Below are 69,909 nucleotides of genomic sequence, written 5' to 3' on the forward strand. Positions count from 1 at the left end.
CCACTCTACAATGAGTCAAGAACAGTTGACTGGTCTTGCTATTCTTGCAATCAAACAAGACATCACTTTGTCTTTGTCATACGATGACATTATTACTGATTTTGCAGCCAAAAAAGCCAGAACGATTGCTTTTAATTAAAACCAAATCCTTGTTTCAATATCTCTTCATATAAATTTCCAATAAAATGGTGACAAATTTAAAAAATTATATTATTTGCATCATTCTATCAAATCAGAATTTTTTCTATGGTGCTACTTCTTTAGTGCTAGTCCATCAGCATGACAGTGGCTTAACTACGTTCAACTGGTTTTAATAACATGCATGTGGCAAGTTTTCCAGTAGTGTAAGCTTATGTTTGTGTTGCTAAGAGCAAGACAGACACAGGGGCACCAGTTTAATAATTCCGCCTAGGGCACCATAAATCCTAAGGACGGCCCTGCTTGAGTCTGAGCCTGCTGGAGTCGGAGAGACCAGGCTCCTTTACCAACAACTTCCTAAAGGTCTTGGGCCTAAGCCCTGATCACTTGGTGATGCTACCCTACCAACCAGCCCTCCTCCCAAGCGAGGCCTATTACAGATACGTAATGCTATTTACTTTCCAAGAGTTCAGTGCATTGAGACCCATAGATAAAATCTGTGTCTGTGCTGGGGACCCTGGCTGCAGAGTCAGGGAGGAGTCTGTGCTCCAGGCAGTGGTAGGGGAAGGTTGCCCCAGACGGATGCTAAGGGGCAGTGTGAGGCTGCGGTGTCAGAGCCAGCCACAAGGGCAGGGCAGGAGCTGAGGGCTCCGGGGTTGGCAGTCAGGAGCAAAGCCAGCCAGAGAACGGAGATGGTGCTCCAGCGCCATTGCTTTCGGAAAGTGAGCAGGGAACTGGGGCCTTTGATGGACTCTCCACCCAGGTTCAGCCTGAGCAGAGGCCAGAGGGAGGGGCATGGATGGAGCCCCCTGTTGGAGACCCAGCTATGACGATGATAGAGGATGTGCATAGTGGGGAGGATAAAGACCAGACAAGCACTGATTGACAGATTGAAGGACCAGAACCAGATTCCGGACCCTCACCACAATGGATCCTGGGTGAAGAGCGAGAAGAACCAGAGCTGGACTCCTGAGTGCCATGGAATGGACTCTAGGCACAGTCGCTCCAGGAGGAGGGACAGTTTATTGCGATCATTTCCCTTCAAGCTCTTCAATGAGGAACTTGTGCTTGGACTTCAGCACCTGGTAGAGCCGGTCCTTGCAGACCCGGTTCCAGCTCGGCATGAGCTCGTACAGCTTCCGCATCTTCTCCGGGTTGCTTCTCTCGGCTCGGATGCTCTGGTACTGCTCGTTATCCAGCACAGTGCCACACAGCATGTCCAGGACCCCATCCACCATAGAGACCCGTTGAATCAGCTCTGCTCGGTGCCGGTCCACAAAATGTTCTCCTGTGGAGGAGACACCAGAAGGCAGTGAATTAATACAGCGTCTCATGCTGTTTGCTTCCTTGGAGCGCCTAAGCTTCGACCAGGATGCACGGGAACCCCTCCTCCATCTCTCCCCTACCCTTCCCTGCTTCTTCTCCCCAGGAGGTTTGCCTGTTATAATCCAGAGATGTTGTACCTTGAGCCCCATATCTCACCTTCAGCACTGACTGAACTTCCTATCTGTGCTCCAGGCCTGGGGATAGCCACATCTTCTTGGAAGCCTGTAGGAGAAGACCAGAAGAAACCATTACAAAAGCCACTGATGCCTTTTGGGCTTGTAGGGAAACCACAAAGGAGAGGACCCACCAGCTTTCCGCAGCCACTAGAGGCTTCTCTCTCTCTGCAGTTTCAATATTCTACCACTTGAGGGAGCTGTTTCTGCAGGAAACAGGCTACCAGGGGCTGCGGCAACCCAGAGAGGGGCCTTTATTTCCCACGCATCCTTCACCATGCTACCTTGTTCAGGCAAAGTGGCAGGTCTTAATAAGCCTTAACTCAAGCGCTCAGCGTCCTGACTCAGGTTCTCTGAGGTCAATGGGAAGTTTATCCTCTCAAGGGCAGAGCACAGGAAACTGGATCTGACCAGATCAAAACCCATGTTATTTTTAACTTAACAAAAAATATAAGTGCCACTGATTAATCTCACTGGTTTGTAACCCCGTGACAATAGGCTCCAGGGCAGGGAAGGTGAAGAACAGGTTTCTCAGACAGTCCAGGAACAGCTGATGGGCCTGGTCCCCCTTGGCCAGCACCATATCAATCAATGTGGCGACCCTGATCTCCGGATCCTCCAGCCGGTTCAGGGCGAGGTACTCTCCCTGCGTGAGGAGGAGGTGGGCGTCGGCAGCGCTGACCACAGTCTCTGCATCGCTCTGGAGGATTGTCGTTAACTCGCTTCTCAGACACTGGATCACTTCCCAGGAGCCCCCACTCGACACCTTTGCTGGCCAGTCACTGTGCCTGGAATGGAATGGAAATACATCTGTACAAGAAGACAATTGTATGTGTGGTAGTTCCCTGCAGATATGCTGGTATCTAGGGATTTAATCACATAACGAGTAATTAGCCATGAAGTGAGGTCAGGAATTTAACAAGATTCACTAAGGGACTGGCCTTTTAGATAGATAACAAGAATATCCAGAGAGACAAGATGAGTGAGGTAATATCTTTAATTGGAGCAACTTCTGTTTGTAAAAAAGACAAGCTTTCAAGCCATAGAGAGCTCTTCAGGTCTTGTGAAGCTGAAGGCTTGTCTCTTTCACCAACAGAAGTTGGTCCAGTAAAAGATGTTACCTCATCCACCTTGTCTCTCTCATATCCTGAGACCAACAGGGCTACAACACCACTGCAATCAAGAATATCCAGTTATCATAACTGAGAAAAATTTTGGAAGGGACACCAAACCCTGTGCTTCAGGACTTAAGCTGATCTCTCACTATTACAGACCAGGATGAGACAGAAGGTAGTGGGTACATTACTCTACATCTATTACTGCGGGTTCTTATGCTTTTCTCTGAAGCATCTGACACCAGCATGCTCAGAGACAGGACACTGGACTATGTGGACCTCAGGTCTGACCCCTTCTGGCAATTCCTGTATGGTGGAAAAAAATCACAGTTTTTTTAAATCCAACCTTAATATTTAACTTTTCCAGCTTTCCAAGAGAAATTTTACTTTTAGATACTCTGCTCATTCAGGGTTTCTACCCATCAAGAAATTGATAAATATTCATTCATAGATTTTAAGGTCAGAAAGAACCGTAATCAAGATCATCTAATCTGACCCCTGAATAACACAGGCCATAGAAAGTCTCTGGATTAATTCATATTTGAACTAGAGTGTTTGACCCTCTTACGCTTTATCTATCTAATGTACTTATCTGGCACCATCTCCATAGTATCTGAATGCATTATAATCTTCAGTGTATTTATCCCCACACACTCCTGTGGTGCAGGGCAGGGCTATTTATCCCCATTGAACAGATGGGGAACTGAGGCACATAGAGGCTAAGTGATTGGCCCAAGGTCATGCAGAAAGTCTGTGGCAGAGCAGGGAATTGAGCCTGGCTCCATCCTTGCCATCCGTGTCCTGTAGCTGGACGCTGACACTCGACAAATGCAAACAGGAAGGGAAATGCAATGTTTTCTAACAGAAAAGGAAATTAACTCTTGGACTCTTATCTAGATGGTCAGCTGCTCTTTGGGGCAGGAAGTTGTCCCAGGTTTGTACAATCCTGAGTGCACTGGGCTTCTGGTCCATGACCAGATGATCAGGAACATTTTGACAAAATGTTTTTTTAATTGAAAAGTGATGATGTGACAGATCTGGCAATTTTCTGCATTGTCTCTGGGAGCGTTTACTGGTCTAAGTTTATGTGGCATTGTGGACCAGAGAACGTATGTAATTCCATGGGAGAGGCTAATCACAGCCCTGCCAGGAACTAAGAACAGTGTGTGTGTTGTGGAAAGGGGAGGAAGATTAGACAAATTTACTCAGATTGAAACACCTCCAGTGAGGCACCACCACCCGGAGAGGCTGGCATAGACTAGTTCGGACTGGTCTACGCAGAGACCGACAGACAAAGAAAGGACTGTTGGATAAATAGCCTGAGTTCAAATTGACTCAGGGCCTTCTTCCTGATCCAGCAAACAGACAGGACCGTCAGTCCAAAGGGGCCCCAATCCTTCCTGGGAGAAGTTGGAAGGATTTTGCCCTACTGAGGCCCCATAAGACTAATGGGTAACTTCTGGGAAGCTTGAAGCCTGCATATAGGAACTTGGATTGATTTTAATATAGTGCAGTAATGCTTTCACCTTAAGAATAAATGTGCTTGCTTATAAAGGGCTGTGTAGTAATTTATAATTGCTGGCAATTACGTTGTTCATAGCCTCTGAGGAGAAAGCAAAGCACAGAAGTAACCTGTTTAGGCAGCCAGGCTTGCTGGGAATATCACAGTGTGGGCAGGGAACTGTGCAGCCTGGAAAAATCCTGCTCAGGAGGGAAAGAGACACGGGTCTCTGCCCAAGGAAGTGAAGGCCAGGGAACTGGGACCCTAGGGGTGGGTGCCCTTAAGAGACCATGTGGGGGAGGGATATGGGTGCATTTGCCCTGAACTGTGACAGCCACATCTTTGAAACGAAAACTTTTTGCAGGAACATTTTTGAATGACTTTTAATGACTCAAAAAAAATTTCGATGAAAAGTTTTGAAATTGTTGAAACATTTTGTATCGACATTTTTTAAAAGCAAAAACAATTCTGGTTTTCTCGTTCAACATGACATTTCAGTTTGAAACAGAAGCTAGACGATAGATAGATAGATAGATAGATAGATAGATAGATAGATAGATAGATAGATAGATAGATAGACAGACTCACAACTGAATCAAAGCATTCTGGTTGACCTGAACCAATTTTTTTTTTCAGATTTCCGGTTCTTGAAAATTTTCAAGATTTTGACTTTTCATCCCGATTTGGAATGGGGAAATTTGCTGCTATCTTGACATTTTTTACAAGATGGGAAAACCATTTCCTACCCAGCTCTACTCCAAAAAACATACATAACGGGTTTGCCCAGCACCACATGCTATGAGAGGTGGGCCATAGCTAAGCTCTTAGGTACAACCACAACACCTGTTACAATTGGTGCCACTCTCCATGGGCTGTGGTGGATTCTCCAGCACCTGGAATCTTTACACCTATCTCTGGAGTCTCTTACAAGCTGTAGCTCAAACACTGGAGTTTTAGGGCTGGATGCAGGAATCACTGGCTGAAATCCGCTTGGAGGTCAGACTAGATCAGAATGGTTCCTTCTGGCCTATAAATGTAAAATGGGGGTGGGGGGTTTCTAAGGGAGCCATCACATAGGCCCTTTGATAATAACTTCATTGCAGGAGCTCTGTGGTTTCATAGATAAGACCAGAAGGGACCATTCTGATCATCTAGTTTGACCTCCTGCATAGCCCAGTTTTGGGTGTCAATTTCACCCTCGTCTCAGCTGCGCATCACTCACTCGTTAGCCACTGTCCTGAGTGTAGCACCACTGCCTGGCTCTCCCTCTGCTTCCTCATCCACAGGCCGTGCCAGTGAGCTCCAGGCAGCTGATGGCAACACCCTGCGCTCTCTCTGGCTGCATAGTCCAATAAACTCTTGTTTCAGTTCAGGGAGCAGTTTGCGAAGCCCTGGAAAACATAGGGTTAAACTTAACGTTACTAGTTAGGAGATCTGTGGTTTAAATCAGGTTTCTAAGCTCCTCCTCTGCTAGGCTCTGGGAGGGGAGTGGGGTCTAGTGGTTTAGAGTGGATAGGGCTGGGAGTCAGGATTCCTGGGTTCTACCCCTGGCTCTGGGAGGGAAGTGGGGTCTGGCGGGTTAGAATGGGTGGATTTCCAGGTTCTCTTCCTGCTTTTGCCACTGATTCACCCATGGGTCTTTCCCAGAACTGACCCTTGAACTTTTCAGAGGATGAACCCGAAAGCATCACGTCCTCTAGGAGAGAAACAAAGAGAAGGTCAGTCATCCTGTTCATCACAATCATTTCCCATTTAGATTCATAGATTCATAGACTCTAGGACTGGAAGGGACCTCGAGAGGTCATCGAGTCCAGTCCCCTGCCCTCATGGCAGGACTAAATACTGTCTAGACCATCCCTGATAGACATTTCTCTAACCTACTCTTAAATATCTCCAGAGATGGAGATTCCACAACCTCCCTAGGCAATTTATTTCAGTGTTTAACTACCCTGACAGTTAGGAACTTTTTCCTAATGTCCAACCTAAATCTCCCTTGCTGCAGTTTAAGCCCATTGCTTCTTGTTCTATCATTAGAGGCTAAGGTGAACAAGTTTTCTCCCTCCTCCTGATGACACCCTTTTAGATACCTGAAAACTGCTATCATGTCCCCTCTCAGTCTTCTCTTTTCCAAACTAAATAAACCCAATTCTTTCAGCCTTCCTTCATAGGTCATGTTCTCAAGACCTTTAATCATTCTTGTTGCTCTTCTCTGGACCCTCTCCAATTTCTCCACATCTTTCTTGAAATGCGGTGCCCGGAACTGGACACAATACTCCAGTTGAGGCCTGACCAGCACAGAGTAGAGCAGAAGAATGACTTCTCGTATCTTGTTTACAACACACCTGTTAATGCATCCCAGAATCACATTTGCTCCCCCTGCAACAGTATCACACTGCCAACTCACATCCAGCCCATGGCCCACTACAACCCCTAGATCTCCCCCTGCCACACTCCCTCCCAGACAGTCTCTTCCCATTCTGTATGTGTGAAACTGATTGTTCCTTCCCAAGTGGAGCACTCCGCACCTGTCCCTATCGAACCTCACCCGATCTACCTCAGACCACTTCTCCAACCTGTCCAGATCACCCTGAATCCTGACCCTGTCCTCCACAGCAGTTGCAATCCCTCCCAGTTCGGTATCGTCCGCAAACCCAGACACTTTACATCATAGCGAGTACTTTCAGGTTTGAGTGGCCACATATGATGGTGCAGAGAGCCCCGGTGATTGGGGCATTACAGCTGGAATACCCCACCCATTGAAAGAATACTGTGTTATTTATCATTTGTGTCACCATAGCACCTAAAGGCCGAGTCATTGTGCTTCACGTTGTATAAACACAGACCAAAACAACGATCCTTACCTGGTCTTACCAAGACCTTCCAGACAACTTCCCCGTAGCGTTTCATCAGTACGATGAGTTTGAGTCCCTCCCTCATGTCCTTGGTGTAGATTTCCATGAACGACTGCTGGTCCTCTGGACTCATGTAGCAAAAGTCCACTTCCTGGTGTAGAGACAAGACATTGCTGTAGGGGAGACCCCACCTGAGCCTGCAATGCAGGGATGCACCCATCCTAAATAACTCAATGGGGTCTTTGCCTAATTCATTAGCTGGCGGCAGCTAAATAATAATTTATGGGTGTCTCTGCGGTAGAGTGGTTTCCATGTGGATGAGAAATCAGTGACATGGAGCAATTTCTTGGCATCATTTGTTTATTTGCAGTATTTACATATCCTGTTTCCTTGGACAGAAGCCCAAACAGGCAGTGACCTTTTGCAGATTGCCTTAACAAGGCCCCTCTGCCCTGTCCCAAACCCACGCTTTCTGCCTTCTGGGCACATCTGTGCTGCAGAGTGAACTCAGGTGATTGGCACCTGGGTCCGAACACAGGGTTAACCTAGCCCGGATGTGAGCTGCCACACTGCAGTGCCCTGCCCAGCTCCGACTCCTGGCTTCTGACTCTGGCTCTGACCTTGGTCGCTGATTTTCTGCTCTGACCACTCAGCCTGACTCCTGCCCCAGGCACTGGGCATGGACACCCTCTGGCACTAAGTCACTGTGTCCTCTCTGGTGCTCACCCGTATGTGGGGCTCAGACAGCTGGGAGTGTATCCCATGCACAGGCGCTGGCTTCCTCCTTTCCCCGGGCTGCTCACCCCTTGATCGGCCCTAGGTCCTGCCTCCACTCCACCCCTTCCTCCATGTCCCCACCCCCACCCTGCCTCTTCCCACCTCTGCTCTGCCCCAGCCTCCTTTTGGAAGTGTGGATGCTAGATCTGGACACAGTCTCCAGGAATGATCTCACTGACACCATATACTGAAGCAATATCACCTCCCAACGCCCACTGGATACGCCCTGCTCAGATCTCCAAGAATCACGTCGGCTACAGCATGGCACTGGGAGCTCACGTTCAGCTGGTGAGCCTTATGGGTAGGTCTAAACAGCAGTCACAGGGTGTGATCACCCCTCCCCATGCTAGTTTTAATCCGACTAGCTTGGGCTCCAGAGCAGTGAAGCCACAGCACACGGACAAGCCCTGCAAGTAACTGCCAGGGTTCTGGGCAGGTTTGTACAGCCTGTGCTGAGCCTCGTGCTGCTGCATCGTCACTGCTCCGGTCCCTGAGCGGGCTAGATTAAAGCTAGCTTGGGTATGTCTGCACAAATGCCGCTAGCTTGGGTATGTCTGCACATGTGCCGTTGAGCGGGCTAGATTAAAGCTAGCTTGAGTATGTCTGCACATATGCCGCTAGCTTGGGTATGTCTGCACATATGCCGCTAGCTTGGATATGTCTGCACATATGTCGTGCAGACATATCCAGAGGCCTTTTCAGTGTGGTTCAGACATGGCTGCATTAGAGGCAGCCGCTCTCCTCTGAGCTGTTGTCCTGGAAAAAGTCACCATGTGGGATGCAGCAGGCAGAGCTCCGCAGGAACCAGAATTTCCATGTAGTGGGAAATGCGATTTCGAAATGTGCTGAATTGGTAAGAAATGCTGAAATTCAGATTTTCCCAGGCAATGAAATGTGTGAGTGCAGAATTCATGTCCCCCAGAGATTTCATTGCTTCTCTGCAAAAAAAAAAATGACTTTTTGGCCAGGAAGCAAAGGAAAGCCACAAGACCGGTGACGTGCCCCCTGTCTAGCAGTGTGGGCATGTTGTTTCAGGTGCCTGGAGCAGCTGGTGGGGGTGAGACGGGACTGAGGATGCCCCAGCTGGTAGTTCCTACCCTGTGCTGGGCTCAACTGCTAGCTTCCTCTTCCACAGGAAGGAATGGCTGGGGCTGGGGCTGGGGCTGGGCCTGGGGCAGATGCATCCCCAGAAACCTTCCCCAGCTACAGGAATCTCCGCACACACACACACCTGGTTCCTGCCCCAATCACTCCTCAGCCACAAGGGGGAGGGGTCATATGGGGCGATGCTCCCCTATCCATCCAACCCCCATGCATCTAGACCCCTCATACTCAGACCCCTATGCCAAACCTCTCCCCCCCCGTGCATCCAGAACCTCCCCCACCGAAACCCCTGCATCTGGGCCCCTCATACTCAAACCCCCACCCCACCGAGCCTCACCTCCTGCACCCAGAGCTCCCTGCACTCAGAGCCCCCCACCAAGCCCCAAACCCCCTACATCCAGACCCACACCAAGACCACCCTCCACTGAGCCCACTGTACTCCAAGCCCCACTCCAGCAACCCCCCTGTGCACCTGGACCACCCCAACAAGCCTGTTGCACCCAGATTCCCACTCCACTGAGCCCCAACCAGCCGCATCTGGATCCCCAACCCACCAAGCCCCACTCCCCCAGCATCTGGACCCCCCCACTGAGCCCCAACCACCTTCACCTGGACCCCCCTGCAGAGTCTCATTCCTCCTGCACCCCCTAGCAAGCCCCTGTGCATCCAGATCTCCCACTGAACCTCCTGCACCCAGATTGCCCCAAACAGAACCCTCTCACCCCACACTAAGCCCCTCCACACTTAGATCCTGCTGGCCTGAGTTTGCTGTGTCAGGGTTGGGTGCAGCCTCACCACTTAATCCATCTCCTGCGGGGGGGCGAGAAGACTCCATGGTGATCTCTCACCTCTTTGCAGTCAGTGGCCTGTGCTCCCCACTGCCATGCTACAGACTCCACATTTATTTATTGACAAATGAAATATGCTGAATTTTAAAATATTATGTGCAGATTTTTTTTTGGCATAGAGTTTTTCCAATTTTTGGCGCAGAATTCTTTGAGAACTAACAAATGTTTCATTAAGGTGGCAGAGGTAAGAAGGCAGAACGAGTGGTTAAATGGGGTGCTTTTGGAGACCAAGCCAGTGGTGGAAATCTGTTATACAAGGGAAGTTAAAAAGAATGAATTATTCCAAGAGTTTGAGGAAGCAGCTTGTGATAATGAGACCATCAAAACGGCAAACGCGAAAAAGAGGCTAAAAGAGCAGTTGCTAAATCAAGAATGAAAGCTGAAGAGGAATATTACAGAAAACTGGAGAAAGATGATGGCAGGAAATTGGTTTTGGGGTTGGTAAAAAAAGAGTAACAATGTAACACAAGATGTGAAGAAATCTTTCTACGTGAAGGATGGGATCTGTGAGGTGATGACCCCTAAAGAGATACTAGAGCTATTTCCAAAGACTGTTAACTGGGAAGAGGTTACTGGGAGGGCAAGCACTGCCGGCAGCTACGGGCAAGCCTCAGAGGGTATTAATCTCTGTAGAGAAGGTAGAAGCAGCACTGGATAAGGTGGACAATGGTAAAGCAGCTGGTGAAGAGGAGAAACTGTTGATATGATCAAGGCAGCTGGAGGTACTGGAGTAAAGCGGCTTCACAGATTACTCTGTGGTTACTGGGAACAAGTCAGGATACCAGGTGACTGGAGAATGGGATTGATTGTGCCTCTGTGTAACTATCCAAGGGTGTGGGTCTAGAACCCAAGGGCTGCACAGACTTCCTGCTGCTGCCATGTTGAAACCAGCTCTTGTCTGCCTCCTACAATGAGCATCCAACCCTCTTCCTGACTCCTACTCCCATCCTGCCTCACCCCTACCCTTGCTCCTAGCTACCACCTAGCTCCTTTTCCATAGAATCATAGAATATCAGGGTTTGAAGAGACCTCAGGAGGTATCTAGTCCAACCCCCTTCCCAAAGCAGGGCCAATCCCCAACTAAATCATCCCAGCCAGGGCTTTGTCAAGCCTGACCTTAAAAACCTCTAAGGAAGGAGATTCCACCACCTCCAGTGCTTCACCACCCTCCTAGTGAAATTGTGTTTCCTAATATCCCCAGCCTAGACCTCCCCCACTGCAACTTTAGACTATTGCTTCTTGTTCCATGCCTGACCCTTGCCTCTCCTTTGATTCCTGCCCTTATAGCTCACTCCTGGCCATGACCTACCATTCCTGCCTCTGATCCCCAGCTCTGACTTCTGACTCCGATGCTAGATTGACCCTTAGCTCTGACCCCCGCTTCTGTTCCCTCATCTGGATGCTGCATCCACTCACTAGACCTGACTCCCACTCTGACCAGCAGGCTGGACTGCCTACATCCCAATTCCCAACACTTCGGAAGGGTAAGGGTGATGAAAATAATCTAACATCTACTAGAGCATCACCCTGCTAAGCCAACCTCTCAAAGTCCTTGTGAGAGCTTTGGAGGCAAGGCTGAGGTGGAAGGTGGAGGAAAATATAGATGAGGAGCTGTGTGGCTTTAGAAGGGGAAGGAGATGCAATATTTGCAATGAGACAGAAGTCTGAAAGAACGGTAACTAGAGGTCATAATTGCTACGTAAAATGTATTGGTCTTGAAAAGCATGATGTAGTTCCACAGGAGATGGTGTTTGGAGTGTTGAGCTGGATGGGAGAGGGACCTCAAAAGGCAGAGTTGCTAAAGGAGCTATAGTGAGGGTCAGGAGTTAAGGTGGTAACTCTGAGAGTTTTCATGTGAGATTGAGACAAGGCAGGGCGCTGGGTCCACTTCTTTCCATTCTAGTTGTGGAGTTAATCAGCAGGAGAACCAAGCTTGTGTAGAGACAGAGAAAACGAATGTATGCTGACAACCTGCCCTTCTGGCTGAACTTGGAATTGGTAAATATGATATCAGGGTGGGCATCACTGTTTGAAGACCCTAGTTTGAAGTTAAACACAAAGAAAACTGAAATTACACAGGGAAGGTTGAAGCAAGAGCTGTTAATCGACATTTCAGGAGAGAAGCTGAATCAGAAGAGTTTGTGTAGGTGGGAAGGACACTTAGTGTCATCAGAGAGAGCTCTCAAGATTTGAAAAGAAGAACCCAGTGTGCATGAGCAGCAGTGAAAAAAGTGGCAGGAACACTGTGGGACCAGCAGCGATGTAACAAACACAGAGGAAAAGTGTATTCTGCGTGTTTGTCCCTAACTGCTCTATGGTTTGGAAATGGTGGGACTTATGGAGATGGAGAAAAAGAAGATAGAGATAGTAGTAAATAATACACCGAGGACAATGGGAGACAAGTGGAAGGTAGACGGGGTGCGCATGGAAGAAATAAGGAGGAAGATGAATTTGGGATTCTCAGCGATAAGCTGCAGAGTGCACGTTTCAGGTAGGTTGGACATGTGATAAGAACTGGAGAACAGCAACTAGCAAAGAAAGCATATTAGGAAGAGGACAGCAAGAAAGGACAAGGGAGGCTGAGGATAGGCTGGAAAGACTCTGTCTACAGATGTCTGAAGAGAAAAGGAGTAGAAGCCATGACCTGCAAGCCCATGCCATGCAAGGAGTGCCGAAGAATTTCCCTATTAAATGGGAAAAGAAATCAGGAAGAGAAGTGTTAATTTACTATAATAATATAATATAAATTGCTAAATGAAAAACATTTCAAAATGAAAAATCAAAATAAAATGTTCTGATGTTATAGAAAAGAATCATTGCAATGACATGTCATTGATAAGGACATAGCCCCAATTTTGTCCAGTCAGCATCCGCCGATGGAAAACTGCTCCACCAGTACATTTTCAACCAGCTGCAGTAAGAAGGGATCTGGGGTGAGATCTAACAACATGCTCTTGTTAAGTCTATATCCCGCAGCCAGTGGTTTTCACTCTTTAGACTTATAGCTAAATGTCACTCACCTCGGGGGTTACCTCCAAGTCCAGCGAACTGGACACAGTGTAACAAGAGCCAAAGTAGAGGGGCTTCGTCTGAGGGGGCTTGAGCACCTGTATGGACTGGTGCTTTTTCTCCTCTTCTTCCACTGCCTAGAAGAGTTAACAAAGGTGTTTCCTGGAGATACTGGCCAACAGAAAAAACATAGGGAACAGCCCAATTCTTTCCTCCATCCTCCCACTGGACTGGAAAGTCCTGTATTGCCTCACACAGCAGAAAGGTGCTTGTCACCAAGCTAGGGAAGATGGTATCCAGATGCCAGTACTCAAGGTCTCTGCATATGCTGGGCAAGGATTGTGGTTCTTAAGAGCAGGATTTTACAAACACAAGGGGATCTAACAGGACCCATGAGGCAACCAAGTCACGGACCCTCCTTCACCCTCAAAGATGGAAGAGTGAGAGAGACTCTTGTGATGGAATTGCAGCGGGTCCTGGAAATGGCTGCAAAGACCATCTAGCAACATAGCACTTGGGTACTGTTCACCCTCGAAGATCAGAGGGATCCTGGAGGACTGAATACAGGAAGGGATTTTCCTGAGCTCCTAAGGGATTTAAGGGGCTACCTCCCGTTGACTTCATATGGGAGTGAGATGCCTAACAGAGAAGGCTAAAATGTTGAGGGTTCTGTTTGCAAAAAGTTTCGGTATTTTGGAATTTGGTTTTGTTCCAAATCAGCTCAAATCAGCTCAAAACCAAATTCACTGAAAAGCTTTGTGATGGAACAAACCCCCGGAATGTTCCCAAAATGTGTGCAATTGATATTGTTGTCAGTTTCACGACTGCTGTGGCTGAATGGAAACCTGCTGGTGTTTGGATGAAAGAGTCAAGGAATCTGTGATAGATGCAGTGAAACATGCCACTCTGCTGAGCTGTGCTGGAAAATCTCCAACCAGTTCTAGTGCCTAATTTTCTGGCACCATTCAGAAAATCCCAGGTGCAGTTGAAAGTCAATGAGATGTGTGCTTCTAAGTCACTTGGGCACTTTGAAATCCCCACCCACAATTTTCAGGCTCACAAGGTCTCAGGAATTCGAGGCCTGCTGCAGATCCAGTCTGCAGGTAACCTAATGAGCCCAGCTGGCCTGAGCAGGCTGCTGGATTGGCTACGCCGCCTGATGGCTGGGAAGAGTCAGCAGACCGGCACTTAAGCCCAGCAGCCACAGCAATTCAATGGCTGCTCAAAGCATTTCCTGAAGGCTGCAATAGCTCCTGTGCCTGCTTGTTCCCAGCCCTGCTCTGGCAGCGCCTCCAGCTTTACCTTATTCCAGGTAACTCAGTCCTAATCTGCAGCTGCGATTTCTGAATTCAGCTCTGGGCCAAGCTCTGGCATTTGGCCTCTGACTCCAGTTCAGACCTGGGCTCTGACTCCTGGTTCCTGACTCCAGCTTTGACCCCAGGTGCCGATTCCTGGCGATAACTAACCACTAGGCATGACTCCTGCCCTAACCACTAGGCATGACCACTCACAACCCGGTCACTGTCACAGTGAACAGATAACAGGCCGGAAAAACATGCTCAGGAAGGTGGACTCCCTCTGGGTTTGACTCAGCTGAGAGCTCCAGATGTCTGTTTAGTTGTCTCACAAGAGCAGCCTGCCCTGCTGGGAGTTCTTACTCCCTATGGGCCCTGCTGTGGCTGGCGGCTCTGGCTCACCCCTGCTGTGTGGTCGGTTCCCGGTTACCTGTATGAGCGAGCGGTCATTGGGGATCAGGTAGAGGTGGAGGGTGATGGCTGCAGCCTTGACTACCTGGTAGATCAGCACCACGGAGTGGATGGGTATGAACGGAAACACAGCATAGATGGGTTTCCACAGCACCCCAATGAAGGAGAAACTGGGGTTCTCCAGCACGGCATGGAACGGCCTCACCTGTGTTGGCTCCTCCAGAGTCATCCTCCCGTCAACGAAGTGAGCGATTCGCATCTGGGGCAGAACAGCATCTCTGCCTGTCACGAGAGGAGAAGGAAAAGGAGGCTCCAATTTGCTTCACCGCTTCCTCACACTCACAGAGGGCAGAGCAGAGTGTGGCACTCAGGACTCCTGGGTTCCACTCTCAGCTTGAGTGGGAGAGTGGGGTCTAGTGGGTTAGAGCAGGGGGGGCTGGGAGCCAGGACTCCTGGGTTCCACTCTCAGCTCTGGTGGGAGAGTGGGATCTAGTGGGTTAGAGCAGGAGGGGCTGGGAGTCAGGACTCCTGGGTTCCATCCCTGATGCTGGGAGGGTTATAACTGAAGATATCTAGATACACAGACAGAGAGATCAGGGTTCTGTGTCTGCATTGAGATCTGTCTCCAGCCCCTTCGTGTCTGTGTCTGCCATGGGGATCGCAGCTGTCAGTCAAAGCTTAGACCCCACTTACTGCTCTTGTTTGCTGTACCTGCGAGGCACAGGAAGTGCGGGAGGTGAACGGCTGCCACAGCCTCAGCCAGTTCCACCTGGATGTTGAACAAAGGGCCGGCCACCATCCATTGCTGCTTCTCAGCTGCGCTCAGATGCCGATCCCAGGAGCCGTATCCATACTGGATGGTCACAGCTGCCCTCACCTCAAACCCCAGTTCGGTTTCAGAGCAGCGGAAGGAGCCTGGCCCTGGGAGGTGAACCCTGCATGGCGCAGGGAGAAAGGGAGAGGAGGAATAATCAGTGAGAGATGGAACTAGCCAACCTCCTGCTCCCACTGACACCAGCTGGAGTTAGGTGTGTAAATCCCCATTGTCGGTGTGGGCATCACGGCATAAAGGCTCAGATCAGAACTGAGTCCCCATTGTGCCGGTTGCTGCACAGATCCCAGTCGACATCAGAGGCCCCCTTGTGCCAGGCACTGCCCAGACCCTGGCTGAGATCAGGGCGTTCTTGTACCGGATGCTGCCCGGACCCTGCCTAGATCAGGGCCCCCTTGTGCCAGGCACTGCACAGATCCCGACTGAGATCCATACACCATTGTGCCAGGCGCTGCCCAGATGGCAGCTGAGATCAGGGGCCCCCTTGTGCCGGGCGCTGCCCGGACGCCAGCCGAGATCAGGGCCCCCTTGTGCCGGGCGCTTCACAGATCCCGGCCAAGATCAGGGCCCCCTTGTGCCAGGCACTGCACAGATCCCGACTGAGATCCATACACCATTGTGCCAGGCGCAGCCCGGATGGCAGCTGAGATCAGGGCCCCCTTGTGCTGGGCGCTGCCCGGACGCCCGCCGAGATCAGGGCCCCCTTGTGCCAGGCGCTTCACAGACCCCGGCCGAGGTCAGGGCCCCTTTGTGCTGGGCACCACACAAACACATCACAAGGGCCAGTCCTTGCCCCAGAGAATGAATAGTTCTCCTCATTTTACGGATGGGGCCCGAGGCCCAGGGTGGATTAAATCAGTGGTTCTCAACCTGGGGCTCCCCGGGGGGGGTGGAAACAGGTTTCAGGAGCTCTGCCAAAATAAACCAGAGAGCAGGGCTGGCGTCAGACTCGCCAGGGACTGGGGCTGAAGCTGAAGTGTGAGCCCTGCTGCCCGGGGCTGAAGCCAATGCCCAAGCAACTTAGCTTTGTGGGGCCCTCTGTGGTGTGGGACCCCGGGCAATTGCCCTGCTGGCTACCTGCTAACGCTGGCCCTGGCTTTCAATCCACTGGATATGCAGAAAAGCAGCTGCGGTGGCCCAAGTGGGCTACGGAGTTTTCAAAGCACATTGTGGGGCCCTCCGAATGAAAAACGTTGCGAACCCCTGGATTAAATGATTGGCCTGAGGGGTCAGGGAGTCGGTGACAGAGGCAAGAATTAAACTCCAGTCTCCTAAGTCCCCGTCTGGTGTCTTACCGAGATGGCTCCAGGCTCTTACCTGTAGGATCTGGGCTTCCCCTCGGACTCTAGCACAAGCTCTGGTGTCACTTCTGGCAGGTCCTAAGACACAGGAACAGGCGTTAAGGAGACTCCATTGGGGCAGAGCTCTTAGAGGAGGGAACCTGGGTGGCATGGGCAAGTGTTCAGGTGGGGGCTGTTTCCTTGGCCTGAGACTCTGGCAGAGCAGACTCCTGAAGAGCTGGAATCCAGCTGCCCAGTCAGTCATTGCCCTGGGAGGGAGGGGGGTGGGTTCCCTAGTTAACAGAGACACACACACAGGAGCTCGGGGGAGAGTTTTGCAAACCATTGCTACTGTTCAGTTGGCAGAAGAAGGTATTTAATTTCAGCTGGGAATAGAACCCAGGAGCCCTGACTTCCAGCTCCCACCCTCATCCCCTACACCAGGGGTAGGCAACCTATGGCACGGGTGCCGAAGGCGGCATGCAAGCTGATTTTCAGTGGCACTCACACTGCCCAGGTCCTGACCACCGGTCGGGGGGGGCTCTGCATTTTAATTTAATTTTAAATGAAACTTCTTAAACATTTTAAAAATCTTATTTACTTTACATACAACAGTAGTTTAGTTATATATTATAAACTTATAGAAAGAGACATTTTAACATTTTTAGAAGGTATTACTGGCGTGCAAAACTTTAAATTAGAGTGAATAAATGAAGATTCGGCACACCACTCTGAAAGGTTGCCGACCCCTGCCCTACACCCTGCTCCCCTGCCAAAGCCAGAGATAAAACCCAGCTCTCCTAATGTCAAGGCCTCGCCCAGCTCTAACCACTAGCCCCCACTTCCCTCCCACAGCCAAAGCTAGAACCCTGGAGTCTTGACTCCAAGCCCTCTTGCTGCTCTAACCCAGAGACCCCACTCCCCTCCCAGAGCTGTGACTAGAACCCAGGAGTCCTGACTCCCCTTTTAACCCATTAGATCCTGGAATAGGAGGGTGAAGGAAGAGGTGGGAGTTACCCATGCGGAGATATGGAGAAGGAATGAGTAGTGAGGTGAGAATTATTAAAGTGCTTTGAAAACAGTAAATGAAGGAGCCAAGCCCGTGTGGATTTCCCCTCGCCCACAAACACCCTAGTATTGGATTAGTTTCTGATCCCACTGACAGGTCTTGTTTCCCCTCTCCAGACTGCACTGCACCAACCCAGCCAGGTAACTTCTTCCGAACGACCAGCTGGAGGCACTAGAATACCCCAGCAGGGAGAGTGAGGTCCCCATCCCTACCTCCTCTGTCACACACCATGTGCATTTCTTCTGCTTCCCCGAGGGGTCCGTGGTGAGGTCCTCCCCACTGGGTCCATCTCCTGCTGCAGAGATGAAACACCATTCCAGCTCAGCACATCCCCAGGCCCAGCTCAGTGGGATCATCGTCCGGGCTGCCGTGGGGCTGCTCTGCAACCTGACGCCATAGGAAAGGAGCAGCCTGAGCAGCTATGGTACAGCTTGACCCACAGCGCCTCCATGGGGCAGGGTTTCCAGTTTACAATGGGACAGGCTGGGACTGGAGGGGACAGGCTGGGACTAGAGGGGACAGGCCTGCAGTGCTCCTGCCCTAGTTCCTACAGCGCCCCTTGCTAGGAGAGGCCGGACTGGGAGACAGCATAGCCAGAGCGCTCCCCAGCCAGAACACCCCATTAGACAGCTATCCTGCCCTGGTCCCTTCAGCACCCCCTGCTGGCAGAAGCATAGCCAGCATGCCCCATAGCCAGAGCTCCTGCCTTACTCTCTACAGCACCCCCTGCTGGCAGAAGCATAGCCAGCATGCCCCATAGCCAGAGCTCCTGCCTTACTCCTACAGCACCCCTGTGACGAACAGGGAATGTTCTTAATGTTTGCTCTGAATACTGTGTTGGTGCCTCAGTGTCCCCATGGCAGTTCTTAAGTATCTGGCAGAGCAAAGGGCCAGTGCACCTAAATGCCTGACACTCTGTCTCCTAGCAACTGATGGCCTGGGCCCCTCCTCTGCAAAGGTGCCAGCTGAAGGTGTTGGAGACAAAGGGATCAGGTGACCTCCTGGCCCGGGAAAGGGGCTGAGCAGAGAGGAGGGGCTGGGAGGGGTTGTTAGTCTGGAGCTGGCTGGGGTCAAGGGTGGAGGGCAGACCTGGGGTGTGGCTCACTGCCCCCCCACAGAATGGACCCAGCCGAGGGGTCCGGTTCGCTGTACCTACAAGCTCTGTTTTAGACCCTGTTCCTGTCATTGAATAAACCTGTTTTACTGGCTGGCTGAGAGTCACGTCTGACTGCAAAGTGGGGGTGCAGAACCCGGTGGCTTCCCCAGGACCCCGTTGGGGTGGACTCGCTGTGGGAAGCACACGGAGGGACAGAGGATGCTGAATGCTCCAAGGAGAGACCCAGGAGGTGAAGATGTGTGAGCTTCTTGCCCTGAACAAGTCTGCTCCAAGGGAGAGGAGGCTCCCCAAAGTCCTGCCTGGCTTGGTGGGGAGCAGTTCCAGAGCACTGCCCGGTGACTCCGTGACAACCCCCTGCTGGCAGAAGCATAGCCGGCGTGCCCCACAGCCAGAGCTCCTGCCTGGTCCCTACAGCGCCCCCTGCTGGCAGAAGCATAGCTGGCGTGCCCCACAGCCAGAGCTCCTGCCTGGTCCCTACAGCGCCCCCTGCTGGCAGAAGCACAGCCGGCGTACCGCACAGCCAGAGCGCCTGCCTGGTCCCTACATCACCCCCTGCTGGCAGAAGCATAGCCGGTGTGCCCCACAGCCAGACCCCCTGCCTGGTCCCTACAGCACCCCCTGCTGGTAGATGCATAGCCGGCGTGCCCCACAGCCAGAGCTCCTGCCTGGTCCCTACAGCGCCCCCTGCTGGCAGAAGCATAGCCAACATGACCCATAGCCAGAGCTCCTGCCTTACTCTCTACAGCGCCCCCTGCTGGTAGATGCATAGCCGGCGTGCCCCACAGCCAGAGCTCCTGCCTTACTCCCTACAGCGCCCCCTGCTGGCAGAAGCATAGCCGGTGTGCCCCACAGCCAGAACTCCTGCCTGGTCCCTACAGCGCCCCCTGCTGGCAGAAGCATAGCCGGCGTGCCCCACAGCCAGAGCTCCTGCCTTACTCCCTACAGCACCCCCTGCTGGCAGAAGCATAGCCGGCGTACCGCACAGCCAGAGCGCCTGCCTGGTCCCTACAGCGCCCCCTGCTGGCAGAAGCATAGCCGGCGTGCACCACAGCCAGAGCTCCTGCCTGGTCCCTACAGCACCCCCTGCTGGCAGAAGCCAGGGCTGGATTGGCCAAGAGCTATCCTCAGCCAGTGCTCCTGCCCTACTCACTACTGTGCCCCCTGCTGGCAGAGCCAACAGTTAAAAACACAGTCAGTCGCTCAGGGCCTGATCCAAAGCCAATCAAAGTCAACGGCACAAATCCCCCATTAATCTGATTTCTAGCCAATTCACCATCTCTGTGGCTGGGATTCTTCTGTGCTGCACAGGAAAGCCCCAGCAAACAACTCTCTGCCTGGCAACAGAGAGATTGCATGAAATATAAAAAGGGGAAGCATATTTTGCAAACAGAAGTGAATCTGGGTGCAGAGTATGGGGAAATGTCCACTTTCAGAAGAGAAGCAACAGTGAAATCTGCATTGCACGGGTCAGAAAAGTCAAGCACGGGGAAAGGGGTTAAAGCAAAACAGGATGGGATTGGCGCCTCCATCACTCCCAGTTAGCGAGGGAGAAAGGGCCTTTCTGGAGCTGGGATGTAGGGGCAGATCTCCCTTACCTATCCCGGTGGCCTCAGCCAGTCGCTCAGCCAGGGGTCCCTGGCTCACGGCTCTCAGCATCTCCTGGGTCATCCACACAGCATGGCCTTCTCCATAGGTGCTGACCAGCTCCTCAATCAGCTCCATGACCTCTGCTCTCTCCTGCCCTCCCCAGGGGTTAACCGTAGGGCCTCCCTGTGGATGGGTCTCAGTCGCTCTCTCCTGGATCCTCCTGAGATCCTCCTCGCCCAAGCTGCCCACTGTTCGTGCCTGCATCTCTCTCACTCTGCAGAGGGCCAGTCTCTGCTCCCTGCATCGCTCCTCGTAAGTCTCCAGAGCCTCGGCCAGTCCCCCTGCCAGCTCCCCCCGTCTGATAGCCCTGAGCACTTCCCCAGCCATCTCCAAGCCACAACGCACCCCGTAGTGGTTGATCAGCTCCGTGGCGACCTCTGCAGGCTTCGCTTTCCCCAGCCGGCCCCAAGGGATGGGGTTGTAACCCCCTTTCAGTCCCATGTCAGCCAGCTTGACCTTGAACCTCCCAAGCTCGTCCTCCCCCAGCTCATTCAAGGTGCAGAGCAGGCAATCTCTGGCTCTGGAGGTGGCTGATCGTTGCTCCCGGCGCTGCTCCTCATAAGCGTCCAGCAATGCAGCCAATTCCTCTGCCAGATCACCCCGGTTCACAGCTCTCAGCCCCTCCACCGTCACCTCCAGCCCAGCATCCACCGTCAGCCATAGAGAGGGGTGGAAGGGCTTTGCTCCCCTCAGCAGCCCCCAGCCCTCCAGCCCCCTCTTCAGCCAGACCTGACTGATCTTGGCCCTTAACTCCTTCAGCTCCCGGCCCCCCAACTCCTTCAGGGCTTCCAGCAGGTGCTGCCTGCCTGTCTTCTCCATTGGATCTGGGACAGCAGAGAGACAAGAGCAGGAAGATGCATCTGCATCAGCAGTTGAGGAACTGATGCTCAGAAAGCAAGGGGAGGAGCTACAAGGCCAACCCGTCCCCCAACAAGGTCCCTTAGCCCCGCCCCCTCTTTTCTGTATGTTCTAATCCCACCCTCTTCACCATGGTATCCAGTCATTCAAGAAGCAATGTGACCCACGGCTGTCACATGTGGACCACCCTCTCTCTTATTCAGGCAGCAAATTTGGGAAGGTGGTTTGACCTCTGCGTGTGGTACTGGAGCCCAACGCTGGGGTGCTGGGTCCAGTTCTGGAGGTCCCATTTCCAAAAGAATGTTGGAAAATCAGAGAAGGTGCAAAGACGAGCCGCAAAAATGGCTGGAGAAAGTGCCTGAGAGTGAGAGACTTAAGGAGCTTGATCTGTTTAGGGGATCAGAAAGAAGCCTGAGCAGTGACTTGGGGCTTGTCTACACTTACATTTTACAGCGCTCCAACTTGCTGGCTCAGGGGTGTGAAAAATCACACCCCCTCCTCAAGTGCAGCACGTTGGAGCTCTGCAAAGTGCCAGTGTGGACAGGCTCCCAGTGCTCAGAGCTAATCCTCTTGCGGAGGTGGATTACCAGGAGCCCTGGGAGAGCTCTCTCCCAGCGCTCACTCGTGACCACACTCACACACCAAAGTGCTGTCGCGGGAGGGGAGGGGTCACAAGGTTATTGTAGGGGGGTTACAGTATTGACATATTTACTTCTGCGCTGCCTTCAGAGCCGGGTGGCCAGAGAGCGGTGACGGCTGGCCAGGCCCCCAGCTCTGAAGGCAGCAGCGCAGAAGGAAGGGTGGCAATACCATACCATGCCACCCTCACTTCTGCAGTGTTGCTGGCAGCAGCGCTGCCTTCAGAGCTGGGATCTCAGCCAGCAGCTGCCGCTCTCCGGCCGCCCAACTCTGAAGGCAGCGCTGCTGCCAGCAGCAGCACAGAAGTAAGGGTGGCAATACCATGCCCCCCACTACAATAACCTTGCAAACCTCCCTTCTCACCACAACCTCCCCTACAGTTACAACATCGTGAAATCTCAGATTTAAATAGCTGAAATAATGAATTTTACTATTTTTTAAATCCTATGACTGAAATTGACCAAAGTGGACTGTGAATTTGGTAGGGCCCTAGTGATGTGAAATTGTCAGTGAAGACTTCAGGAGTTTGTTCACTATGCACTAGGGCTGGACAGCAGCGGGATGTGTGCTAGCAATTCATTCCAGGGGCAGTGAGCTCCACCATCTGGGGCCTGAAAAGGCCCCGTCCTCTGCACAGACAGTCTTCACCCTTGCAGTAGCTAAATCCCAGAGCTGGGGGTCATCTTCTCAGTCTCCCAGAACCAGCCCACTTAGCACCTGGGAATGTCCTCAGTTTCCGCACCTGTGCACTGGAGACAATAATCCTTTGTCTATTGCTGTTCAGGGTAAGAATTTTTCCTTCTTATGTGATTGTGCAGCCTCCAGTGTAAATCTGGAGTGGTCCCACAGATGCCAATGGAGTCAGAGCTGGAGTCTGACCTTAGTGACCCCAGTATAAATCCAGAATAACCCCACTGATGTTAATGGAGTCACAGCAGGATTCAGAGCTTATTGAGCCCAGCCTAATTGAATCCTGTCCTAAATCTGCTTTCCCTTTAGGATCACTGGATCGGTTCCTCGTGCTGGTTTAAGCTGAGGTAGCCACTGGCAGGCAGCGTGGACAGAGGAGAGCCCTGACTTCTGGCCAGGCTGCAGCAGGCGTGTGCAAAGCGGGCTGCGATCTTCCTCCCCAGCTGGTGGCAGGAGGAGGGGCTGGTGGGAGCAGGGCGGAGCCATCAGGCTGAGCTGCGAGAAGCAGAGAGCGGAACAGGCCGGAGGAGAGGGGCATGTGGCAACGGGGTTGGTTAAAGTGGAGCAATCTCTTCCAGCACTGCCTGGTGCACCTTCCTGATTCTTTCTCTGCTTGGCTCTGCTGCCCTCCAAGGGGACGGCAGATGGCATGGAGGGGACGGGGAGACACCGCCTGCTGCAGACCCTGGCAGGGCTGGGGAAGGACGAGCTCCAGAGATGGAAAGAGAAGCTGAGCAAAATAGCACTGAAGGAGGGATACCAGCACATCCCCCAGGCCCTGCTGGAGAGAGCCGATCCAGAGGCCCTGGCCGAGCTGCTGATCAGCTACTACGGGGAGGAGTATGGGTTGCAGCTGGCTTTACTAGCACAGACTTTATGCAGTGCAGAACAAGCGGCAACGGATCTCTCAAGCATAGCTGGTGAGTTACCAGGCAGGAAGAGACCTGACCCAGTGGGTCCCCAGTGCCTCTTGCAGCAGATTAAGCCCATTACTTCTTGTCCTGTCTTTTGTGGACACAGACAACAGTTGATCCCTGTCCTCCTTATAAAAGCCCATAACATCTTTGAAGACTGTAATCAGGTCCCCCTCACTCTTCTTTTCTCATGCCCCATTTTTTAAATTTTCTTTGTAGGTCAAGTTTTCTAAACCTTTGATCATTTTTGTTGCTCTCCCATGCACTCTCTCCAGTTTGTCCTAATCTTTCCTAAGGTGGGCACCCAGAACTGGACACAGTGCTCCAGCTGAGACCTCATCAGTGCTAGGTAGAGCAGGACAGTTACCTTCCATGTCTTACTCACAGCACTCCTGTTAATACACCCCAGAATATTAGCCTTTTTCACAGCTGCATCACATTGTTGACTCGTATTCAATTTGTGACCCACTATAACAGCCAGATCCTTTCCAGCAGTACTACACCCAAGCCAGTTCTTCCCCATTTTGTAGTTGTGATTTGACTTTTCCCTGCTAAGTGCACTTCTTTGCACTTGTCTTCACTGAATTTCATCTTATTGCTTTCAGACCAATTTGTTAAGGCCCTTTTGGTTCTAATCCCATGCTCCAAAATGCTTGCAAGTGCAACCTCTCCCAGCTTGGGGTCATCTGCAAATTTTCTAAGTATCCTCTCCACTCCATCATCCAAGTCATTAATGGAAATAATGAACAGGACCCAGGACAGACCCCTGCGGGACCCCGCTACATACATTCTACCAGTTTGACAGCGAACCATTCATAACTATTCTTTGAGTACGGTCTTTCAACCAGTTGTGCATTCACTTTATAGTAGTTTCACGTAGCCGTAGTTCGCTTATGAGAATGTTATGTGGACCTTATCAAAGGATATACGAAAAACAAGATATATCATGGCCTCCTGCTTCCCCCACAGCTGTTTAGGTCAGTAATATTGTTAAAGAAGGAAGCTTGGTTGGTTTGTTATCATTTGTTCTTGGTAAATCCCTGCTGGCTAGTCCTTATAACCCCGTTCTCCTCTAGGTGCTTATAAACCAATTGTTTAATAATTTGCTCTAGTCTCTTTCTAGGTATCAGAATTCTAAATAGGTAATAATTGGAGATATACCAGTCTCTTAGAACTGGAAGGAACCTTGAAAGGTCATTGACTCCAGCCCCCTGCCTTCACTAGCAGGACCAATTTTTGCCCCAGATCCCTAAGTGGCCCCCTCAAGGGCTGACTGCACAACCCTGGGTTTAGCAGGCCAATGCTCAAACCACTGAGCTATCCCTCCCCCTGGCTCCCCTTTGCTCCTCTTTTTAAAGGCAAGTATTGCGTTTGGCCTTTTCCGGTCCTCTGGAACCTTACCTGTCCTCTGGGGTATCTCAAAGATAATTGCTGATGGTCCCAAGATTGCTTCAGCTGGTTCTTGAAGTAATCTAGGGTGAATTTCATCAGGCCTTGTTAACTTGAAAACCCCTAACTTATCTAGCTATTCTTTAAGTGCTTCCTTCCCTATTTGGGCTTGTGGTCATTTCCCCTTGCTGTTAATATTAATTGTGTTAAGTATCTGGTCACCATTAACCTCTTAGTGAAAACTGAAGCAAAATAGACATTAAACACCTCACCCTTTTTTATGCCATCCAATATGAGTTCTCCTTCCCCATAGATTGGAGACCTATACTTTCCTTTGTCTTTCTTAAGAACCTCGTCTTTCTGCCTTTTATGTCCCTTGCCAGGTGTGACTCATTTTGTGCCTTAGCTTTTCTGATTATTTCCCTACATCCTTGTGCTCCTCTGTAGCAATTCGTCCATCTGTCTCCTTTGATTTTCAGGTCATTCAAGTCCTCCTGCTGAAGCCATAATGGTCTGTTGTTGTTCTTCCTCTCTCTTCTTTTCATCGTGATAGTTGTGCCTTTAATACGGTCTCCTTAAGAAGCTGACAGCTCTCCTGAACTCCTTTTTCCCTTAGCTTTTCTTCCCAGGGGACCTCACCTACCAGTTCTCTGCGTTTGTTGGTCGGCTTTTTTGAAGTCCATTGTCCTCATTCTGCTGCCCTTGCTCCTTCCTTTCCTTAGGATTGTGAAATCTATCCTTTCACAGCCACTTTCACCCAGATTGCCTTCCACCTCCAGATTCACAACCAATTCCTCCTGGTTGGACAGAATCAAGTCTCTAACGGCTGTCTCCCTGGTTTCTTCCTCCACTTTCTGAATCAAAGAGTTTCCCTGATATATGCCAAGAACTTATTGGACAGCTTGTGTTTTCCTGTATTACTTTTCCAACAGCTGGCTGGAGAGTTCAAGTCTCCCATGACTACCAGGTCCTGTACTTTGGGTATTTCTGTTATTTGTTCTGGAAATGCCTCATCCATCCCCTACTCCTAATTTGGGGGTCTATAGAAGACCCCCTACATCACCTCTACTTTGTACCCCTTTTATCTTGACCCAGAGACTTTCAGCTGCTCTGCTTCTCGCTTCCTTCTGTACTTCACAACAAGTGTATACACTCTTGATGTACAATGGAACCCTGTTATTCTTTTCTCTCTGCCTGGCCTTCCTGAACAAGCTAAACCCCTCTAGAGCAATATTCCAGTCATCACACATCCCACCAGGTCTGTGTGATGCCATACAACGTCCAGTCTGCCCCACACTCCCCCATCACCCCAGAGTGACCTGCACTCTGCCTACCGCAACCCGCCCCATCACCTGCACTCTGCCCACCACAACCCACCCACCTGCCCAATGCAACCTCTTCTCTACAATATGGGTGTTAGCATGAAAACTTCCAAGCTTAGTTACCAGCTTGGACCTGGTATCGCTACCACCAGCTAGGAATTATACAGTGCCTAGCTCACAGTGGTCTCCCCAAAACCTTCCCCGGGGGACCCCCAGACTCAGATGCCTTGAGTCTTACAGCAAAGGGAAATAACCCCCTCCCCTTGTTTCCTTGTTACTTCCTCCCAGGCTCCCCTCCCTGGACAACCCTAGGAGATTCCCTGCTTCCAGTCCTGGAAACACAAGTACCGAGAGATCTAATCTCTCTTCCCCCTCACCCAGAGGGTATGCAAAGTCAGGCTTAGTAAATCTAACACAAAGAGATTTTCCCCCTGATTTCTTCCTCCAACCAATTCCCTGGTGAGCTGCAGACTCAGTTCCCTGGAGTCCCCACTAAAGAAAAACTCCAACAGGTCTTAAAAAGAAAGCTTTATATAAAAAGGACAGAAAAAGACATTAAAATAGTCTCTGTATAAGGTGACAATATACAGGGTCAATTGCTTAAGAAAAAAAGTGAATAAACAGCCTTATTCCAGAAGAATACAAATTAACACATTCCAGCAACTACACACATGTAAATACAAAAGAAAACAATATAAACCTATTGTCTTACTATCCTTGTACTTACAACTTGGAAACAGAAGATTAGAAAGCCAGGAGATAGAAAGATCACTCTCAGAGACAAGAAAAAGAAGAGACCAAAACAAAGGACTCATACCCAAACTTCCCTCCACCCAGATTTGAAAAAAGTCTTGTTTCCTGATTGGTCCTCTGGTCAGGTGTTTGGTTCCCTGTATTAACCCTTCACAGGTAAAAGAACATTAACCCTTAGCTATCTGTTTATGACAACACCTCTATCCCCACCATCACCCCCTGCAACCTCCACTCAGCAGATTTACACTGTGGTGACTGAGATCAGAATCCAGGTCAGTCTTGTCTCCACTGGCATCAGGAGGCTCACTCCAGATTCGCACCAGGCGTCACTGAGCTCAGAAGTTGGCTAACATTTTTGAAAATGTCAGTCGCATTTTGTTTTTCTTTTCAGGATTAATCAGTGGAGAACATGAATCCACCCCTAGTTCTGCTGCACACACAGTAACTGCCGGGGATCTCTGCTTCTCTCCGTCTAACATACGCACTGGCCCACTGCAGCAAAAATGTGTCCCCCTTCCCAGTGCTCTTCCTGGTAGCCACACACTCTACAAGTAACTAGGCCAATGTACAGCCTAAAATCTACTTGATTCAAGATTCTCGCTCACATCCTGTCCCAAACTTTGCTCTGTGCATTGTCACTGTGCAGCTGTTAGTCAGCTGCCATGCCCCACGCCAGAGGTGGTTGCATTTCAACAGCAGATCTTGAATCATAAAATATCAGGGTTGGAAGGGACCTCAGGAGGTCACCTAGTCCAACGCCCTGCCCAAAGCAGGACCAATCCCCAGCTAAATCATCCCAGCCAGGGCTTTGTCAACCCTGACCTTAAAAACCTCTAAGGAAGGAGATTCCACCATCTCCCTAGGGAACCCATTCCAGTGCTTTACCACCCTCCTAGGGAAAAAGCTTTTTCTAATATCCAACCTAAACCTCCCCCATTGCAACTTGAGACCATTCCTCCTTGTTCTATCATCTGGTACCACTGAGAACAGTCTAGATCCATCCTCTTTGGAACCCCCTTTCAGGTAGTTGAAAGCAGCTATCAAATCTCCCCTCATTCTTCTCTTCTAAACTGGACTAAACAATCCCAGTTCCCTAAGTTTCTCCCCATAAGTCATGTGCTCCAGCCCCCTAATCATTTTTGTTGCCCTCTGCTGAACTCTTTCTAATTTTTCCACATCCTTCTTGTAGTGTGGGGCCCAAAACTGGACACAGTACTCCAAATGAGGCCTCACCAATGCCGAAGAGAGGGGAATGATCACGTCCCTCAATCTGCTGGCAATGCCCCTACTTATACAGCCCAAAATGCCGTTAGCCTTTTTGGCAACAAGGACATACTGTTGACTCTTATCCAGCTTCTCATCCACTGTAACCCCTAGGTCCTTTTCTGCAGAACTGCTGCCTAGCCACTCAGTTCCTAGTCTTTAACAATGCATAGGATTCTTCCATCCTAAGTGCAGGACTCTTCACTTGTCCTTGTTGAATCCCATCAGGTTTCTTTTGGCCCAATCCTCTGATTTGTTTAGGTCCCTCTGTATCCTATCCCTACCCTCCAGCGTATCTACAACTCCTCCCAGTTTAGTGTCATCTGCAAACTTGCTGAGGGTGCAGTCCACACCATCGTCCAGATCATTAATGAAGATATTGAACAAAACCAGCCCCAGGACCGACCCTTGGGGCACTCCACTTGATACCAGCTGCTAACTAGACATGGAGCCATTGATCACTACCCATTGAGCCCGACGATCTAGCCAGCTTTCTATCCACCTTATAGTCCATTCATCCCGCCCATACGTCTTTAACTTGCTGGCAAGAATACTGTGGGAGACCGTATCAAAAGCTTTGCTAAAGTCAAGGAATAACACATCCACTGCTTTCCCCTAATTCACAGAGCCAGTTATCTTCTCATAGAAGGCAATTCAGACTTGCCCTTGGTGAATCCATGCTGGGTTTTCCTGATCACTTTCCTCTCCTCTAAGTGCTTCAGAATTGATTCCTTGAGGACCTGCTCCATGATTTTTCCAGGGACTGAGGTGAAGCTGACTGGCCTGTACTTCCCCAGATCCTCCTCCTTCCCTTTTTTAAAGATGGGCACTACATTAGCCTTTTTCCAGTCATCCGGGACCTCCCCTGTTCGCCATGAGTTTTCAAAGATAATAGCCAACGACTCTGCAATCACATCTGCCAACTCCGGATGCAGCACATGCGGCCCCATGGACTTGTCCTCGTCCAGTTTTTCTAAATAGTCCTGAACCACTTCTTTCCCCACAGAGGGCTGGTCACCTCCTCCCCATACTGTGCTGCGCAGTGCAGCACTCTGGGAGCTGACCTTGTTTGTGAAGACAGAGGCAAAAAAAGCATTGACTCCATTACCTTTTTCCACATGCTATGTCACTAGGTTGCCTCCCTCGTTCAGTAAGGGCCCCACAGTTTCCTTGACCTTCTTCTTGTTGTGACATAAGATGAGTGATTCATGTGCACCGTTGCTGTGTGGCTGTTAACCAGCAGCCTCACTTCAGCGATAGCGACATTCGAATGCTGTTTAGCATCACTGTGCCTCTTCTAAGTGGCTGTCACACCCCACCAAATCAAGACAGCAGGAAGTGTGTGTGGGAGGGGATGGGGTTGGATACTATGCTAGATGAGCCTATGGCTCTGACCTGGAGCAACAGGGAGGGAGCAGGAACCCAGGCTAGATGGGCCCATTAATTTGGGGGCCAATCAGGACTCAGGGTGCATGGGGGGCAGGTACTAGGCCCTGTGTATGACAGACACCTTCTTGGACTCTTTGTAGGCTCTGAGGTCCTCGATTTGCAGCTGAAGCGGAGTCTTTCAACGTTTGAGTGGAATAAGGCAAAATCCTTCCCCCGCCTGCCTCTGCTCCCACAGTGGCTCAGGAAGCTGACGGGCAAGAAGGAGAAGCAGCGTCAGGCCTCCCCAGGCGGTGAGTGCAGCTGGCCAGTTTTTCCCATCCCCTGGAGATTTTCAAGCCGTCGAGTAAGTTTTCCCGTCCCCGTTGGGATGAGACAGCAAAATCTCAAAAATGTCTGCAGAGTGAAAAACCAAACACTTTTCCGGTTCAGGTCCCTCGGGACATTTCAGGTTGGTTTGGATTCCTCTTGCTCTTTGAGTGGGTGGGCCTCACCTCCGTTTTTTGAAAGTCTAATTACCTAAGATTTGGAAACGGAGGGACAGTTCGAAGCGGAAAACCTGGCAGTTCTCATAACTAACAAACAAGGCTTTACTGTCACTGGAAAAAAAGGGTCTTGTGGAAAAACTCCTGAGCAGCTGTAAAGTGATGCCTGTAGGCGACCGCATCAGTGCCTAAACAACCTAGCCGATGGCCCCAATCAGTTAGCTGCGGGGAACCAGCAGGAGGCGCTGGTAGGGGGATGCTCCCCTGTGGGCCAGGGAGAGAGACACAGGCTGCCCTGCAGCAGCGGCTGGGAAAGGGGGTGAAGACCAGGCCAGGGTTACATATATAAACGTTCAAAAAGGAGGACAATCCACGGGGGCCTCCGGCCTCGCCCCCATTCCAACCCCTTCCCCAAAGTCCCCGCCCCAACTCCAACCCCTCCCTGCCCCATTGGACCCTTTCTCCAAATCCCCACCCTGACCCCGCCTCCTCCCCTGAGCACGTCGCATTCCCCGCCTCCTCCCTCCCTCCCAGCAGTACGAAACAGCTGTTTCGCAGTGCAAGTGCTGGGAGCTAGAGAGAAAAAGCCGGCACTCAAGCAAGTGATCAGCATTCACTTTCTTTCTGAGGTGATCAACACTCATTCTTGTTCTTGAATGATCAACTCCTCTTTGGGGAAAAATAATAATGGCAAAATCCCAGGCTTTTTAGATATTTAAAAATTACTCCCAGACAGCGATTTAAGAACTAAAAAGCCAGACATGTCCAGGAAAATACAGGCGTATGGTAATCCTAGACCAGGCAATGCCCACCTGGCCCTGCCTGCTTAGGACCAGATCCTTCCAGAGTTACCTCGAGGTCATCAAGCTCAGAATCTAACTCTGACGCAATTGCTGAAAGTGGATTCACTCTGGATTTACATCAGGGTCACTGCTATCACAATTAGGCTCTCATTTTTCAGTAGATGTTCGGTTGCTTGTTTTTCTTCTCAGGATCCTTCAGTGAAGGGACTCAATCCACTCTCCAGTCTAGTACAGGGACGGAGGCGGCAGGAGGTGGGTAGCACTGACAATATCCCTACTTCTGTCTGCCTCACCTACACACTGACCCATGGCAGCAAAAAGCGTGTCTGCCTTCACGGTACTAATGGGGCCACCTTACTCCTGGCAACCACAACTCTGTACAAGTAACTATGCCTACGTACAGCCTAAAATCTACTTGATTCAGGATTCTCGTTCACATCCTGTCCCAAACGCCAAGCTGTGCATGATCACTGTGTGGCAGTTAGCCAGCTGCCATATCCCACCCCAGAGGTGGCTGCATTTCAGCAGCAAGTGAGCGATCCCTGTGCACCATTGCTGTGAGGCTGTTAACTAGCTGCCCTGCCTTGGAGGCAGCTGCATTTCAATGCTGTGTGGCTTTGCTGCGTGGCTTCTAAACAGTCATCACACCCCGCCGAATCAAGACAGCAGAAAAAGCGGGGAGGGATATTGGACTACATGGGCCAAGAGGTTTGATCTGGGGCAGCAGAGAAGGGGTGGGAACCCAGGCTAGGTGAGCCATTAGTCGGGGGCTGGGGGAAGATACTGGGCGGTGTGTGTGACACGCTCCATCTATGTCTCCCTCCAGACCCCATGAGGGAACAGGGCCCTGCCTCACAGCCCTCTAAGAACACCAACATGCTGCGGGATATGAGGTTGGTGGCGCCTGAGAGGAACAGATTTTCGGGAAGCACAAGGATGGAGAGGATCTTCCCCAGCAGGACTCTACCTACACCTCTGCAGTGGCTCAGGAAGGGGAAGCAGATTCAGGCCTCCGCAAGCAGTGAGTGCGGCTGGCCAGGGCATGGTTTTCCTGGCTCAGGATTCTCATTCACTTCCTGTCCCGAACTCCTATCGGAGCCCTGTCACTGAGCGGCTGTTAGCCAGCTGCTGTGCCCCACCCCAGAGCAGGCTGCATTTCGGTGCCATGTGGCATTATTGTGTGTCTTCTAAGCAGCCATCATGCCCCTCTCCAAATGAGGACAGCAGGAAGTTTGGGGGGTCAGGAGATGACAGACTGAGCTAGATGGGCCCGCTGGTCTAATCTGGGAGGCCAGAGGGAGGGATACCAGTCTAGAAGGGATTATTGCTTGATGCGTTCATTCTCTCGGGACCTAGCTACAGACCTGGACCTCTTGTACAACCAGAGCAGTGGGGCTAGTCCCCAGGCGAAGGAGAATGAGGAGCTGAGGGAAGAGAACAGAGAGGAAGGGATGGCCCATTATAACAGCACATGAGGATGTCCCCGCCGGCTGCAGCTGGTGGCCTGGAAGACGACACGCAGGGGTGGACATCGTGGAAAGAGCTCTAGGGCTGGCTGGAGGCTGTGCTGGAAAAGCAGCATCTGGGCAGCGAGCATCCCCGGGTGGGACTCGCTAGGTCTTGGCAGGGGCAACCAGGCGAGATGGGGCCCATTGCTCTGATGCAGGACGCTGGATGGGCCCAGGGGTGTGATCCAGGGCAGCAGGGAGGAGTCAGGATGCCGGGCTAGATGGGCTCATTCTTTGATGCTTTTCTCTCTCTCTCTTTCTCTGCCTGACCCCTGCGATGGAAGCAGCCTTCTCCCAAGGCTCCCAGAGCACTGAGCATCACTCGCAGGAGGAGTCTGTTTATGGCAGCGTCCCACAGGGACCTGGGGCCATGGGAAAAGTCATACAGAGGACGGGGAAGAAAAAGAAACCTGCTCCCCTTCTGCTGGAGGCATTGGGTCGGGGGCCAGGTATGTTGGGAAAGCAGTTACTGGGCAGGGAGCTCCCCTGGGTGGGATACCAGACAAGCTGGGCCCCTGGCTCTGCCCCATTCTTGCCCCAGATCCCCAGGGGCGTGCACTGGGTGTCTTGTGACTGCATCCGTGGATGAAGCAGTGACAAAGGGGGGTGGATCGCCGAGGGCTGGACACCACCTGACAGACCGCTAAGCCACCTCCTCTTCTCCCTCTGCCTCCAGAGTGACCCAGCTGGGCACAGTGAACTCCCCGCCTCTGCAGCCACCACCCCATGACAGGCAATGGAGATCTCCTCTGGTCCAGCTGATCAGCAGCGGACAGGAGGCGCGGGGAGGGAGCGGACAGAGCTGATTGGTGGGTGTTTTAAGCACCCACTATTTTTTTCCATGGGTGCGCCAGCCCCAGAGCACCCACTGAGTCAGCACCTATGTCTGGGGCACAAGGTCCCTGCAACCAAATGGGCTCTGGAGGGCTCTCCTTTAAAGGCATAGATTCCCCCTCCCATCCTGGGAGCAGATGGAGGGGCCGGGCTCAGCTGAGAAGTCTGCTCTGAAGACAGGAATGGCCCCCAGTAAACAGATGTGCTCTAGTGGGACATTACTGAGAGTATCCAATTCAGGACAAACTGCCAAGAAACAGGGCAGTCACAGCCCAAGACTGGTGGTCCTCCACTTCTAAGATACACCCAACCAGCCCACAAAAAGAACTCTCATGCTTTTGGACTTCAGCTGGTTGCCTGCAGCGGCCAGGAAGGATCCTCTAATTGATTTATTTGATAATCATATGGTAAAAATGAGAAAGTCAGCAATTTTTCAATAATAGTGGCTGACACTTTTGTATTTCTATGTCTGATTTAGTTTTTAGGTGAGGTGAGACTTGGGGGTACACAAGACAAATCCGACTCCTGAAAGGGCTACAGAAGTCTCAAAATGTTGAGAGCCACGGCTTTAATCACTCAACTAAAGCTCGGTTGGAATTTTTCAGAGTTCAAAATTTGGATTTAAAAATTTACTTGGCATTTTGACCAGAAAAATGGAAGAATTTTTTAAAGCCATCATTAGAACCAGCTGGAAATTGGAATTTCCATTTTGTGAAATTCTGCATGAGGTTGACCCTTGATTTCCGTTCCAAATCGGAACCAAATCCAAAATCGTTTGCCAAACCTCCCTTAATGGAAATTTTTGCAAACCTTCCATTTTGCTTGAAACTCAGACCTCAGCCTCTTCCTCCACGTCCTCCTTCTAAAAAGGTGCCAAAATCTGCACAATTTCAGTTCCAATGAACGGGCATCACTCGACAGAAAAACGTTGCATCAGGAAAGCTCTTGTCATTATAGCTTTTTTCTGGTTTTCAACCAAACAGCTGGTGTCAGGATCACGGTCAGCACTAAAACTCCTGCCGGATAAAATGTGTCAAAGTTCAACAGCATTTTGAGTTTGAATGAACACAAGATCATAGGAACAGCCATACTGGGTCAGACCAAAGGTCCATCTAGCCCAGTATCCTGTCTACCGACAGCAGCCAATGCCAGGTGCCTCAGAGGGAATGAACCTCACGTAATCATCAAGTGATCCATCCCATCACCCATTCCCGGCCTCTGGCTAACAGGCTAGGGACACCCTCCCTGCCCATCCCGGCTAATAGCCATTGATGGATCTGTCCTCCATGAACTTATCTAGTTCTTTTTTGAATCCTTTTATAGTCTTGGCCTTCACAACATCCTCTGGCAAGGAGTTCCACAGGTTGACTGTGTGTTGTGTGAAAAAAAATACTTCCTTTTGTTTCTTTTAACCTGCTGCATATTAATTTCATGAAGAAAAAAGGAGGGGGGGGTTGATCCATTTCTGTCATTTTCCCCCCTGAGCTCTACTGATGTACTTTGTTATTGATATTATCCTGGCTCCTTGGAGCCCTAGTTCTGGCCCAGAATCCCTCTGTGCTAAGTGCTGTATAGACGCAGAACAAAAAGACAGTCCCCCCTCAAAGGGCTGGCAAGCTAAGCAGTGAAGTCGTTGCGATCTACTGATGAACAGCCAGGTACCACTACTGGTCTCTCTCATCCACAGGACGTGCAAGTCACACGACAGAGCTTTGTGATTTCTCCTTTGATGAAAACCTAGCATTGCCATCAGGAGGTGAGTCCAGCGTTGCCCAGAAGGATGGAACGTGCCCAAAGGGAAATCGCTGCAGGGTGGCCAATGACAGCGCCGGGGGCTGTGTCTCACTGCAGCCCTGCTGGACTTTTCCCTAAGGGAAGCTGCGGTCAGCGAGATCAGAATCCGGCTCTGACTCCATTGACACCAGTGGGGTCACTCCAGATTTACACCACGGTCACTGAGGTCAGAATGTGGCTTAATTTTTTCAGAGTTTTGGCCCTTTCCCTCTGTTTTGCCCTGCAGGATCTTTCAGTGAAGAGGCTGAGACCCCCCCTAGTTCTGCATCAGGGACAGCTGAAGCTGGAGGTGGGTGGCACCGATCATAGCTCTGCTCCTCAGCTTCTACCATATGCACTGGCCCATCACATCCAGAGGTTCTTCTGCCCTCCCAGGGCCACTGGGGCCACCGTATTCCTGGCAACCATAATTCTGTACAAGCAACTAGGCCTGTGCACAGCCTTCGAGTCCAGTAGGTTCAGGATTCTCCTTCACTGCTTGCCCCTAACTCCCAGTGTCACCATGTGGCTGTTAGCAAGCTGCTGCACCTCACCCCAGAAGCAGCTGCAGTTCACTGCTCAGTGAACGTTCCCTGTGCGACGATGTTGTGCAGCTCTCACACCCGAGAGGTGGCTGTGCTTCAGCATTGGAGATGCCATCTCCGTGCAGTGTTGCTGTGAGGCAGTTACACAGCTGCTGTGTCCACCCCAGAGGTGGCTGCACATGTATCCCTGGAAAGCAGTTGGGGATGGAAGGCGCCTGGGAAATAGATGATAATGACGTTATTGACATTATTAAAAATTCATCCCTCCCCAGGGATCATCTGCGAACAGTCCCTGCTTCTCTCTGCTGGTGCTGCGTCTGGGGCTGCCGGTGCGTGAAGGTGAAATGGACCAGGTGGCGGGTGGGCTGAAGGGCCTCGCTTCTGGTGGAGCAGAGAGAAACCAAATGTCCACTTGTGGCTCTGACCATCCCCTGATCAGACCTTCTCTCTGCTCCCAGCACCTGCATCAGGTTTAATCTCCACTGTCTGCAGGATCACTCTGGGGTCTCCTCTCCCTCCACCTGCTCCACATCCTTCCCGGTCCTCTCCCCTTTATGCCCTGATCCCTCTCCTTGACCCCATCTGTCCCATCCCACCCTCTGACCCAGTGTAGAGCCCTCTCCACGGGCCTTGCGAGCCCAGCACTCTACGCACAGCGGCAGGGCCGGGCAGACACACAGAACAGACCCATCCGCAGGGGAGTTTGCTGATGGAAATGCCCAGGTCCCATTGCTCTGCACAGGGGATGGGGGCTCCTTATTCAACACTGGGAGAATGTGAGGTGTGAAAGCGCCCTTCCCTCTCTCAGCTGCAGGAGAGACCAGCCCAAGTGAGGATCCCAGCAGGGACCCCTGGGGACAGGACAAATGTGACTTGTGTCCCAGAGAGGAGGTAAAGTATTGTGGGATCACTCAGATCCTTGTCTGTCTGTCCATCCATCACCTCTTCCCTTCTCTCTTTCTCTCCCTCCCCTCAGTCGTACCTCAGAGTATTTCACCAACGCTCAGGGCTGGGGCATCTCGGCCACTTGGGAAACACCCCTGGGGAATGACTGACTGTGGGGCTGGAATCCAGCTGATCACAGAGTCCTCCCTGCCAGGGTCCCAGGGCACAGAAACAGCCCCCAGTTGAACACTTGGCCACAGCTGCCCAGGTTCCTTCTGCAAAGGGCTCTGTAGTGGGAAATCCCCAGTGGAGCTGCGTTAACACCTGTTCCTGTGTTCTAGGATCTTCCAGAAGAAATACACCCCGAGACTGTTCAGGGCCCAGACAGGAAGCAGGAGACATACAGGTGAGAGCTGGGACTGGGAGTTCGGTGTCTCCCCCTCTGCAGCAGTGTCTGGGAGTACAGGTCAGCTCCTATCACACGGAGTGCACAGCGTCCCATAGGGGTGGGCTCCATGTAAAGAGATGCTCGTGTGGGTGGATAGAGCAGAGCAGTGGGTGAGTGAACCAGGAGTCTTGAGAGCTCTAGGAAGAGAGCGGGGTCTACCGGGTCAGAGCTGAGGGCAGGGGCTGGGAATCAGGACTCCTGGGTTCTAGCCCCAGCACTGAGAGGGGAGTGGGGGTTTAGTGTGTCAGAGCAGGGGAGCTGGGACTGAGGAGACCTGGGTTCTAATCTCAACTTTGTCACTTCCTCACTGAGTGACCTAGGACAAGTCACTTCTCCTCCAGTGCCTCAGTTTCCCCAAATGGCGAGAACGTTTCCCCATATGTAACATGGAGGAACATAATGAATCCACTCATTTAGCCTGACTCCCCTTTGCTCCTCAGAGGGACAGGTCTCTCAGAAGGGCCAACTGCTCTTATTGTCACCCAACTTCAGTTGTTGATTACAAAGTAACCCTGATATCCAAGCACAGGCCTGAGCTGGAGGCAGAGTTAAGGGGATAAATGTGAGGGCACCTGGGGTCAGCTGGAAAAGAACGTGAGATGCTTCCAGCCAATGCTGTTTAACCCTTTTCTCCTTGCACTGTGCAGGTTTCACCTTCTGGGGGGAGGCTCCTTCCTTTGCTCTGAAACCGAACTGGGGTTTGAGGTGAGGGCAGCTGTGACCATCGAGTACAAATATGACTCCTGGGATCGACATCTGAGCACATCTGAGAAGCAGCAATGGATGGTGGCCGGCCCTTTGTTCAACATCCGGGTGGAACCAGCCAGGGCTGTGGCAGCCGTTCACCTCCCGCACTTCCTGTGCCTCGCGGGTACGGCTGGAAATAATCAATGTAGCAATAACTGTACGTGGTGATAGCAAGCCCAGGTGCCGGTGTGCTTGCAATTACCGTGGGAATGGTAACTCTAGAAACCCAGCCATGGAACCCAGCCTCACACTGACCCATAACCACGGTCTCCTGAGTTGGACCCACGGTGACATTGTGAGTTGTAATCTTAGACCAGTCAGGGTTTTAGCTACATCACAGCCTGAAAGAGCCCTAATCATAGAGCGTCTCCTGATCTTCATAATCCTGGCCTCCAGCCCTGCTCTCACCCACCAGCCTGTGCTCTTTCTCAGGGACAGAACCCAGGAGTCCTGGGTCCCAGCCTTCGCTTCTCCAACACATCAGACCCCACTCCCCTCTCAGGGCCAGGGACAGAACCCAGGAGTCCTAGCTCCCACCTGGCCACTCTACTTACCTATCCACGCTTCATCTTTGTTTGCTTTATAATCCACCCACAGGGGGAGAGGTCGATGCCTCCCGGATGCGAATCGCCCACTTCGTTGACAGGAGGATGACCCTGGAGGAGCCAGCGAGGGTGAGGCCATTCCATGCCGTGCTGCAGAACCCCAGCTTCTCCCCTCTGGGCGTGCTCTGGAGGAAAATACAGTCTAAATGCCAGGCAAAAGTCCACTCCCTGGCCCTGCTCTACCGGGCACTCAGCGCTGCGAACACAACCCTGCACCTCTATCTGATCCCCAACGACTGCTCCCTGAGACAGGTAACTGACCGCACACACCCAGGGGGAGCCAAAGCCACCAGTCAGCCTAGAGTGTGGGACAGCAGATAGCAGGCACTGCCCGCACAGCAGCAGAGGAAATCCATTGTGCCAGGCGCTGCACAGACTCCGACCCAGATCAGGGGCCCCCATTGTGCCAGATGCTCCACAGACCCCAACCCAGATCTGGGCCTTCCTTTGGCCAGGCACTGCATTGACACATCAAGTGAGACAGTCGCTGCCCCAAGCAGTTAACAGTCTAAATAGACCAATGGAGGATTATTCATCCCTTTTCACAGAGGGGAAACTGAGGCTCAGAGAGATTCAGTGACTAGCTCAAGGCAACACAGGAAGTCTGTGGAAGAGCCAAGGGCTGAACCTGGCTCCCCCAGGTGCCAGTCCAGTGCCTTAACATAAGCCAACCTTTCCCTCTCATTGGGGGAGGCTGTGCGGGAAGGCCAGGGGAAGCAGGACCCTGATGGCAGGAACCGGCACACAGGGCTCTGTCTGTATCCCCCAGCCATGGCTCTGCTTGTGCCCTACAGGCCGTTAGTGACCACGAGTCCAAATGCCCCTCGGTGCGTGTGCACAAGCCTTCCAGGACCAAGCCCTTGAAATTTGGCTCCTGTTGTGTGGTGTCCAGCTCATCCCAGCTTGAGGTGATACCTGAGGTGAGTGGCAGGCTTAAAAATCACCAGCCCCTCAAGTCCTTACTCTGTTCGGTCCCAATGTTGCCCTAGGGGGGCTGTGCTGCAAGGAGCAGGACAGGGACTCAGTAGGGGGCGCTCTCCCCTCACAGCCATTTTTAACCCCAGTGCCTCACAGTGGTACTAGGGGGCACTGTGCTGCAGGGAGCAGGGAAGGGGCTCAGTAGGGGGCGCTCTCCCCTCACAGCCATTTTTAACCCCAGTGCCTCACAGTGGTACTAGGGGGCACTGTGCTGCAAGGAGCAGGACAGGGACTCAGTAGGGGGCGCTCTCCCCTCACAGCCATTTTTAACCCCAGTGCCTCACAGTGGTACTAGGGGGCACTGTGCTGCAGGGAGCAGGACAGGGACTCAGTAGGGGGCACTGTCCCCTCACAGCCATTTTTAACCCCAGTGCCTCACAGTGGTACTAGGGGGCACTGTGCTGCAGGGAGCAGGGAAGGGGCTCAGTAGGGGGCGCCCTCCCCTCAAAGCCAATGCTGACCCAATGCCCCAGCATGGCGTGCCCCCGCTGCGCTGCAGGAAATGAAGTGTAGGGGGGATCTCAGGAGGGTTTGCTGGCTCAGACAGGGTCATTCCTAATGGACCATCTTCCCTTCCCATCAGGAGCTGGAGTTCTGCTATCTGGGCCCCAAGCTGGAGCAGCCGTACCTGGAGATCTACACCCGGGACATGCAGGAGGGGCTGCAGCTCAGCCTGTTGGAAAAGATAGAAGGGGAACCGATCTGGAAGGCCTTGGTGAGACCAGGTAGGCTCATCCCAGCAGGAGATGGGGACAGAAGTGTGCGCGTGGGGATGGGGGGCAATGGGTGGAGAGATGGAATGGTGCATATACAGATGGAGGCATGAATGGGTGACTCTGGGAGTGGATGGGTAAGTGTATGTGGGTGGATGGATGGATGCATGGAGTGGTGAATATGGGGATGGAGGGCTGGATAGCTGCAGATGGAGGGTGGATGGGGATAGACAGACAGATGAATAGATGGACCAGCAGCCAAAGAAATAGGATTCGTGAGATTAGCCAGATCAACATATGAGGATCTGGAGATGTAGCCAGCTAAATAAACCAGCACCCTAGGGGCTAGCCATGGATGGATGTTTTGTTGCAATACGGTGGCAATAAATACATTAACTACAATGTGACTTTAGCCAATCAGCTCTAACAGTCCCCGCTAGGACGTTACCACCAGCAGCAGCATTAATCAAAACCTTTTGGCTCCAGCCCCTTGACTCCCCTTCCCTTCTCTCTTCCAGAAGACGTGACGGTCTGTGTTTCATCTGCCCAAATGCAGACAGGTTAGTAGGGATTCACTGAGCCGCAAAACCTGCTCTCTGATCCCAGCACTTCTGGACACAAAATGCTTGTGAAAGCCCCTGTGACCCGTTGTGATCATTTGGCGTCCAGCATTATTGATCCTCCCAGAATGTCGACTTGCTTGAAATCTCTGGGGCCTGGGGACCCTCCACCTTGGAAAGTCGTGAGATTGCTTTGGATCATGAATACAGCTGGGCAAATAATGGATTTGTTTGTTTGCTTTGACAGCTCCGAAAACCTGGATGGGTGGGGATGGAATTCATATTGGGTCAAATTAAATGTTTCTTTTGACCTGAAATTGAAATGTTTTGATTTCAGCTCTTTTTAATAAAGCAAAGGAAATGCAGGGCTAGTTTCACAAACTGGGGGCGGGGCTCTAACCCCTTATACCTAGTGTTAGAGTATCTGGGATGGGGAGACCTTGGTTAAAATCTGTGCTCTGGAGGAAGAATTTGAATCTGAATCTCCAACATCCCAGCAGGGTACCCTAATCACTCAGCTACAGTCTATTCTTAGTCTCTCCAGTTGAAGCTGTTCCATTGTGTATAAAATACTTGAAGAGTCATTGGGCCAAAGAGAGATCATGAGAAAGACTCAATAACACAGTGTTTCGGGCACTCACCTGCAAGATCGATTCTAGTCCCTGTTCTCTGTCCTTCCCCACTCCAGAGGCAGCTGGAATTCAGCACTTCACAGGTGATCCTTGTGCACTACTGTTACTAAACAGCTGCCGTGTCCCACCCCAGAGACAGGTGCATTTAACTGCTCAGTGAGCAATTCCTTTGTAGCACTGCTGCTGTGCTCCACCGCAGAGGTAGCTGCAATTCAGTGCTGGGGGAGCAATCCGTGGCAATGAGTGATGTGATGCTTGCTTTGGAAGCCTGTAAATCTTGTACAAAGCTTGGAATCCATTAGGCCCTAGAGAAATGGAAAGTCTGACTGTTCCACGGCATGCTGAGAAATAGCAATTCTCTTCTTCTCTCTCTCTCTCTCCCCTCAGAAGAACATTTCATCGACCAGCACCGAGAGCAGCTGATCCAACGGGTGCGCCAGGTGGACGGCGTGCTGGATAAACTGTACAACACTGTGCTGGACAACGAGCAGTACCAGAGCATCCGAGCAGAGAGAACGGACCCGGAGAAAATGCGGAAGCTTTTTGACCTGCTCCCGAGTTGGAACCGGGCCTGCAAGGACCAGCTCTACCAGGTGCTGGAGGCCAAGCAGAAATTCCTCATCCAAGAACTTAAAGGGACGTAAGACTGCCTGCCATGGCTCACACTAGGGGCCCATCTAGCTCAGTGTCCTGTCGGTAACAGAGGCCAGTACCAGCTACTTCAGAGGAAGGTGCAAGACCTTCCTCCTTGACAATTCTGCACTAATCTGCCCACGGTGGGTGAAACCCAGTGTCCCCAACTGGGTAATCCAGTCTGCTTCCTTAAAAACTCCTGGCTGTGACACTTTGTACCTCAAAAGCAGCACCTTGGAACCCCTATATTCACCACAATCATGGAATTTTTATAAGTTTTGTACAGAGGATGCCTTGTGAGGTATCATTTTAAAAGTCTTGTTCTGCTGAACATTAATAGCCTGTTGGATTGTGTGTGCTATCATTGTATGGGAAGTTATGAAGTACTGCTGAATGTGTTACTGAAATGTGTGGTGAGGTTGGGCACACTCACAATCACCCTTTCACTTTTAACAAAGGAGTAGCCATCCATAGCCAGATGGCCGATTAATGGCTCATCAACATCCAACCCACTATTCCAGAGACTTCTCTGAGAAGGCAGGTCTGTAATGGAGACTGCTTGACCAATGGGGACTGCCTGAGCCCCACGTCACAGCACAGATCTTTTCATCAAGCTGGAAGAAAGTATAAACATGGGGAAGCGACATCATCACATGGCCTCTGCCCCCTCCCCATCTCAAACCCTGGAAGCACATTTGGAAGACAAACACTTTGAACTGAGGGAAGTTTGGTCCCAGGCTGGAAGGCGTTAGAGGGCTTTCCCTCAACCCTCCCACTTCCCTGGTTCTTGTCACAGACAGCAAGCAGCAAAACACCAGAAGTCCAAAGTGCAGACAATGCGATGCTTAGTGGGGTTAGTTCCAAACAAGCATATCCCGAGCACTACACGCCGGCAGAGTCTGTTTCCCAGTGTTCTGTTCCCAGCTCTGACACCGCAGAGCGTTTACCCCATGTTCCCCTTCTTGGCTCTGACACCACAGAGCTTTGCCTGTGTCTCCATTCCTATACCCCAATTCCCACCTCCTCCTTCTTAGCAGGCCCAAATATATCTGCAATGCATGCCCATAGTGCCACCCCTTACAGCTTAGGGGCATGTTCCATTCTGAGTGTGGGGGTCTTCATCCCATCCTATGGGAGGGATAAGGCGTGAGGCAGTGCCCCGGTTAGGGACAGACATTTCTTTGATCTTTCAGTGTTTTACACTTCCCCTCTTTGCCCCTCCCGACTGGTTGCTGGACTTTGCCTTGAGATAGGGGTTGAGACAGTCTTCCAGTATGCTCTCAAGTAACACTTTAACTGCACTTATCCGTTCCCATTGTACTAACAAATCCAGCTGACTGGGTGGAATCAACACCACGGTGTCTTTTCCCCTTGTTTACACATTTTAGTATAAACAAGGAGGAGTCCGTGTGGCATAGAGACTAACATGTTCATTTGGGCATAAGCTTTCGTGGGCTAAAACCCACTTCATCGGATGCATGGAGTGAAAAATACAGTAGGCAGGTATAAATACAAAGCACGTGAAAAGATGGGAGTAGCTTTCCCAAGTGCGGGTCAGTGCTAACGAGGCCAATTCAATTAGGGTGGATGTGGCCATTCCCAACAGTTGAGAAGAAGGGGTGAATGTCAACGAGGAAATATTACTTTTTGTAGTGCTAACGAGGTCAATTCAATCAAGGTGGATGTTTGACTTTAGCCTTGTCAGTGTAGCCTAGCCCTGACTTAAAAGGGAGACAATTAACTTCCACCAGAGTTCTGATGATTTTTCACTTTTAACTCCTGCTTCTAAAACACACCGCTCTTGTTTGCGTTTCTTTCACCCTTTCTACAATATACACTACACATGTCCTGGGGAAATGCACCTCCCTCCACAGTTCAACTCTGCAACATTGTATTAGCTACATCAACTTTCACACAAGGTGCAACTGCCTCCCCCGGGCCCACAGAGTTTTCATGCACCCCAAAGCGACAGTCTAATCCCCCCAGAGCCACCCCAGGGCTCAGTGTTCCCAACATTGCTCCACTTTCCCTTCTCTTTTTTTCCTGTGTGCAAACAAAAAAAGACCTAGAATGTCTCCCCCATCCCTTGGCCCCAGCCGCCTCCCACCACATCCACCACTTCGGTCTTTATATAAAAACATATTAAACTTCATAAAGCACTGAGGTACCTTAAGGATTAAATGCTAAATCTCATAGCCAAACAAGACTAGTTACCTGTGTCTGGTAAAAAGTGTCTGTCAATTTTGCAACTTTGAATGAAAGATTCAAATGGATTTTTAGTGGCATTATTTAAAAACAAAATGAAACCCATTTATCTTAAACCTACACACAGGACTTTACAAACCAGTAGTGCTGGTTTAGATCAGAGGTAGGCAAACTATGTGGCCCGCGGGACCGTCCTGCCTGGCCCTTGAGCTCCCAGCCAGGGAAGCTAGCCCCCGGCCCCTCCCATGCAACCTCACCTCGCTGCACTGCCAGTGCTGTGGGGGGTGTAGCTGGCTCCGGCCGAGCCACAGGCCTGCGAGATTCTGCCGCTCTCAGTGGCATGGTGAGGGGGTGGGGAGTGGGCGGGTTGGATAAGGGGCAGGGAGTTCTGGGGGGCAGGCAGGGGACAGGGAGCAGAGGCGGTTGGATGGGGCAGAGGTTTGGGGGGGCGGTCAGGGGACAGGCAACAGGAGTGTGTGGCTAGGCGTGGAAGTCCCAGGGGGGCCTGGCAGGGGTGTGGATAGGGGCCAGGGCAGTCAGGGGACAGGGAGCAGGTGGGGTCTTGGGGAGAGATAGGGATGGGGGGTCCTGGGAGGGTGCTGTCAGAGGACAAGGAGCAGTGTCAGGGATTCTGGGGGGGATGGTCGGGGATCAGGATCAGAGGGGTTGGATAGGCATGGGAGTCCGGGGGGCCTGTTGGGGGGCGGGGGTGTGGATAAGGGTTGGGGCAGTCGGGGACAGGGAGCCGGGGGGGTTGGATAGGGAGTGGGGTCCCAGGAGGGGGTGGTTAGAGGCGAAGGTCCCAGGAGGGGGCGATCAGGGGACAAGGAGCAGGAGGGGTTGGATGGGTCAGGAGTTCTGAGGGAGGCAGTCAGGGGGTGGGTAGTGGGGGGGCGTGTAGGCGGCGAGGGGCGTGTAGGGGGCGGGGGCCAGGCTGTCTGGGGAGACAACCTTCCCTACCCAGCCCCCCATACAGTTCTGCAACCCCGATGTGGCCTCGGGGCAAAAAGTCCCCCCCCCCGGTTTAAGTCCTTAAAATCTCACATAACTACACAAAAAGATTCACACACAAAACTTCTCTTTTGCCCAACATCACTTCCACTGCTTTTATGATATTTTACACAACTGTACCCAGATTACACTCCCGTCTTGGACAATCAGAGACAGTCAAGTTAATAGAAGCCCCTTATGTTCCTTCAGTGATTTTGATTAACTCGTCCAATAGTCAAATAATACAGATCAGAGTATCTGGATGCCTGCTACCTGCAGCGTCCTTTACAGACCATATATGTGGGAAAAGGGCCTGTTTCCCCTCAAAATAGCTATAAAGGCTTCTGGGGACAAACATAGTGGTGGTAGTAGCCACCTGACCCCCTTGTATAATCTGTTTAACTACCAGGGTTCTACCCAATGTGACTGTATCGAGTTGCACGCACAATTACATGTACATAACTAGGTTTTATCATCAAATGAAAAACTTCCTTCTTATAGCACCAGAACTGTTCCTCTTTAACATCTTCACAACCATTACCGTTTAACATTTCCACAACTCCCAGCCGTTTACTTCCCTCCAAATTCACCCCAAACTCTGTAGTATTAATTTCTTCAAACAACTGCCCTTTTACCTCGGGATTGTTCAAAAAGGCAGTAAACAACTTTTATCTTCATGGTTGCCCCTGGATCTTTTACTCTAAAAATGTCAACGGAATCCAGCAGACTTCCGTCATGCTTTTTCCAAAACCAAACAAACATTTTACATGAATATCTAAAGCACTGGCCACTGTCGGAAGACAGGACACTGGGCTAGATGGACCTTTGGTCTGACCCAGTAAGGCCGTTCTTATGTAGATAAAGAGCCTACCTGCCATGTTAGGCACTTAAATCCCAGGATCAGGTCCCTCTGGGATTCACAAATCCCCACGAGGCCCCTAAAATTCCTTTGTGAATCTAGCCCCTCCTGTCTCTTTCTGCTCCTCTGTCTTGTCTATTTCTCTCATGGCCAATTCTCCTGGGTGGGCTGGGCTCACCAGCTGGACTACATCTTCCAAGATGCCCCATGGCTAAGGACCCTGGATGCACAGCTCCCAGGACAGCTGGTGGAGTGGAATGGCTTGTGGTGATGGCTGCAGCAGACTCCCATGGAGAGGCAAGGCAGTCAGCCTTGGACCACGTAAGGTGCCCCTTAATATCCCATGTGCCCCTTTCTTCCCCCCATTTCCACCCAGATGAGGGGGAGGGTAAGAACTCTGCAGATAAACTTTTGAACTCTGGGGCTGCACTAACCAGGGACAGAGACTTTGGGGTAGGACTTTTGGGGGGATTTTTGGGTTGCTGGACTCAAGAGACTCTTGGGATGTTGGACTTTTGAGACTTTGGGGTGATCTTTTGAGTGGTTGGACTTAAGAGCCTGAGGGGAAAAGGACACTGCCAAACTAGCTTGGGGGTGGGTCTTTTGCTCATGGTTTGTGTTATGAATCCTGTTTGTGGTGTTTCCCCAATGTAATGCTGCATTGTTTCCCTCTTTTATTAAAAGGATTTTGCTACACTCAGACTCCGTGCTTGCGAGAGCGGAAGTATTGCCTCTTAGACGCACCCAGGGGCTGGTATGTAATTGTCCCAGATCACTGGGTGGGGACTCGAGCTGGTTTTGCATTGGGTTATTGAAACGGAACCCCTGGATACTGAACCTGGTCCTTGTTGCTGCCAACTCAAACAGGCAGAAGGGTTACATGCCAAAAAATAAATTATGATAAACTGAATTCATTCTGTTATAAAATGTAACCAGATTAGCCTTCACTTCCTGTCCTAAACTCTGTATGTGTGTGGGGAAGAGGCTAAACAGGTACTGTGTCCCACACCAGAAACAGCTGTGTTTCAGTGCTTACTGAGTGATCCCTATGCAGCGTTGCTATGTGGCTGCGAATCAGCTGCTGTGCCCCACCCCAGAGCTGTAATCCATGTGAATACAGTCTGTAATGGCATGGAGATCTGTCATGTTGAAAATTACTAGAGGTGTGTCAGATATAACAATGATGATAATCGATTCACAACTTTTAGTGTGTCTCTTTCTCTACCATCCTCAGAGGACTGTTTTATCAACCGGTACAGAGAACAGTTGATCCAGCGGGTGACTGCGGTGGATTGCATCCTGGATAAATTGTATGGCTCTGTTTTAGATGCAGAGCAATATCAGTGGGTGAAAACTGGGAGCACCAACCCAGACAAGATGCAGAAGCTGTATGAACTAGTGCTGAGCTGGGACAAAGAATGCAAGAACCAGTTTTATCAGGTGCTGAAGACCACACATCAACACCTCATTGATGAGCTAGAGGGGAAATAGTGGGGAGTACCCAGAAGCCATTGCTGCCAGCCATCCTGGAAATTATTCCTGCGTCTCCTGATTCCAAAGAGTTTCCTGGACAGCTCATGGACAATAATACAAAATAAAACCTTCTCCCTCTTCACTCTCCCATCCAGTTAGATGACTCTGGTTTAATGCTAACCAGCAGATGACAGACTGGGAGCTTTTGGGCATAGCTCATCTAATTCCCACCCCCCCATGTAGATTTTCAATGAAATGAAAAGGGGAAAAAATATTTAGGTCAAATTTGTCTCTGGAATATTTTGATTTTTTTCACTGGAAAATGGAAACATTTTGATTCAGAAATGCTGCCTCTGTGCCTCATGGGAGTTCTAATTTAGGAGCCTCATGCACCTAGAGGCTGAGAGTGCCTGGTGGCTCTACATTTCCCATGATGCACTGTGATGCACTGTGATGCAGCTCCCGCCACCCCACAAACTGCTCCACTCTGCATCACTTCACTCCACTTGCCGTCCCATGGGCCCCTCCAACCGCCCTGAAAACAGCTCAGCTCTGCTCCGTTCGCCATCCCACGGGCTGCTCCAACTGTCCCACAAACTGCTCTACTAGCCACTTAGCAATATATCTTCAGGCTTCTCCACTAGTTAACACAGCACTCAGTGATCTCAGCTCTTAGTAATTTCTTCTTATAGTAGGGGAGCCCCAGTGCTGGTACACCATTACCCAAAGTGAATTCAGCACAACAGTCTGTAACTAGACTCTTAACAGAATCAAAATTAGCTCAGCTATTCAACAGTGGAGAGAGAAAGTGATGCAATTGGTGTTTCAGGCCCTCAAAAGGGGCCCACACTATCAAGCACAAATATCTGTCCCCAACCTCTCTTAGGCCACTGGCTGTTGGAACTCATGTCCCTTGTCTAGCGAGTGCTACTTAGTTGATGGCGAGTCCCTCTGTCATAAAACAGTTCCACTGGCCTTGATTCACATAATCAGGGTAACAACACTTTATTCTTCCTGACTCAATAACAGAAACTAGGGATCCCACAGCAGCCAAAGTGACCGTTTGGGGCAGACGTGGGCTCATGCTAGGTGAGGTGGGTGTGCCTATGCAAACAAGACCGGCCCCTAAGTTCTTTTCCACACTCCCCACAATTCACCACCAGATGTCAGGGTAGCACTCACCCTGACTCTGCTTACAGACATATGCAATCCTGGCAAGTTAAGCCACTGTGTTCTTATCAATGATGTTCAAGGCACGAAGATCTCCAGGAGTCACACTGTGCTTATAGATATTTGATGCCTATCATTTCCAGTAAGTCATATAACTAGAAGTTAGTGACATGAAAAAAATCCTTATTTCATTTAGTTTCATGCTCCACACATTGGTTTTAAGCATGTACATTAGCTAATAATTCAGTAGTGACACTATGGCCTGAAGTTAGATGGTTTAAGAGGTTTGTAGAAGGCCCATGAACCAGAAGATAATACCACAAACTAATTACTGTGTATTTAATGTATCTTGTTATCTTGCATCACCGCTATCAGAAGGCCAGAACAGCATAACAGTCATGTAACTACAGATACTGTGTTGTGTAAAGAGCAAATGAAAATCAGAAATCCTATTGGAAAGGCAAAGGAATTTCAGGAGGCAAATGATTGCAAAGTCTCCAGGAGAGATTCTAGACAGAAAAAAAACAAGCAACAGGGACTTATCCTTTTTACAAACAGAGACAATAAATTGCTGGACCTATACCTGGTGGTGCAGAAGTTCTCCCACGTATCCTTCACCGAGGGGACAAGCTGCCAGCTGGCTTGTCTTATGAGTGGAGGAACACACCCCATCAGGCTATTTAATGCGGGAAGAAAAACTTTGGATGAACTGACTTTTATGGGACAGGAGACTGTCCTGTTAATTCAGTTGGGCTCTAGAAAGTGTGTTCTATTTTACATGTAACTATTAGTTTCCATTCATGCTACTTGCTTGTTTTCAAATCTCTGTTCTTTATTACATAAACGTCTTCTCGTTTTCACCATAAACTCATTAAAGTGTTGCGTGTTGAGCAGAGCGGTGATGCTGAGGTGGAACTGGTAAGCTGGGCGTACTGTTCCTTTGGGAGCAGTGGGTCCGTGAATTCTGTGAGTGCCCGGGGAACAGGGGCAGGGCACACTCCAGGGGGATGCTCAGCAGACTCAGGGGCTGGTGTGTTGCTCTCATTAACCTGTACGGAGCGCGGCGCACCTGGAAGGCAGTGCTTGTGCTGCAAGAGACCAGTAGAGTTGGGGAGCTGACCCCCAGCAGGCATGACTGAGGCTTCCTCAAGCTAAGCGCAGGTGGTAGTGAAGTGCCTCACAGCCCTGGGTACTGCCAGGATACTTCTTAAAAGAATACTGTGACCTCTGCTGAAAACAGAGCCTAGAATCAGAGTGCGGCCTGAACTGTCTCCTCTTTGCAACTAGGGTGTAAAGTCCTAGTGAACAAAGCATTGCATGGGAGTCCTTCCAGGTGTGCATAGCATCAACCGTTTTGATGGGAAACAGTTTAGCCCCTTTGAGGGGTAAGTCTTCTCTTGCACTTTGCAGCTCCTTTGGAAGGCCGCAAGCCTGCAGCCGAGAAAGGTGCCTCATGGGAATTTTGCTGGGTGCTGAACAAACATATGATACAGAAGAAGAACGAGGAATGTGGTGGCACCTTAAAGACTAACAGATTTATTTGGGCATAAGCTTTCGTGGGTAAAAAAACCTCACTTCTTCAGATGCATGCATCATGGTTTTTTTACGAAAGCTTATGTCTAAATAAATCTGTTAGTGCAGTTTTTGTTAGTTCCAGCAGACATCTCAGGCGAAAAGCAGGAGTTTTCTCATGACTGGCAGCCCCTTTTGCCCTGCTCCACCCCCTTTTATAAATTTGGCAAAAGGCAGGAGTCTTTTGTCTGAGTTTGACACCCTTCCCCCCCATTTCTGAATGGAAAAGTACAAGGTTTAAGATGGATTCTAGTATCAGGTGACATGGTCAATGGCAGAGCTGAAACTAGACCTGAGGCCTCCTGAGTTCCAGGCCCAGGGCCTTAGCCATTGAATCATACTGACACCAGGAAACACATGACCATTTTATTGCGTAACTCCTGTGACATTTCAGCCCCAGGTCAGGCATGGAGCTGGAAGATGAAGGAATCACTCATGTTTAAGGCACGGCTGTGCCAGCTCTTCCAGGCTTCCCTGGTGGGGGTGCTTGGGTGTTGTGACAGAGTTTGCAATTTCCTGCCCCATCCTGGACGAACCTCACTGAATTAAGTGCAAACCACTTTGGAGCCTCTTGTACTAAATGCCAAGTGTATGCGTCATTGTGGGATTTTATGGAACATCTCTAGGAGGGAGACAGGCCCAGCGCAAACCCTGGAAAGGGTTATGATTGTCAAAGGACTCTATTAAACAATGGGCCAGACAAGGACACATTTTGTAGTTGAGTGGGTTGCCTAGGAGATGCTTGGGAGGACGGGAATGCAAATGGCCACCTCTGGATCCATCCTTCTGAAGCTGTGTCCTGAGGAGAAACCCATTGTCTACGAATTACCTGTTGCCAGGGCCCCAGGATATGAGGCCCAAAAAGAGTGACTCACATTCAGGGGGGTGCTTGTTCTCAGCAAAAGGGATTATTAACTTGTAACGAGAGAAAATCCCCTCATGTGGGGGCTGAAGGACTGACTCCTACCAGAGCCCTTGTTGGAGGGGGGGTGTGGGAAGGGGAGGGTCTTTAGGAAGTTTATTGTTTTTCCCCCCCGTAATACGTTCACCTTGAAAATAAATGTACTTGCTTAGAAAGGTCTGTGTGGTAACTTAACTATGGGCAGCGACACTGTTCATAGCCTCTAAGGAGAAAGCAATGAAGGCCTGCTTAGGCAGCCTGGCTTACTGGGGAATTCACATTGTAGGCAGGGAGGTGGGCAGCCTGGAAATACCTTGGTTGTGGGGGACGGGGGAGAGAGATGTGTCTCTCCTCCCAAGAGAGGTCATGGCTGGGAAACTGGAAGCCTGGGAGTTGGTGTCCTTGGAGGACCATAGAGGGGGAATACAGGTGCAGTTGCCGTAAATTGTGACAGGCACGTCACTTGATCTCAGATTGAGATTTTCCATGTGCCTAGGAGATTTAAACAGTATTAAAATGAATGGGAACTGGCTGTCCTTATCCCTTAGGTGGCTTTGAAAATCTCTGCTTCAGTGCCTCATTTTCACATCTAGGATAATCATCTTTCCTTTGCCTGCCTGGTCCATTTACTCTGTGAGCAATTTAGGGCAGGAACTGTTTTATTAGGTGCCTGTGCATTGACCAGCACAATGGGGCGCTGATCTCAGCCGGTCACAGAGAAGCACGGATTTTAAATCTCAGCCTCCTTCTCAGTCTTATACAAAAGTCCAGGATCACTGAAAGCGCACTGCTCTTTGGATATGTGTTATAAGCCTGGGAAATACATCTCTACCCTGATATAATACTGGCCTTGGGAGCCAAAAAAGCTTACCGCGTTATAGGTGAAACCGTGTTATATCGTACTTGCTTTGTTCCACCGGAGTGCGCAGCCCTGCCCCCCTAGAGCACTGCTTTACCACATTATATCTGAATACGTGTTCTATCGGGGTAGAGGTGTAATAGTGTATACTTTTCCCCCGACTGTTTAGACAGAGAGACATACTGATGGAAATAGACAGACAGAAATCTGCCTCTACAGCAAACTCCTGGAATTTCTAATTCTTCTAATCAGGACGGTCCCAACACTAGCTAGTTTCCAGCACAGCAATGCGAAAGAGCAAGGACAGAGACACTGGGACTCCCTTGGGATCTAATCTTCCCTCCCCAGCTCATTCCTTGCCAGCTCTCGATGGAATAACGAGTCTCTCTGCCAGGTTTCCCTGGCTGACGGCTCTCAGAGCCCCTGCAGCCACCTCCATGCCATAGTCCTCCCCGCAGGAGCAGAGCAGCAGTTTGGTGAGGGCTGGGGAATCCACGTGTTAGTCTTGCTAAGGGGAGATGTCTGTATCCTTCCTTCAGCTCGATTTCACTCAGTTTGTCCTCTAATCTCTGGATTGTCTCCCCCTCCAGCTTCTCCAGCAGGAAATCGCTCCTCGACCTTTCCATGCTGGCTCCTCGGACAATAGCTGATCACATGCCCTGGTTGCAGCAAGAGTCGGGAATCTGCACCTGTGGCTGCAACAAGTAGCAAGAATTGTGCCCAGAGGAATCAGGAAGTTCTGTGATGGGAAACCACTGACAAATAGCCTGACAAACCAGATGCCTTCTGTAGAAAGGCCAAAGTTCATATCTAATCATGGGTTGTTGGCCAGGATATAGCTTAGGACTTCACACAGCTCTCTGCTCACAGCAGACCTCCTTCTGGAGTCAGGTGTAGGTGTGCAGAGAGACCACAAGGAGACTCCGGCCTGCGTGTAGTCTCTAATGTTGTGGTTAGTATCACTGACTGTTTTCCAGGGGACTTATCACAGTGAGGAAATCGACTCCCTTATTCCTGCTTCTTGTTTCTCTTCCATTCCTGTCCTCTCTCTGTTTTCTCCATCTTCACTTGTTCTGATCTCTGCTTTTGTCTCCACGGCAACCACTCCTGATTCCCACCAGCCAAGGGCTCTCTGCTCCTGGCCTCTTTGAAGGGTGAACAGTAAATATCCAAGCCCACACTCCAATGAGGCACAGGGATAAATGTTCTGCTCTGCTCTGTGCTGGTGAGGCCTCAACTGGAGTATTGTGTCCAGTTCTGGGTTGCACCCTTCAAGAAAGATGTGGACAGATTGGAGAGCATAGTCCAGAGGAGAGCAACAGACATAAGAGTTTCAGGCCATGTCTACTGTATCGGCATAGCTCTGCAAGCATAACTCCCTAGTGTAGATGCAGCCAACAACGATGGAAGGCGTTTTCCCCTGGGTGTAGGAACACCCTCTCCATGAGCAATGGTAGCTAAGTTGATGGATGCATTTTTCTGTACACCTAGCTGCGACTACACCAGGGGGTTAGGTTCACATAGATACAGAGCTCAGGGGTATATCTTTTTCACACCCTGAGTGCCATGGCTACATCATCCTAAATTTGAAATGTAGACCAGGCCTTAGAAAACCTGATCTGTTGGGAAAGGTTGAAAGAATTGGGCACATTTAGTCTAGAGAAGAGAAGGTAGGGGGTATAACAACAGTTTTTATTTATGTAAAAAGTTGATAAAGAGGATAGTGATCAATTGTTCTCCAGGAAACTGAGGGTAGGACAAAAAGTAATTGACTTAATCTGCAGCAAGAGACTTAGGTTAGATGTTAGGAAAAACTATCTAACCTAGGATAGCTAAACACTGGCACAGGTTACCTAGAGAGGTTGTGGAATCCCCATCACTGGAGGTTTTTAAAAACAGGTTGGACAAACACCTGTCAATGATGGTCTAGGTTGACTTGGTCCTACCATAGTGCAGGGGGATGGATTGGACTAGAGGACCTCTTGAGGTCCTTCCCAGCCCCGCATTTCTATGATTGATGAGGGCAAAGCAGCGGACACGTCTCAGTCACTGTTCCGCTCTGTCTGCAAACATCAAATGCAAGTTTTGGGGGTACATACAGAAGTAACTGTCTGAAACGATCTGCCCAGTGTTATACAAGAAATGAGACTGAATGATTTAATAGTCTCTTCTGGCCCTAAACATCTATGATTCAGGCAGCCATCAGTGTACCAGCCACACAGGTCACATTGGGAGGGATTGCTTCATGATCAGGACAGCTGGAAGTGTACTTTTTTATTAAAGACAATCTTTGATTCTGTACAGTCAGTCAAATTATGCCAGGCGCAGCTTACACTCATACAAGTGAACTGGATCTGGTTGACTGGGTGGATGTTTAACAAACTAGATCAGTGACATTAAAACCCTTTCAGTCATTCCTAGCCCCTATCCCTATTTTGAAAAGGAAATACTTAAAAAAAACCAAAAACCCCAACCATTCAGTTTCTCTCTAATTCATTTAAGCTGTGGTTACATTGTTAACTGATCCAAGAGGAATGATTTATATAAACAAAAACCCCAGTTTTTCCACATGGTCTTTATGACTGACTTGGTATTTACTGTTCTGGCTAGTTCAACAGCAATGAGACATTCCAGCTGCAAGCCTTTCTGGAAGGTTTGCATTAGTCATATACAAGGTTCTGATAGGGGAAGTTTTACTCTTTATTTTTATAAAAGCATTTAAAAAACACAATCCACACATAGTTGGACAAAAAAAATTACCTAAACTTTTCTTTTCAGCAAAAAACGCAAATTTGGGTCAACAGAAGCATTTCATAAATTTGTGTCAATTTCCGCAAATTGTTTTGGTTAAAAAAATCTGTAAAAAAAAATCACAATATTTTAACATTTTTAGAATGAAACATTTAGAATTTATCTCAAAATTACTTTTTCCCCCTTTTAATTTGCCTTGAATTTTATTTTTAAAGTTTTTTAAAGGAGAAAGGGGAGCTCAACATCAAAATGAAAGATTTTGTTTTGAATTAAATGTTTCATTCAACCCCCCAAAAAATTAACTTTTTGATTTGCCAAAATTTTCAAAAAAAAAAATGGTGGTTTCGGATCAATCCAAAATGAGTCTCTAGGAACCTTTGTACTTGATTACGAGCAGAGAGGTTACTTTACCTCTGTATTTGGCACTGATGTGACTGCCACTGGAATCCTGTGTCCAGTTCTGGTGTTCAGAGTTCAAGAAGAACATTGAAAAATTGGAAGGATCAGAGAAGAGCCACAAGAATGATTAACGAATTAGAAAACCTACCTTACAGTGTGACACTCAAGCATCTCAGTCTATTTAGCTTAACAAACAGAAGGTTAAGGGTGACTTGATTACAGTCTATAAGTACCTACTGTGATGTTGCACTCGATATGTTTTACGGAAATATGCTGATGAGTGTGAACATAATGAAACCGGAATACGCTTCATGCAAAAGGTCTCTTGTAAGGTATCATTACAAGGCTTATAATCTACTGAGTGTGTTCACCTTATTTGTATGCATCATTCTTGAATCTAAAGCTAGAAATATGAAGTATTACTCTGAAGTCCTACTGTAATTATGTAAAGTGTGGGCCATTAATGGTGGTTTAGAATCTTTATGGCTCCTATCAAATAGGACAAATGGGTGTAGATGATTTTATTTACTGCAAGCCTGCCTGTGGACATGGGGGCCAGCCTGCGAGTAATGAAAAATGAGGTCTTACAGTGACATGTGACCATGTCACCTGATACTGGAATCCATCTTTATACCTGGTGCTTTTCCATTTAGAAGGAGGGGTGGGAACCCAGAGAGACAAAGGATTCCCGCCTTGTGCCAAAGCCATGGTGGAGCAGAACTAGAGGGGTTGCCAGTCATGAGAAATCCCCTAGTAACCAGCTGAACTGGAACTAATAAGGTCTGGGAGGACAAAGGACTGGGCCCAGACTAAGAAGGAGTGTAGCCTGTGAAAGAAGTTTATTGGAACATCTCTGAGGGTGAGATTTACCTGTAATCAGTTTCTTATATGTATTAGGCTTAGATTGGCATGTTTTGTTTTATTTTGCTTGGTAACTTAGTTTTTTTTTCTGTCTGTTATTACTTGAAATCACTTAAATCCTACTTTTTATGCTTAATAAAAATCACTTTTGTTTATTAATTAACCCAGAGTAAGTGATTAATACCTGGGGGAGCAAACAGCTATGTATCTCTCTCTATCTATGTTATAGAGGGTGGACAATTTATGCGTTTACCCTGTATAAGCTTTATACAGAGTAAAACGGATTTATTTGGGCTTTGGATCCCATTGAGAGCTGGGTGTCTAGGTGCTGGAGACAGGAGTACCTGCTTAGTGGATTTCAGTTAAAGCCTGAAGCTTTAGGGATGTGGTTCAGACCCTGGGTCTGTGTTGCAGCAGGCGTGCACATCTGGCTGGACAAAACACGGTTCTGGAGTCCCAAGCTGGCAGGGAAAACAGGCTCAGGAGGTAATTTCAGCACGTCAGGGGTCTGTGATCGAACCTGTCAAACCTACATGGGGAACAAATATTTAATAATGGGCTCTTCAATCTGGCAGATAAAGTTCTAACATGATTGAATGGCTGAATGGTTAAGCTAGACAAATTCAGACGGAAATACAGTGTACCTTTTTAACATCGAGAGTAATTAGCCATTGGAACAATTTCCCAACTAGCATGGTGGATTCTCCACTCTTAAAACAAGATTGGATGCTTTTTTCTAAAAAACTTGACTATATGATCCCATGGTCTCTTCTGACCTAGCTGAAGCTACTGAGGAGACTTGGGGGTCAGCACTGGTCTGGGGGCCTAGAGTATCTGTGCCCACCATCCCAAGAAGAGGGGGACTAGAGAGGGAGTCAGCATTCTGGAGCATGCCTGAGCAGCCAGACTGAGAGACAGAGCTTGGACATTCTGATCATAATTTACTGTTTGTATTACCACACTGTCTGATAGCCCCAGTCATGGCCCATTGCTGCACAAACAGAACAAAAAGACAGTCTCTGCCCACAAAGAGCTTGTAATCTAAAGTACAAGACAAGAGACAACAGGTGGATACCGACAGACAGACGGGGAAGTACAAGGAAACAATACTGGAGAAATACTGGACTGAATTATGGGCCGCGGCCTCAGCACAGCAGCAGCAGCCTAGTCGTTGTCAAGTTTTATGTAAGCATCATGGCAAAGGAGAGTTTTAAGGAGGGTTTTGATGGAGGATAATGAGGTAGGTTTGCGAGTATCTATGGGGAGCTCCTCCCAAGGACAAGGGGCGGCATGGGAGACACCATGAGAGGAATATTCCTCATGGAATGGTGGAGCTGTCCCTGTAGGAGAATGTGGAGCCTGAATGGGGTGAGCAGTTTGCGACGCTGACAGAGAAGGTATTCGAGTCAGTACTGATGGGAGCACTTTAGTAGAAGCAAATAGAGGGGCTTCCAGTCCTGAAGAGAGAGATCCAGGTGGCAAGGTCCTCTCCTGGAGCCCTCTGCATTAACAAGATTGGCTCTGTTGGTGGGTAGTACCAAGATCACGGGTACCATGGTGATCTGCACCAGTGCAATCAGTACCATGGAAGCCAGAATCACAGAGCTGGTACCAGGTGATACCTGAGATAATCCTAAATCCCCTCTGCTACAGTTCAGGGCTCCTGCACCTCTGCTACCTCCTCATGGTCCAGCAAAGGCATCCACTCTAGGCTCCTGGCTCCCCCACCATCATCTGTTTTGGGCAGAGACCCATGTCTCCCCCGCACTCCGATTAGGGTATTCAGGCTATTCCCATCAAGCAGACTGCTTAAAAGGCCAGCGTCCATGCTTTGCTATCTTTCCAGAGGCTATGGCCTTGCATTGCCCACAGTTGTTACCACACCACTCTTTCTGGAGCAAGCACATTTATTCTTAAGGTGAAAGCATTACAGAGAAAATATCAAAACAATACAAGAACCTACACGCACACTAAAAGCTTACTGGAGGTTACCCATCGGTCTTATGGGGCCCTAGCAGGTCAAGTCCTTCCAACCCTTCTGCAAGGATTGGGGTCTGCCTTGGACAGAAGGTCCTGTCTGTTTGCTGGAGCAGGAAGAAGGCCCTAAGTCTGTTTAAACTCAGGCTGTTTATCCAGAAGCCCTTTCTTTGTCTGCTGGTCTCTGGAGAATCTATTTGAATCAGTACTTATGAGCCTCCCCTGGGAGGGAGAACCTTGTGTGCGGGGTTACAACCTGTCTGGCTGGCTTTAATCACCAGCGAATTTTTAGTTCCTGGAGGAGCTGCGGTAGCCCTTTTCAGTGGAGTAGAACATAATCATACATAAGCGATTCATTGAAAACAATGGACCTTACACATTTTCCTACCTCTGTCACCAGAATCAAACCACCTGCCTGCAAACGCAACAGCCTCACTTCTTGTTGAAACATCTGAATGGTCTCATCGTCAGGTAAGCCAGGGTCAGAAACTGGACTTGGATTTCTCAAGGAGAAACATCTTGAGGAGATTTTCCCTTGCTAGCTGCATCCTCTTTGAAAATAATTTACCAATGGCACATGTGTCAGCAACATGCCCTTCCCCCAGGGAGGGTAGGCATTGTGTATGGCTGTCTTTTAACAGCATCACTGCTTCATGAGATGGGGAGTTGTTACATGCGAGGAAGTCGTGCTCAGTCAGGACACCTGCAGCAGTACCAAACCAAGCTGTGGGAATAACTGATAGTTTGGTTCAGTTTGCTGAACTGAAAAATCGGGGGAAAATGAATGGTTTGGCATCAACCCAAAATGACAATTTTTCAGAAAAATGCAAAAAACTTGAAATGTAATTAGTTTCAGGCTGAACAAAATATTTTGCTCAACCCAAAAATAAATGCTTTGGTCTTTACCAAAAGACCAAAAAAGGGAAGTAAAATTCAAAATGAAAAGTCATTTCAAGTCAGAAAGTTAATTTAGGAAAAAAAGCTGAAACAAAACATTTCATCTTTTTTGGGGTGCAGGGGAGGGCTGAAACAATTTGGTGAATTGAACTCCAAAATGGTTTCGGTCAACCTGAATATGCATTTTTCAGAGGGAGAAAAAACAAAAACAAAAAAAGGTTTCATCTGAAAATTTTCGCCCAGCTCTAGCACCAAGTACCTCCCAGGAACGGAAAAGGAAAGTTTCTGAACGACGACAAATTCCAGCCAAAAATACTTAACGCCAAAACTTTATCTTAACTACTGTCTGCTTACAATGTATTGACAAGATAAAAGAAGGCCACACAGTGCTTGAAGAGGCTAAGTGTGAAAACACCAACTCAGAGCTGAGAGGGAGTTGAGGGGCATCTGGGATAGCCCTGCCCTACATGTCTTTGGTTGCAGTAATGAGGGTGCTCAGGGTGAATGCACTGCCCCAGCAGGTGCTGCTGATCAAGTGTCCTGCTTGAGTGCCCTGGACGCTCATGCATCAAACAATATATATATGGACAATAACTAAGAAGAATCTACATTGGAGTGTCCAGTTCATTCAGGGAGGTTCTCTAGCTTGTTATAGAGGAAGTTAGACTACATGATCACAATTGTCTCTCCTGGCCTTAACATTGATGATCCACGAAATTCCCTTCTCATTCACTACATGCCATCCAGCCCAGACACCAATTTCACCAGACAAATACATATTGCTACGGATGATGTTGAGATTGTGGGCATCCAGAGTGCCCAACTTTTGCCTTCCAAGAATGTGGAAGTTGGAAAAAACCAAGTGGTTGATGTCAGTATGATTGCTCAGGCGAGAAAGATTATTGGCCATGTGAAGAAAAGCCCTGTATCCCTGTCAAATTCGATGAATAGTTTCGGTTGGAAAAAAATAGATTAGACTTTTTGAATCTGAAACAGGTGTTCTGATTTCAAAATTTGGCCAATTCAAAACAAACCAAAAACACGTGGAAAAACACCTGAAATAGCCAAATCAACTAAAAAAAAAAAAAAGGTTTTGAGTTGACTCATAATGTTTCTGCCTATTATAAAAGAATTATTTTCAATTCAACAACAAAAGGAAAGAAACCATTTTCAGTTCAAATCGAACAGGTTTTTTGGTTTGGATTTTCTGGTTCAGCCCCCAAGCCAGAAAATCCATGATTCACTCTACTCTATTTGCAGTGTCATGAGGCCTCCAGACCCCCAGTGCTAATGTGACACCTGAGAGAGAGAGAGAGAGAGGTAGGCTTGTTGTCTGGAAAATTTGTTTCATGAAGTTCAGACCCCCTTGGAGCCTACACACATCGGGTTTTCCACTCTTTGGATGCAACAGTGCAAAACCACAGGGAGTCCTTTGCCCGGACCGAGTACCTGGAATCCAAAGTACTGATATTCTAGCTGGGAGGGTCCGTGCAAAATACTGATATTCTAGCTAATAGCAGCAAAGGTGGCATCAGAAATGGCTCACTCACCTTTGACAATTTCCTTAGCTACAGACCACTGGAAATAACTAAGGACCTTAGATGACCTTAATCTCCCCAAACTGGGGGTCTGATTCCCAGCACACCCATCCCACAGGAGAGATTTAATATCATTTCTGTACATTCCCCTGTGGTCGATGAAGGCACTTGAGCTCTTTGGTAGTTGGATCCGTTCGGGTCGATACTTTTGCCTACGCAGACCCCCATGGAAGTCTCAAAGGCGACTCCAAGCATAGCAGTCCAGACAAGAAGTGGAGCCTAAATGAGTGAGTAGCCAGCAGAGCATTTTCCATGAAGGAACCTCAACTTTGGAGTTTGATCCCCCTAGTTTGGCCCAGGAAACAGAACCCAGGCAACCTGACTCCCAGCCCTGCCCCTTCACCAAACATTAAACCCCACTCCCCTTCCAGAGCCAGGAATCCTCACTCCCACACCCCAGCTGTTCTCGTCACGAGATAAATATTCACCTAGCACAATAAGCTGGGACTGTTAAGAAGCACAAGACCATCACCTGACTGACACTGTTATGGACCCCGGCTGGTGGGCTGGTCGTTTGGAATTGGGAAGAGATCTTGAAGCACATCCTGTCCCCCCACTAGAATGTTGCTGTCCCCAAGAGACAATCTATATCCCCTCAAGCTCTTCCACTAGGGGTCTGTGCTTCTCCTTCAGTGCCTGGTAGAGCCGGTCCTTGCAGTCATTGTCCCATTTAGGCACCAGCTCATACAGCTTCCTCATCTTCTCCATGCTGGATCTCTCTGCTCTGATGCTCTGGATTTGCTCCAGGTCCAGAACAGAGCCACACAATGAATCCAGGATGCCATCCACTGCCATCACCTGCTGGATCAGCTGTTCTCGGTGCTGGCTGACAAAATGCTCATCTAGATGAGGATGAGGATGAGGAAGGGGAGAGAGAATGAACAGAGGTTTATCATGCTGTCATTTGATAATCTTACATTTCCCAAATGAATGTCACCTTATTTAGCCTTGCAGCTAGATGCACAGGGACCTCTCACCCAGCGCCAACATGCAGCCATCTCTAGGGTGGTAGCCACATAGCCGTGCTGAGCAGAGATACCTCTTCCAGCGCTGAAGTGTAGCCACCTCTGTTGTGGATCTTGACAGCTGTTTAACAGCTGCACATTTACACCACACAACATATGGACTAGGTGGGGTTTAACACACTGTTTTCTGGGCTTCTCACTGGAGGGCTCTGTCTGAAAGAAGAAATGGCCTTAGGTACTGGAGCCTGAGTACATTTCTACCGACCTGTTTGAGTTTGGACAGATGAAACAGAAAGTGTCGCATCCTCTGAGAGAGAGAGAGAAATGGGAAGTTAGACAGAAGATGGATTCAAAGACTAAGATCCTATTCCTAGGTTTTGAACTAGCCATCAGCAGAAGCAGATTGGGGCTCCAGGCACAAACCTCTCCCCCTGCCGTGATCTCCTCCTGAGCTGAGCCTACCTGGTCTCACATGTGCCTCCCAGATGGGCTCCTTGTTGATTTTCTCTACCAAGCTGAACTCCAGTCCTCCCTGAATGTCCTTAGTGTAGATTTCCATATATGACTGCAGACACTCTGCTTGGATGTTACAAAACTCCAGCTCCTGATTGAAAACAGAAGAACTGCATTCAGGATGACCGCCTCTCGAGCCAGCAAGGCTTGGAAAGGGAATATGGTATGTTAGAGCAGGCCAAAGAAAATTTTTGAATTGCAAAAACATTCTCTGGCCAGTCCTGTGTTTGGGGAAAAGGAGGCACAAAGTCCACACAGCAGACAATGGCAGAGTTGGGAATAGAAGCCGAGGTCCTGAGTCCAAATCTCCTTCTCTAACCCACTAGACCCCACTCCTCTTCCACAGCCGGCAATAGAATCCACAAGACTGGGCTCCCAGGGCCCCTGTTGTAACCCCAGAGAGCCTACTCCCCCCCTAAGCTGGGGGAAGAAGCCAGGAGTTCTGACTCCCAGGCTCCCTTGCTCTAGAGAGAAGGCCTCACTCCCCTTCCAGAGTGGTGTCAACTAATATACGCTGGCTAGCATACAAAAATCATAATAATATATATTATCCATACCATATTTATTAGTATACATTACGCACCAACAACATTAAGTACAAATACTGCAACAGTAATGTAGCCTAAACTGGTCTATACCATAATCATGTTCACTTATGCTAAGTATCCCATAACATCTGACAGATAGGAAACTTGTCAGGATCAAGATACACTTGTTCTATGTCTTAATACAAGCTAGGGAAGCTACGGACCAGTACCTGGAAAGCTAGTATCCAAAATCAAGATAAGGAAGGAACAAAATAAGTTAGGGAACTGGAACAAACTGATGGGTTAGATTTTAGTGACGTGTAAAGAGATGTGTAGCCTGTAAGATCATATAAACAATACCAGCTGAAATGTGTAACTTTGGGGAGCACATCTTCTGTGTAAGGTGAATGTAACACCACTGTGCAGACCAGCTCCTCGAAGACTGGTATCATATGGAACCTTTTTCCTGTACCATACTAATAAGCCTGATTGACATTGTTTATTTGGTCTCTTGAGTATATTTCATAAAGAAATAAATCAACCAAACGTGGTCAAGCAATTGACCAGACAAATCATCAACAGCTGGGACTAGAAGAGAGCCCTGACTCACAGTGCCCCCTGTTCTGACTCACTACTAAGGGCAGGAACAAAATCCAAGAGTTTTAACTCACAATCCTCCACTCTAACCACTCCCCATCAGGACAGAGAACCAGGATGTTTTTCCGACCTCTACAGAAGAAAAGAAGATAATCTCACTTACCTTGGGTGTCACTTCTATGTTTGCTTGACTGGACACAATGTAATGAGAATCAAAGGTCAGGGGCTTATGGGTCTGAAGAGATGTCGACACCAGCCTTGATGGGTACTTCTTTTCATAGTCATCAACGGCCTGTAACATACAAGCACCATCCTTTAGTGGAACTACACAGAGAAAAACACAACAGCGGCTGCCAAGTTCCCCTTTCCCTCCCACACAACCGCCCTCCGAAAGAAGGGTCTTTGTTACGAAGACCGAGAAACGCTGTACCTTGCATTAAGAGGGCAGACTCCTCCCAGCTAAAGGCTAGTTTTATAAAGAACTGGGCGAATAGTTTGCATCTATTAATTTAATATATTATGATTAATTATTTATATTATTGTAGCACCCAGGAACCCCAATCATAGGTCAGGATCCCATTGTACCAGGTGCTATACAAAGACAGAGCAAAAAGACAATCCCTGTCCTAAGGAGCTCATTTCCCCTTGTAACAGGGACACCACCCCCAGAACATGCCTTCATGGCACGGGGTGGCCCTGTAGGCACCCCACCTTCAAATCCCTCTCTTCAAGAACCTGACTGATGCTTTCTCATGGCCACTAACACCCCTGCTTGGGGCTGGCTTATTGCACAGATTCATAGCTTCCAAGGCCAGAAGGGACCACTCTGATCATCTAGTCTGACCTCCTGTGGCCTGCAATATACAGAACTGCCCTAAAATCATTCCTGGTCTCTCTAGTAGTCATGTCGGTCCCAGGATACAACCCCACTGCTTGATCTAGAGCAGATCTTTTAGATAAACATCAACCTCTCCATCCAGTGAAAGAGAATCCACTCCAGCCCTTGGTAAGTTGTCTCAGTGGTTAGATACACTCATAGTTAAACATTTACACATTACAGTCCCAACTCTACTCTTCATGGCACAGCCACTTCCAGCCCTTTTTTATCTGGAGTCTTTACTTCCCCCAGGAAAAGATCCAGAACGCTCCCTGGGCTGTCTTCTCTGTGGCTTGGAGACACCAGATGACAAACCTCTGGTTCACTCTCACGCCACTACCTTACCTACATCAGCGGCCTAATTGGGTCACATGACCCACGTCACACGAGTATCTTCATTCTCCCCATTTGGGGAGAGGCTGAGACCCATCTCCTCATAAAGGGCCAGCCTTGAGGCCCACAGCCCAGTTCTTGAAGAAGCAGTCCCATGAACAGGGGGAGCATGCAGGGCACACCTCTTTTTCTGATCAGAAATTGTCCATTGCAGATCATCATTTTCTCAGCAAATCATATGCAGAGGAACGAGAGATTACTGGTGTGTCACAGTCTCTGCAATGGACACGGGTCTTTAGCAGAAAACCTCCTAGCGGAGAGACCAGCTGCTCTCCTCCAGTATGTGCTTGCCAAACAGGTGCTCTCCCGTGCCATTCTGGAGCACTCCCAGGTGGGATTTTAGAACCTCTTGGTGCCAACTGGCAGAAGACATCGAAGGTGCACAGAGTTTTCCAGGAATCCCCTGGGTCAGATGTATGCCTATTCAGTTTACCAACGCATGGCATGTGAGGTCTCCTCCAAGAGTCAGAAGCCCATTGGTTGGATATTAGGAAAAAACTTTTTCACTCAGAGTGGTGAAGCACTGGAATGGGTTCCCTAGGAAGGTGGTGGAATCTCCTTCCTTAGAGGTTTAAGGTCAGGCTTGACAAAGCCCTGGCTGGGATGATTTAGTTCGTGTTGATCCTGCTTTGAGCCAGGGGTTGGACTAGATACCTCCTGAGGTCCCTTCCAACTCTGATATTCTATGATTGGTCATCATAATCATCAGGCAATGTATGCCTGGACAATACTTCAGGAATTAAGTATCTGTACTGAAAGTTCTCTTCTTAAGGCATGTGAGTTAAGGCAGGTCACCAGAAGGTGATAAACATACTCATGTCAGGTTTCTCTCTCTCGCTAGTCTGCTGCATAATGGAGGCCTGTTTGCATTACTGAGCCTGATGCTAATCAGAAATTGCAAATGCAACAAGAGAGGAAAGCTGTGGGGAAAAAACAAAACAGCTGGGGGGGTAGACTGTTTACAGGCAAAGACAACAGATCTGGGGGGTATAACTAGGGGTACGGAGGTACAGCATGGATCCTGCACCGAAGAGAGGAACGGTCAGCGTGTTCTGCCATATAAATGCATGGTCACAGCCAACCTGGCAGGAGGATGCCGCAAAGACTTTGGGTGAGCTAAACTTCAACAGAGAGCAATTGTCTCTTGTGAATTAAGTCTCGGCTCTAGAATGCAGGTGATGATTTTGCTTCACATGTAACCATTTGTCTCCAATATGTTTACTTGATACTTCTCACATCTCTCTACTTAGCTAAATAAGCTTTTATTTGTTTTCACTATGATCATATCTCAGCGCTGTGTGTTAAGTGGAGCGGTGATCTGAGGTGGAACTGGTAAGCTGGTGTGTACTAATCCTTTGGGAGCAGCAAATCCGAATACCGCAAGGGTTTAATGGAACAGGAGCTGGACATTCCAGGAGAATGCTTGGATGGCTCAAAGGGTGGAGTGTGCCTATAGCTAACCTGCAGGGAGAGCGTGTGGTCTGTGTAGGCCTGGAAGGCAGTGCTTGTGTTGCCTGTGGACTTAGGGAGCTGGCCCCAGCAGGCACAGACAAGACTTCCTCATGCTAAGGGCACATTGTAGTGAGATGCCTCACAAACCAGGGAACTCCTAGGAAGCCCGACAACAGGTAGATGAGATTGTCTCCCAGATGCTTGATAACCTTCACTTGCTCATCCAGATATTCAGACACTGAGGAGGTCTGGTAGCAGGGTCTGTTCCCAGTCTTCAGCTACAGTGAACCGTGAAGGGCCTCCACTCTCTTCCCCCACTCACCCTGCTCTGGCTTCTTGATGGCTTGCAGCACAATTGCTTGTTCTGATATTTCAGGAACTTTTCTGCATGCTCCCCCTGTTCATGGGACTGCTTCTTCAAGAACTGGGCTGTGGGCCTCAAGGCCACTTCTTGACTGTCAAAGTAGTAGGACATGGAAAGGTAGACATAGTCAACATACAGCTCCAGTTTTTCCATGAGGATAGCAGCAGCCTCACAGTCCACGCAGAAATTCCACCATGCCTGGAACTCCATTTCTGAACCTATAAGATTATACTGCAAAGGATCAGCAAGAACTTCTGGATAACCCAGGCTACTGAAACAAGAACACCAACCCAGAAGTCCATGATTTATTAATTTTTCATCATCATTTGCCATTAGACTTATCATTTTTAAAGCTCCTGAACTGATTTATTTCAAAATCGGCTTGATGCTTCAGTGAGATCTACAGAAGAAGCCAGGTTTGAAGTGTCTAGTTTAAGGTTATCTGAACACAATAAATCTGAGACCAAAACAGATAATCTATTAGGTCATTTTCTGGGTGACATAACAAAATATTAATAATAATACCTTACTCTTACATAATGGTTTTCATCAGTAGATGCCAAAGTGCATTACACATGGAAGTCTGCATCATGATCCCCATTTTAAAGACGGAGAAATTGAGGCACAGAGCAGGGAACTGACTTACCCAAGGTCAGCCAGCACACTAGTGTCAGAGCAGGGAATTGTTGGAGTGAAATGCACAGTGGCAGAAATTGGTCTTCAGAAATGTGTTTCAATGCACAGTTACCACACCAGCTGCATGCCTTGTGAATTATTCCATGCTCTCTGCTATAGGGTAGCTTACACCGATTGCAGGTTGTAGCTGATTCTCAGTTACCTTGAACCGGGAGTGGTCGTTAGGGATGATGTAGAGGTGAAGAGTCGTCTTTGCCATCTTGAGTGCCCAGTAGAGCAGCACAATGGAGTGGATCAGAATTGGTGGTTTGGAGCCATTCCCCCAGACCACTCCATACAGAGAGAAGCTGGGGTTCTCCAGCACAGCGTGGAATGGCCTCACTTGCATTGGCTTCTCCAGGGTCATCCCCTCCTCGATGAAATGGGCAATTTGCATCCGGGAGCTGTCAGCCCCTATCGGTAGGACACAAAGCAAATGATGCTCCGTTAGCTTGTTGTGATTTCTTGCTGTCAGAGAGGTCATGTATCCACCTGAGTTGTGCATACACCTGTTCCTGCCCCCCTTACGGAAGCAGCTCTGGAGGCCACTTGGATTCTGGTGCTGGCACCAAATGTCCCCCCTTCCCTATGTTCGGTCTGACCCCACTCCCTGGGAGCTCCCAGCCTGCTCCCTTAATTACTGCTAGCCTGGGTTTGTATTTACTCCAGGACAGCCAAGCAGCTGCTGTCCAGTGTAGCCTGGTCCGTACGTATAGACTCCTGGAAACGAGAGCAGAGCCCTGTAGAATCTACACTCCCAGGGCTAAATCAAAGCTCACAATCCAGTCATTTCTACTTCAATCAGCCTTGGTAAATGACTTGAAGATCTATGGATGAAAAGCCCTATATTAATAGTGCTCAGTACTATATTAATGATTGTGATCACAACTATGATACTCAAATTCGTAACCATCAGTGTAAACAGGTTACAATAAAAATTAAAATGTGTAACAATCAATACAGTCCTGATTCTGACAGCAATTGTGGTAGTGACTATAACTGTGATCAGGGCTGAAATTTCAATTACGTTTGTGGCAACGACAAGATTGTAATTATAGCTGTCGTTTCAGTTAAGATTGTGGTAGTTACTAAAATTCTGATTACAGCTGTTTCAGTTAAGATTCTAATTATAGGTGTGATTAAAGGTCCAGTAACAATTATTATTTGATTATAATTGTGATTGATCATGACTATAACTATGGTTGTAAATATGATTAACATAGCCATTGGGATTGCAGTAATATTTCTGATATTAGAGTTACAACTGTGACCCTCATCACGACAGCGATTATGCACTGTGATTAAAAGTGAGCAAAAACAATTTTTCAGTTTGTTGGAATTTTTAAAGTAAAAAAACAAATTGTTTTGGATGGAATGAAACATTTTGTTTCAGTTTCAACCATTTTTAAATGATTTTGAACTTCTAAAAATAAAATGAAAGGAAATTTGGAAACAGCCCCCCCAAACAAAAAAGAATTATTTTAAAAAATGTTAAAACAAGAAATTATGAAAAAAAATTGAAATGTTTTGTTTTAGGCTTTCCCCGCCCCGGAATAATTTGGATGTGGGGAGGGTGGGGAGGAGGAGACCACAAAGATTAGTGAATCTTTTTGGTGTTGCCAAATCTACAAAGGTTAATGCACAGAATCTTGCCTATCACTTTCCCTGAGTGACACTTGGTTCTTGCGTTATGTCAAGGGATAAATAACACTTTCACCACACCATTCATGATTTTGTGATAGGTATGACTGGCATTACAATTATTCCTTTCCTACCTTGCCTCTGAAACACATGAAGGGGGTGGGGGTGAACAGTTTGGGCTCTACCTCCCAGTTCTCAGTCAAGGTTTCAAGCCCCGTTATTGCCCGTGACTACCGTACCTCTGAGACACAGGAAGTGCGGGAGGTGAATGGCTGCCACGGCCCCAGCCGGTTCTGCCTGGATGCTGAATAAAGGGCCAGCGATCATCCATTTAGGAGTGCTCCATACACTCAGATGCTGATCCCAGAAGCCGTATCGGTACTGGACAGTCACTGCTGCCCTTACCTCAAGTCCCAGTTTGGTTTCAGAGCAACGGAAGGAGCCTGCCCCAGGGAGGTGAACCCTGCATAGTGCGGGGAGGGGAAAAAAACAACAGAACAGGGCTAAACAGCACCAGATGGAACCATCCCACATTTCCTGGTCTAACTGAGTTGCTGTCATAAGAACCTTAGTGAGACAGAATGGCCTCCCTCCAAGGCCTGCAGAGAGGAACCACTTCCCATCCTCCGGTGGGCAGAGCCAGGCCAGGCTAGTCCCTCGCACCACAAGCAGATGGGCAGAACAGGAAGCATAAGAAGCGGGGCCTCCAGCTCAGTTGGCCGGAGCCAGGGAAGGAGTTGAACTTGCTGCTGGGTGCTGGACCAACCCCTGCCCTTGGAGCAGGACCCCAAGGGAGGAGAACTGTGGAGCCTACCATTGGCTGAATACCCTGAGAAGCCACCAGGACTGCCACTAGAGGAATACCCCACGAGCCGCCGGCTGCAGAGTACCCCAAGGAGACTGAGGACCTGCAAGCAATGGAGCTCTACGAACAGGTAGGGGTAGGAAGTAGCCCAGGGAAACAAGACATTAGTCCGGTTGTGTTGCTGAAACCACAGTCAGCATGTTTCAGTAGGACCCCCGCTGACCCATGGGGGGACCACTCACCACTGGTAGGGTGCTGGACTGGCGCCTGGAGGACTTGAGTGGGCCCAGGTCCCCCGACTGCCAACCCCACCCCTGGATGGTAGTCTACCCAATTTAGGCCGGATGGCTTGTCTGTGTTTACTATAGATTGCTACTACTCTGCTCCACCCACAGGGCTTGAGCCTGACTGTTTGCTGTCTGCCCCAGCCAGGGACCTGGGCTAAAAGACTGCCAGCTATGCTGCCCTGCCAAAGGGGCCAGGGCCATACAGTCTTTTCTGACCCTTACTACACTAATCCCCTGTCAACTGGCTATCGGTCGCGAGGTGGCATAGCCAGGCTGAGTGGCCTCTCTCCAAGGTTGACAGGGAGGAACCACTACAAGAACAAAAAAGGAACAGAGTCACCCAGTCAAGTGAGATCCCTTTATAACTTCGCAGTCATCTTTGGATTTATTTTAAGTAATTTTGTATCATCTGCAAATTTTGCCACCTCACTGTTTACTGTTCAA

At 49.4% G+C, this 69,909-nt stretch overlaps 3 protein-coding genes across 10 annotated transcripts in view; 1 reads left to right on the forward strand and 2 right to left on the reverse strand.

The window, feature by feature from the left end:
- Positions 1 to 370: 370 nt before the first annotated feature.
- Positions 371 to 21,349, reverse strand: LOC115651401. 4 transcript variants are annotated; one of them, XM_030562355.1, is made up of 13 exons: positions 20,443 to 21,349; positions 17,943 to 18,025; positions 16,699 to 16,760; positions 15,261 to 15,484; positions 14,569 to 14,831; positions 12,855 to 12,980; positions 8,653 to 8,820; positions 7,115 to 7,256; positions 5,908 to 5,949; positions 5,476 to 5,644; positions 2,112 to 2,425; positions 1,621 to 1,686; positions 371 to 1,426 (listed from the first exon to the last, which is right to left on the reverse strand). In XM_030562355.1, exons 1-13 carry the CDS (start codon positions 21,311 to 21,313, stop codon positions 1,170 to 1,172), a joined length of 2,787 nt encoding a protein of 928 aa, XP_030418215.1. In that variant the 5' UTR covers positions 21,314 to 21,349; the 3' UTR covers positions 371 to 1,169. The 4 variants fall into 4 exon arrangements, with proteins under 4 accessions (XP_030418215.1, XP_030418218.1, XP_030418214.1 ...); XM_030562358.1 differs by having other exon boundaries at positions 14,755 to 14,831; positions 15,243 to 15,484; XM_030562354.1 differs by having other exon boundaries at positions 15,243 to 15,484.
- A 1,940-nt stretch (positions 21,350 to 23,289) lies between these two features.
- LOC115651404 (NACHT, LRR and PYD domains-containing protein 1a-like) lies at positions 23,290 to 42,259 on the forward strand. Of its 2 annotated transcripts, XM_030562371.1 has the most exons (16): positions 23,290 to 23,601; positions 29,852 to 30,001; positions 31,186 to 31,248; positions 31,823 to 32,017; positions 32,792 to 32,953; positions 35,026 to 35,094; positions 35,359 to 35,421; positions 35,929 to 35,985; positions 36,465 to 36,547; positions 36,883 to 36,947; positions 37,637 to 37,860; positions 38,334 to 38,593; positions 39,136 to 39,261; positions 39,903 to 40,044; positions 40,551 to 40,592; positions 41,612 to 42,259. In XM_030562371.1, exons 1-16 carry the CDS (start codon positions 23,331 to 23,333, stop codon positions 41,866 to 41,868), a joined length of 2,229 nt encoding a protein of 742 aa, XP_030418231.1. In that variant the 5' UTR covers positions 23,290 to 23,330; the 3' UTR covers positions 41,869 to 42,259. The 2 variants fall into 2 exon arrangements, with proteins under 2 accessions (XP_030418231.1, XP_030418232.1); XM_030562372.1 differs by lacking the exon at positions 35,929 to 35,985.
- A 17,830-nt stretch (positions 42,260 to 60,089) lies between these two features.
- The window catches only part of LOC115651418 (NACHT, LRR and PYD domains-containing protein 1b allele 2-like), a 19,032-nt gene continuing 9,212 nt past the window's right edge, over positions 60,090 to 69,909 (reverse strand). For 2 of the 4 annotated variants that reach the window (XM_030562428.1, XM_030562427.1), the window contains exons 7-12: positions 68,613 to 68,836; positions 66,896 to 67,146; positions 63,135 to 63,263; positions 61,797 to 61,938; positions 61,600 to 61,641; positions 60,090 to 61,211 (exon numbers count right to left, since the gene is read on the reverse strand). In XM_030562428.1, the coding sequence (XP_030418288.1) occupies positions 60,955 to 61,211; positions 61,600 to 61,641; positions 61,797 to 61,938; positions 63,135 to 63,263; positions 66,896 to 67,146; positions 68,613 to 68,836 (1,045 nt within the window). In that variant the 3' untranslated portion in view covers positions 60,090 to 60,954. Of the gene's footprint in view, positions 61,212 to 61,599; positions 61,939 to 63,134; positions 63,264 to 66,895; positions 67,147 to 68,612; positions 68,837 to 69,909 lie in introns of those variants that run through there. The other 2 variants (XM_030562429.1, XM_030562430.1) reach the window with 2 other exon arrangements.

Source organism: Gopherus evgoodei, chromosome 4 (genome assembly GCF_007399415.2).
Source record: "Gopherus evgoodei ecotype Sinaloan lineage chromosome 4, rGopEvg1_v1.p, whole genome shotgun sequence".
NCBI classification, from domain to species: domain Eukaryota; kingdom Metazoa; phylum Chordata; order Testudines; family Testudinidae; genus Gopherus; species Gopherus evgoodei.

Bases quoted from the DNA above. Each gene is read 5' to 3' on its own strand.
- LOC115651401 (XM_030562354.1), bottom strand. From the start codon at position 21,313: ATGGAGAAGACAGGCAGGCAGCACCTGCTGGAAGCCCTGAAGGAGTTG. The intron at 15,485-16,698 runs GTAAGAGCCTGG...TGCGCCATGCAG, and splicing joins GGGAAGCCCAGATCCTACAG to GGTTCACCTCCCAGGGCCAG. The intron at 1,687-2,111 runs GTGAGATTAATC...CTTCTCCTACAG, and splicing joins TGTCACGGGGTTACAAACCA to GCTTCCAAGAAGATGTGGCT.
- LOC115651404 (XM_030562371.1), top strand. From the start codon at position 23,331: ATGGAGGGGACGGGGAGACACCGCCTGCTGCAGACCCTGGCAGGGCTG. The intron at 23,602-29,851 runs GTGAGTTACCAG...GACTCTTTGTAG, and splicing joins GGATCTCTCAAGCATAGCTG to GCTCTGAGGTCCTCGATTTG. The intron at 32,018-32,791 runs GTGAGTGCGGCT...CGATGGAAGCAG, and splicing joins GATTCAGGCCTCCGCAAGCA to CCTTCTCCCAAGGCTCCCAG.